Source organism: Suricata suricatta, chromosome 2 (assembly GCF_006229205.1).
Source record: "Suricata suricatta isolate VVHF042 chromosome 2, meerkat_22Aug2017_6uvM2_HiC, whole genome shotgun sequence".
Taxonomy (NCBI): Eukaryota; Metazoa; Chordata; class Mammalia; order Carnivora; family Herpestidae; genus Suricata; species Suricata suricatta.
The window spans coordinates 99,331,444-99,403,532 of record NC_043701.1 but is presented as its reverse complement, the minus strand read 5'-3'; the positions used below and the strand labels follow the sequence as shown (position 1 = coordinate 99,403,532).

At 43.0% G+C, this 72,089-nt stretch overlaps 1 long non-coding RNA gene across 1 annotated transcript; it reads right to left on the bottom strand.

Moving 5' to 3' along the window:
• Positions 1-26,522: 26,522 nt before the first annotated feature.
• On the bottom strand, positions 26,523-58,540 carry LOC115271697. The gene is made up of 3 exons (XR_003900070.1): positions 58,523-58,540; positions 31,891-31,996; positions 26,523-26,677 (listed from the first exon to the last, which is right to left on the bottom strand). It is a non-coding gene; the product is annotated as an uncharacterized LOC115271697 (long non-coding RNA).
• Between the last annotated feature and the right edge of the window lie 13,549 nt (positions 58,541-72,089).

The following is a 72,089-nucleotide window of genomic DNA, read 5'->3' as shown; positions in this document are numbered from 1 at the left end:
TGTTTGTAAACTATTACGGGGTCCCAGGGAAAGCTAAACCAGGTCGCGTGCTGCCAGCCTGGCTTGCGTTTAATCACGCACATTTGTAAAACACCTTCATTCTGGTCTAAGTGAAACCGAACGCCCCTACCTAAGCCTGGCTGCTTCGGACCCCAGAGCCCCGGATCGACAGCTGTGGGGGGCTGCCGATGTGCAGACAGCGGACCCGTGCTGCTGCCGGCGCCCACAAATCCAGGAGCCCCTTGGCCAATCTCAGAATAAGAAAAGTGTGTACAAGAACCCAGTCTGCCAGAAGGGTAGATGGCCAGCAGGGGGCAGTGGTGCCTAGCCCTCGCAGAAACCAGGCCCAGCCTGGGAACGAACTGTGGACAGGCCTGGTGGGGAAACTGAGGCCGGTTGCTAGATAGGTATCCTTCTCTAGGGTGGGGTTGTCCTGGCTCCCAGCAGGGGGTTGGGGGAGCAGATCTCAGCCCTGCAGCGGGTGGGGAGACCTCGGGCATGCCTGCTCAGGGCGGGGGCGGGGGCGCCAGGAAGAGGGGGCGCTGTTCGAAGAGGGGTGACATTTGGGGCCGTGTTTGAAGTCGGTGTGACTAACCCCCGCCTGCCGGGGAGGAAGGTGAGGTTGTTCCAGGCAGAGAAGCCATCTGTGGTGCAAGCCTCCATGGGGCCAGGTGGAGGGTGAGGAGGGTGGGCCGTTTCTGCAACCAAGTCAGGGATGTGTGCTGTCACACACATGTCAGGGGCCTGTTCCCCCGGGGGACGAGGCAGCAGCTCTGGGCTGCCTGTCTACACCAGGGTCATCAGGGCTGGGCTTCGGGTGGAGGCCAGGGTCTCCTCCTGTAGAGGCAGGGATGGGCAGAGGGACCCAGGACAGCCAGTCCACCCTCCAATGCCCAGATCTGAGCCAGACCAACTCTCCTGCGAATGAGGAGAAGGACAGAGCCTGGGGCCATGGACAGACAGAGGGACCCCCAGGTCTGAGCCAGAGCCCCTCCCCCCCCCCAGGGCCCATGTCCTCTCCCCTCTCATCCCAGTGCCACAGCTAGCTATCTGTTCCCCTGGGAACGCTGGGAACTTGCTAGAAAGGTGTTTCAGCTTGTGTTTCTGGGCTCAGACCATGTCATGTACGTGGGAACCTGGCAGCCAACCGCACCCAGTGAGCAGTGGGACACGAGTGGGCGAGTTGCGGAGTGGCCCGTGGGCAGCGACGGCCCTCTTTGAGGGGTGGCCTGCAAGGGAGTGATGTTTCCGTAAGACCTGAGCCACAGAGCCACCATTCAGGCCCCAGGAATGGCAGTGAGGAGGCCCTGGGCAAGGGGGTGGCAAAGGCCAGGATGTGGGAGCAAGCAGGGACCTCAGCTGGGGCCCCTAGACGTGTCAACAGGGTGTGTCCTCTGAGAATGAGGGTGACCAAGGGTTGCAGGTGGGCATGGCCATCGCCTGAGGGGACTGAATGTGGGGCAAACACGCAGGAGAGGGGACCAGGTGGAAGGCTGAGGCCCAGGGAAGGGACCAGCATGCACAGGTGTGGGCAAGTGTCAGCCCTGAAGGGGAGGCTGTGGAAACATACTGATGGATTAGAGGCGCTGGGGTGGGGGAGGGCCGGCAAAAGGGGAACTGTCCTGAAATGCCAGGGAAAAGATTGATTACATAAAATCAGGGCCGTGCAGCTGGAGATGGCGTTGTGACGTCACCCAAGACCTTTGGCAGCCTGGGCTGAGGTTTCTGGCAAAAGCCACATTTCAGTTCATGGAAGGCCGAGTGGGAAGTATGGACGCAGAGTGAGAGCTCATCTCTCACTGGTACAGGGGCAAGAACACAAGGCCTGGGCTGGCCCCAACCCCACCGGGGCCCTGCCCAGTCCCCACCCAGTCTCCTCCTGGTCCCCACCCAGTCCCCACCAGGTCCTTGGATGTGGTGATGGGAGAAGTCCCTCTGATTCCCTGGTCGTCAGCAGCCCCTTCCCACCTTGGCCTTGGGTTCCTTCATGACGTGATTGGCACTGATTTAACCAGGCCCCATCTCTCTCTATAGAGACGCCAGCAGCGTGCCCTGGGTCTTTTGGGCGATGGCAGATGGGCAGAGACACCAGTGGAAGGACTGCACCATGTTTCTAGAGTAGAACCCGTGTTCTTTTCCACCTTCAGGAAAAGAAAGGTGGCCAGACGGGGAGCTAAGGGCTCCCCTTTGATCGCCGTGCTGGAACCAGAGTCCAGGCGTTCCTCATCGATAGGCAACTGTACCAACTTGACTGTGTATTTTCCAGAAGACACTGTCCCCTTAAAGTGCTAGTGTCTATCTTTCGGGAACCAAACATATTTGAATATTTTCTCAGAATCTTAGAAAGGACTTAAAACAGAAATTTAAGGTGGTTTCCTAAGAAGTGGGGGGAAAAGTAAAGCAAGGTCTTTGTTTTGATCACACGAACATATTGTTTAAAAAACAGAATACTGGGGCACCTGGGTGCTCCGTCAGTAAAGCATCCAACTCTGGATTTCCGCTCATGTGTGATCCCATGGTTGGTGAGTTCGGGCCCCATGTCCGGTTTTGCGCAGACAGCACACAGCTTGCTTAGGACTCTCTCCCTCTTCCCTCTCTCTCTCTCTCTCTCTCAACAAATAAACTTAAAAAAAAAACTTAAAAAAAATAAAAAGCAATACTTTGTACATGGTTTCATTTTTAGATACTGTCCCTATACTGGTTATTATAAAAGAACAGGCAGATTTTTCACAAAAGAGGAGATTACACTGCTTGTCCCAGAGTACACGGGCTAATAAATTGCAGATTTCAGGCTGGAGAAGTGGGTTTGTTTCCAATCTGATGTGTGGCACGGGCTGGGAGAGCGGAAGAGGAAGCGCACGTTCACAAATGCCTCTGGGAAAGGATTTTGGCTGTTTTCCTCAGGGGCATAGATTTTGAAAATTCCCCCCTCCCAAGGCTAACTGCTATAACTCAAAGTCTTTTCAGTGACACAACAGGACAGGTAGACAAGGCAGCCTTAAGACTCCAAGGGCTGGGTGCCCAGGGGGCTCAGTCTGTTGAACGTCTGACTTTGACTCAGGTCATGATCTCACGGTTCATGAGTTTGAGTCTCACACGGTGTGAGCCTGCTTCAGATCCTCCGTCCCCCTTTCTCTCCGCCCCTCCCTCACTTGAGTGCACGCTCTCTCACTCTCTCTCTCTCTCTCTCTCTCTCTCTCTCTCTCCCGCCCCCATTTCTCAAACAAAATGAACATTAAAAAACAAGACTCAAAGAGAAGAAGCCCTCTTCCTAGCCTGGGTGCTCTTCTCCGGGAGAGCATCACGTCTGGGTGCGTCAGCCGTGGGAGTTTGCAGGTGCACCCAGCTCAGTGGGACTCACCAGGAAGCTCTGCTGTGTCTCCTGAAACTCCCTGAGTGTCACTCGCCACCCCTACTGCTCACACATTCTGTGGTTCCTCTGATGTCAGCTCAGACATTTGCACACATGCTTCTCACACACTGACTGTAGACAGACCCCGCGGCCGGGGAGGGGACATTGAGCATAGCCAGCACAACGCCTGCCATTTTGTAGAAGCAGACGTGAGGCCCCTGGAGGGGGAGGTGAAGCACGAGGCCATGTGTGTTCGTGCCACCCTCTCAGGCACAAGAGATATTGCCAAAAATGATTACGTCAGTCACGCTTCCACATGGAAGAAGCAAGTACATAAAATGATTCTCAACAGACTGTGAAAGGTTGGTCTCCAGGCCTTGTCTCATGGCCATGTGCTTTCCGGACACCACCCTGCATTCCCAGGGCACGGTCTGTACTTGTTGGGCTCTTGGATATGGCATTTGTCACCTTCTGTGCCTTTTGAAATACATCCTTGAGGTATAACACTTGTCCCTTTGTGGACGCTGTCACTCAGAGAAGTGAAGTTACATGGCGGAGCTGAGGATGGGGTCTTTGTGCCCTCAGAATGCATCGTGGTCCATTCTGCGAATCAACATGGAATGTTCCGGGCCCGATACTAGGTGCTGTGCCCAGCCACTGAGCTAGCAGCAGGTGGAGGCACCGCAGGCCTTTTACAGAATTCTGCTGTCAGCGAGTGACTACGTGACTTGAGACCTGGATCGGGCTGGAATGTGTGCAAATGGACTGAAGAGCCACGCAGATCCCTCCCCAACTGTGCGAGGTCTGCTGTGAAAGACTTGTGTGCCCGGCGCCAGCCCGAGAAAACGCCCGATGGCTTGACCAAGCAGTAACTTGTGCAACGGCCTGCCGTGGCCAAAAATCTCTTACCCAAGATCACTTTCGGCCCCGACGCTCTTGATCTTGAGTGCTGGAAGGCAGCGAGGCCCGCCAGCGATGGCACCTGGGGGACACCCCCCAGCCAGAGGGGACAGCATTCTGATTGGCCTTCTGCCACTCAGCAGGGGTGGCCGGGGCAAGGCGTCGCACCCCTGGGCCTCAGTTTTCCCCTCTTGAGAATAAATACCTCTCTATCTCTCTCAATAATAATAATAAATACCTCTTTCATAATAAATACCTCTCTCCCTCTCTGTCTCTGCCCCACCCCAGCTCACCCTCTCTCTTTCAAACATAAACATTGACAAATAATTGTTTAAAAACTTATTTAATTGATATTTGAAAAATGTTTATTTATTTTGAGAGAGAGGGAGACGGAGAAAGAGAATCCCAAGCAGGCTCCACACTGTCAGTGAAGAGCCCAATACTGGAGCCCATGAGCTGTAAGATCGTGACCTGGGCCAACATTATGACCTGAGCCAAAATCAAGAGCCAGACACTTAAGCAACTGAGGCTTCCAGGTGCCCCTAACTGAAATTTTTTGTGCTGTTAATAATTTTGGGAACTAAAATAGTATAGTATTTTTAAGGTAAAATCTCTATTTCACAATGTTAAAAAAGACTTATATTAATATTTATAAAGGGAAAGGTGCCTGGGTGGCTCAGTCAGTTGAGCGTCTGAGTTCAGCTCAGGTCATGATCTCACAGATTGTGGGTCCAAGCCCCTCAGCAGTCTCTGTGCTCACAGCTCCGAGCCTGGAGCCTGCTTCAGATTGTGTCTCCCTCTCCCGCTCACACTCTGTGTCTCTCTCTCTCAAAAATAAATAAACATTAAAAAAGAATTAAGAAAAAGTATTTATAAAAGAAAACTGCACACCTAAATCGTGGTATCTGATTAAGGATGACTATGATTAATGAAGTGCGTACTTAGTATTGTGCAGCGTCTGTGTGTAGGATGGAGAAAAACAAGCAGTCTGCGGTGAAGGGGAGCGTGAGCGTGCCCATTGCCACAGCACCCCCCCTCCATCTAGCCATGGGCACTCCTAGCTACGACAGTCAACAGGAGTATAGCAGTTGGCCTGCATTTCCTTCCTTCCTTCCTTCCTTCCTTCTTTTTTCCTTTCTTTCACATAATAAACACCATTGTATACCTGCCATGTGGAAAATAGTCTGCTTGGTAACAACAACTTTTTACATTGTTTTATTATGTTTTGAGAGAGAGAGAGAGAGAGAGAGAGAGAGCAAGCGAGCACAAGGTGGGGAAGAGCAGAAGAGGGAGAGAGCTTCCCAAGCAGGCTGTCAGCACAGAGCCTGACTTGGGGCTTGATCTCACAAACCTTGAGATCATGATCTGAGCCAAAACTAAGAATTGGATGCTCAATGGACTGAGTCACCCAGGTGCCCTTTTTAATTTTTGTTAAGTTTATTTATTTATTTTGAAAGAGAGAGAATGAGCACACCCAAGTGGGGAATAGGCAGAGAGAGAGAGAGAGAGAGAGAGGGAGGAGGAATCCCAAGCAGGCTCCAGCCATCAGCACAGAGCCTGACATGGGGCTCGAACTCACTCAATGTGAGCTCATGAGCTTAAACAACTGAGCCACCCAGGTTCCCCCAGAAAAAATTTTTTAAATGACCGAACTCAAGGTCCTGTGCCAAGAAATGCACCATGTGGAGATCCAGGGTCCACACACTACCACAAAAGTCACGTTCATGCATGTGACAGCCACCAGGATGGGGGCGCCCCATGCAGTGGGACTCTGAGCTTCGTCATTTGTGCTCAGTTCCTTCATGCGGGGGCCTCGCTGGCCAGCAGCCTTCCCTTCAGGACACTCTCAGCTGGGCGCAGCCACCCTCGAGGAGAGGTGCAGGACAGTGAGGTCGGTGCCAGGGCCGCCTTCCACACGGAGAAAGAGGCAGGACCCCGAACAGCTTAGCACAAAGCACGGCCGGCACCAGGAGGACCTGCAGCAACACACATGCATCCTGTGCTCTCGGTAACCGTGAGCTGCCATCACCCCCACGGGCCGGGTCACCTCCTGGGCAGTTCGCTGTCCCCAGGGGAGATGCACCTGCTCCCCCTTCCCACATCTCCCTCCCGCTGCCCCACCCTTACTGTCACATTGGTGACAATACTCTCCAGGTTGCATTTCCTTTTTTTTTTTTAATGTTTATTTATTTATTTTTGAGAGGCAGCTCAAGCAGGGGTGGGTCAGAGAGAGAGGAAGACACAGAATCTGAAGCAGGCTCCAGGCTCGGAGCTGTCAGCACAGAGCCTGACGCGGGGCTCAAACTCACAAACTGCAAGATCATGACCTGAGCCGAGTTGAATACTTAACCGACTGAGCCGCCCAAGGGTCCCTCCAGGCTGCGTTTCATACTGGTTCCCAGGGGTCCCGGCTCAGAGACATTCGGGATTTGGTAGAAAATGCTGCAACTACCCTGAGATGGTGCGTGGTGTGAGCAGAGGTGTGAGGTGCACAGAGAGGCCGGCAGCCCATGCGTTTGCTGCTCGCCACTGAGGGAGGGCAAGGAGGGGTCCAGTATTTCTGGTTTACAACCACAGCTCTTGTGGGGGTGCCTGTGATGACAAGATTGGGGAGAGACAGTGCCATCTTTGAGGTTCCACTGGAGGGAGGAGAAACACAGACACACAAAAAAACGGGGGAGGGTGCTGATAGTTGTTGGCCCAGAGAGGCAGCCTGGGGCTGCGCCCTCAGAGCCCATGAGGCGAGGCCAGAGTGCACCCGAGTGAACCCCAGCTCAGAGGGAGGCCAGCGTAGGCTGAGCCCTGCCCCGACCAGCAGCTCAGGAGTGGCAGGAAAGCACAGGCAACCGAGCCGGGGTGGGGGTGCAGATCGGACTCAAGGTGGGCGTGGAAGGAACCAGGCTGGGGAAAGGCAGGGCGCCAAGTCCCCAGCACCGATGCACCTTGGGCCCAGTTGCTCCATTACGCATCTAGGGACTTGCCCAAAGCACAGCCAGCCAGTGCCTTCATGGTGGTAGGGACAGCAAGAAGTCTCTTTCTGTGGTCACCACCCAGGCTCAGGCCAGCGGGGTGCAGCTGGGCAGGTGTGCAGGGCCAGATGGGAGGGAGAGGCCAGAGAAGGTGTGGGGGCTCCGGGGAGTCTGCCCCTGGCCCCCCTCCTGCCTTCCCTCCGGTTCCAGCCCAGTGCTTATCTCTAAATCAAGCAAGCATGAGGCCAGGAAAGGCATCTTCTGGGGCCTCCAGAGAGCTGGAAACCACATCCGCACCTTGGCTGCTACCCGAGGGGAACTGCCCAGCACTGGAGGACGCCTGGTCTCCACCAGCTGCCTCCATTTCCTCCCAGAAGCCTCTGCTTAACGCGGTGGGATCTGGCTGCTCCTCCTGGTTCAAGAGCACAGCCCTTCTGCTATTCTTGGCTTTTCCACATGTGCCTGCAGCCAGCACCCCACCACCACATACACAGCCAGCCACGTACCAGTCCTGTGGTCTGCACACGGTGCAGCACACAGCACTGGGCACCTTCTCTATGCCAGGAGCTGGGGGCCTCTTCCTCTGTCTGGTCTCAACTGGGCACTCTTTCCTCCTCGCACATCCCCTCTGTTGGTCCCTCACACAAGCCGTTTTTGCTTGCCAGGGTAAAGCCAAGAAAGGGCTTCAGAGGGTCAGGAGAAGGACGGCAGACCCCAGTGGCTGGGGGGAGAGTCCCCAGAGACAACGGTCTAGGATGTGGCCTCAGTTTCCCCATCTGTAAAACAGGGAACTGTGCTAGGTTTGGCAGATGAGGTTCTGAGATTATCGCTTAGCTGCCACTAAGTCAACATTAGATACTTCTATTGGCTCAGGACACAGCCTCTCTGGACTGGGCGAGAGGAGGGCGTTGTTCATCTCCTGTCATCTGCTGGAGGCCAAGGTCGTGCCGAGTCTTTATCCTCAGGTCCCTGGAGAGGGCAATGGGGGGGGGGGGAAGATGAGCAAGTGAGAGCGTGTTCAGCCACATGAATTGGGTTGAAGAAAGAAAGAGGTCAAGTGGTCAAGGTGCTTGTTCAAGTGTTTCATCTGGGACCCTCCAGCCTCAGGGGAGATGCATCCCCCCACGAGAAAGGGGCTCCCAGGTGTCTGAACAGTAGCCACTGCCATTGTGCTCTCTGGGGGGGTCCCCCAAATTCATCTCAGCACAAAGGGGAGCTTGGGAGATAGGCCAGCCACTGAGAAGTGTCCCGTGGAAGGGTTTGGTCATGTGGCTCAGAAGTGTCATGTTTGTGGCACAAGGACAGGAGGGGCCCTTACTCATCACCCCCGCTCTGGATGTGGCTCTCCTCCTCTACCTTTTCCCCTTGGCACTGGTGTGTTCCCAGATATCAGGAGTCACAAAATCCCCCTTATCTCTCCCTGTGGTTCCCCAGTTTTCCCCCCCGGCGGCCCTCTGAGGTCATCAGTCATCAGCATAAGGCCGGTTCAGAGCATCAAGTGTATCCCCCCTCCCCATTACACCAACACCTCAGCCTCTCCATGACCTTCTAATGACCTCAAACACTGTCCCCTGCCATTTCAGACCCTGGCGCAGACCTCCTGGGGCCTTAGTGACAGCAGTTGCAATGAGGACATGTGGGTAGGTGTCATTTAATTGCTAAAACCTCAACCAAATTCTGTGTGAGCAGAAACTTCACAATTCACCCTTCTGATGAGGCCCACAGGGCAACGTGGGTTTATCAGTGTCCCCTGGACTTGGCCTCCAGCCACAGGGAGCCATGGCAGTGTTCAAACAAGGGAGGGCAAGAGAAGGACGGCTGGACCCGAGGGCAGAGCGAGAACTAAGGAAGAGGTTTCTGGAAGCAGCTGGACCAGGCATGTCCCTTCAAAGCTTACTGCGAGGAGGGGGGCCTGCGCACCTTGCAGCTTGCTTTCTGACCACACAGGGGAGGCAGGCTGACCCCTGGGTCCCCAGTTCACACGTTTTCACCTCCCCCTAAGCTTCAGGGACCATGAACTTCAAAGCCTGTGTTCCAGGTGGAGTCTGAGGTTATTCTGAGACAAAGACAGAAGGGAAGGGAAGAGGTCCTGTCCCCCTTCTCCTGACACCACACCTCCCACTCTCCTACAGCAGAGGGGGCCCCACATCTGTTACTACAGGAGCTGCTTCAGAGAGAGCAGGGTGGCCCGGGATCTCTGGTCAGGGCCCCGAGCATGCAGGGGCAAGGCTGAGCGAGGCTGTGACCTCATCCCTGCTTCTCTTCTCCAGGGCCTCAGGCCCCTGCAGAACAAGTGAAGATGGAAATGTAGAGCCATTGAGTACATGGGGTTGGCGAAGGTGTCTTGGGGTGGGGGGGAGGACACAGACCCCCAAACCACAGCAGCACCTGCTGATGCGTCTGCGAGGTTCATTTCCAATTCTCTCTGCTCAGCTTCCAGAATTTTCAGCTACAACATGCCTTGTTCCATTTTCTGGAAGCTGTCCCTGCCTGCAGCCACTGGTGCAAATCAGGGACTGACATCTCTGGGGAAGGGGGGGCCTCAGGAGGGTTTGGGGGTGGCTGGGTTTGGAATTACTCAGCTGTGGTGGTGGGGTGCACAGAGCTCGGGTCTACAGAGGACGGAGGGTCAGAGGTGAACAGAAACGTGCACGCGTGTGTGGGCGTGCGTGGAAGAGAGAGACAGGAATTGAAATCGCTTCCTACAGGTTCAGGGAGACACCGACTGAGTGCCCCATGACAGTTGTCCCACGGCGCTTCACTTTGCCCGAGGCGTCTCTGCCACTGGCCGTCAGTCTCTTCCAGCTGACACCCCCTACGGCCCGAGCACTGCTTCACTACCATTTAAGGCATCGTGGGGAGAGAGAGCAGGCCTCACGTCCCGAAGCCCTGGTCCTCACCCTGGTTCAGCCAATGATGCTCTGAGTGACACTGGGGAAACCACTTCCCACTTTGACCCAAACTTCCCCTTCTCTGACTTGAGGGCTGGGCATGGATCCTACCCCGGGCCCAATTTAGCCCTGAGGCCTCCATAGCTCTTCCATAGCTCTGCTGTAAAATACCCAGGCCTGAGTTCTGACCCCTTGGATATTGTTGCCCAGCAGGGACTCACTCCACCCATTTCTTGCATGCTTGGGGACCCTGTGACTTTGGTGTGTGTGAGTTGGGCCAGATCACAAGTGTTTCCAAGTGCAGGTAATGAACCCAGCCCTAGGGGCTGTGCACTGCATAATTCTAGAAGCTGGTAGGCCCATAGACCGCTCTATAAATGGCAGCCCCAGTACTGGGTACCTAGGAGACCTCACTCCCATCTCCCCAGTGGACAACCCCTTTATATATATATTTTTTAAGTTCATTTATTTGTTTTAAGAGAGAGTGCGAGAACAAGTGGAGTAGGGTCAGAGAGAGAGAGAGAGTGAGAGAGAGAGAATCTCAAACAGGCTTGATGCTGTCCGTGCAGAGCCCAATGCGGGGCTTGAACCCATGAACTGCGAGATCATGATCTGAGCCAGTATCATGAGTCGGATGCTTAACTGACTGAGCCACCCAGGTGCCCCTGGACACCTCACTTTATAACAGCTGTGAGAGCAGAGGAGGGGCTGGTTGGAGTTGTGATGTGAGGGTTCATGCCCCATCATCCACTAGCCTGGGGACCAGGAGCCTTTGTCCCAACTTGGTTTCTAACTTGGACAGTCAAGGACCTTCCACCTCTGAGACCCATGTTCTAATGCTGCAACATGAGGGGGTGATCTCTATGGCATTTGCCAGTGTGGATTCTGTAACAACAGCTACTCTGAGCGGACTTCATGTGAGTCTAGCCGCACGTTCTAAGGAGCCTTACGGTTGACTTGCTTCTCCCATAGCTTGGGGACATCCTTCACCATGCCTACTTTCTCCCCAGAAACCCCACCAGGAGGCAGCAGACTGGGACACCCAGGGAACAAGCCAGGCATTGTGGGTAAAGTGCTTCCTATCACTTTAGGGAGCCGAGCGGTAACATTTTTCCAATGACCTCTCCATACCAGCTGAACTGTTAGAAACCTGAGTCCATGAAGCTTTGAACACACTGACTCCCCTGTGACTTCCACAGGCCGTCAGAACTCACGGTGCCTCAGAACCACAGAAACCAACGAGTCCGCTTGGATCCCTGCAGGTGCTTTTTCTATCTCAGAGGACATTGTGGGGATATTTCAGTAGCACCCTGTTGGTATGAGCCTCAATAACAATAACAACAGGCAGGCAAATCTCTTTGCTCATTTCGCCAATTGGAATTAGAGACCAAGTTTCAATGCCCGAGAGGAGAACCGTCTGTGAAGATGAATCGACAAGGTGTGACGCAAACTCGCTTATCGGGGTTGCGCTGGGTGCTGGCATCTATTTCATTACCTCCCATTTCCTACTTATAATGTAATGGCCAGCCTTTTCCTGTTACCTAAGGGTAGCAATTTCCACCTTAGACAACATATTTCTTACATATCCTTTGGTAATCATGGACAACTTGATGATTTCCTCTTGTTCTTTATACAAGAGCGTCCTGCTCTCTCTGAAACAGCAACGCCAGGCCCTCGTCCCTTCCCCGTTCGCAGGAAACCTGTGGGCAAAGCTCTTCTCAACAATCTCGGATTGCACATAGCACGTGGCAATGAAATTGGGGTAGTCTTTAAATGCCAGAAAGGAACCACTTCCCAGGGTGCCACTGGGTCACTCCATTTTTGGCAAACTGCAGGCCACTAACTGACTTCTCGGAGGGGCAGATCACCCGTAGGAGGAAATGTCCTCTCTGAAATAAACATGAACAGCACTCAGTTTGGAAGCCAGACTTTCTTACTTTCTCCAGATAACGGCCCTGCAGTGGTAAGAGAAAGGTGTCATCTGCCCTTTTCCAATGATGTCACTAAGATAAGGCACTTTTCAGCAGTATTTGTAGGTGGTCCAAGCCACATGCACTCTGCCTTCCAGGCTCAGGAAGAACCCGGGTTTTGGGTGATCCAGGGGCCAGAGGAAGGGGGGCTTCCCATTGAGAACAGGAGCTGGGGACAAACCAAGGAGCTAGCTGGTGCCTGAGCAGACTGCATGCTTTTGAAAAAACCCTGGGGCATGTTTGGGTGGCGCAGTCGATTAAGCGTCCAACTTCAGCTCAGGTCACCATCTCACAGTTGGTGGGTTCGAGCCCCACGGCAGGTTCTGGGCTTACAGCTCAGAACCTGGAGCCTGCTTCAGAATCTGTGTCTCCTTCTCTATCTGCCCCTCTCCCACTTGTGATTCCCCCCCCCATTCTCTCTCAAAAATAAATTAACATTTTAAAAAACTTTTAAAAAGAAAGAAAAAACTCTGAGACAGCTGCAACATGCCTTCCCGTGGGGTCATCCAGATCTAGAGGCCAGAGGGACTCAGAGGGGGCTTGAAAGGAAGCCCTTTTTAAAAAATTTTTCATGTTTTTTATTTATTTTTGAGAGACAGAGAGAGACCGCGAGAGCAGGGAGGATTAGAGAGAGGGGGAGACACAGAATCTGAAGCAGGTTCCAGGCTCTAAGCTAGCTGTCAGCACAGAGCCTGATGCAAGGCTTAAACCCACGGACCATGAGATCATGACCTGAGCCGAAGCCAGATGCTTAACCAACTGGCAGGAAAGAAGTAAACAGACACTGAACATTAATGACCTCCATCTTCACAAGGACCTGGGAAGCAAGAAGTATTTCTGCTCTATAGACATGTAGGTGAAGGAATTTGCATAAGGCCACAAAGTTGACAATGGAGAAAACCTAGATAATCACTCAGGAGAGTGAGTCTCCAAACCACGAGAGCCGTGCCACTCAAGGTCCACAGGCAAGTGGCACCTCTGTCATCCTGGAGCTAGTTAGAAATGCAGATCTGCCAGCCCCACCTCAGACCTCAGACAGATTCAGACTGCATTCGGTCAAGATTCCCAAGTGATGGGCCTGCCTTCCTTGCGACGGTCCTCGTGTACTTTCAGGTCAAGTCTCTGCATCCTGCCAGAGTAGGAAGGGTCTGTGGAACCTCTGGAATGAAAGCCCAGTGAAGCACAATAAGCCGTGGTGCCCCGAGCATTCCTGTTCTAATGTGATAATATAGCCCAAAAATAAAGCAACGGCAAAACGAGTTTACGAAAGTCAAAAACATTAGCGGTTGTTGCGTTGTCTTTTCATTTTAAGTTTAAGAGCTTTTCTCATCCTTCTCTCCATCTGACCATTTGTCAAATTTACTGAAGTTAGAAAGTCTTGGGAGGATACAGGTTGGATACAAAAGGTCAGAGAGGTGCCAGATACGAGTAGGTGCTGGTTCGGCAGGGCCCAGATTGAAGGCAGACATTCACCCTCAGGAGACTTACATAGTACCAGGAGTTGCCCTGGGGTTCTCCCAGGGTGCTCAAATATCATCCACTCTCTTATGTCCTAATCATATCCTAGCACTGCTAACTTGGGTAACATGCACGAATATCAGCAGAAATACTTCTTGTTGTAAGTGAACAAAAAAGTCCGCTGTTCTTGGATTATAATTTGGTATCTTATGAGTTTGGATATCATGAATTTGTTTCTGAGACTGTGCTCACTTTGGGATGGATTGACAAAATGGATCCTCTCCAACCTGAATAGTCTGACGCCTTCATCCTTGACCTAGAAATGACATCAAAGGACTGAGTAACCAACCCTGTTGTTCAGTGGGCCTCTTTTCCTGACACAGTACTGGATCTTTCCATACTACTTCCTCAAAATTCACTTAATCATCCATACCCAAATACCCACTCCCTAGCCCATTCTTAGCTCTTAAACCAGTTTTCACTGAGATACCCAGTACCTCAAGTTCTGCTACCATTTCCTTCTCCTCGCCCAAGCAGGCAGACTTCAGTATCATCACTGTCCTAACTTGGCTGCATGGAAAGTTCTTGTTTGGGTCCCCAGTGGCTGCCTCTCCTTGCCCTGTGCATACTCGTGAGCTGACAGTGATCCTGGGTCTCTGCTCAGTCCCCATCCTGTCCTCCAAACCCCTTGTTTATATCAGAGCTCACATCTCAGGAGTTTGAAGTCTAGCCTCTAAATATCTCACAAAGTGGCAGAACCTAGTCTCTAGAAACCAATTTTCCAGATGTTTCCATCCCACCTGTCTCACAGTCCACTCCCTATCTACCACTGGATCTTAACACCTCTTGCTTTTCCCACTCTGAAGGCTGACAGTGTTTCTAAAACCTTGACTGAGACATGACCTTGACCTTGGACACTCTTGTCTTCAGCCCTATAGGTTCCTCCAAATTTGCCTATCCTATTGGGCAGACTAAGCAGCACCTAGATCCTCCTCTCCGCCTCCCTACACGAGGAAAGTGGATTAGTGACAGCTTTGTGTAGAAAAGTTTGACACACGTCATGAGGGCAAATTAGGAAAGGGTAGAGGAGTACCTCCAAATAGAGGAAGTGGAGTAACACTGGCAGGGGCTAGGCAATCACCAAGTTTAGCAGGAAATGGAAAGGAGATTAGTTTGTGGGGAGGAACCCGGATGGAAAGTGGGGAGGGGTGTGGCTGCCTGAACAGTAAGACTCTCACTGGGCACTCGGGGCCCCTTCCTCAGTGGAGAGAGTGGTGGAGGGACTCGTCTTCTAGCTCTGCACAGAAGTACATTCATCTGTAGCTTGCAAGAAAAAAAAATCAAACAGCCAAGGTTAAGATGTCCAGCTTCAAATCTATATCACAACTACTATGAAAGGGGCAAATGGGCAATGTAAGGTGAGAAAGTGACTTCCACGTACCAGTTCACTTTTTAACCCAGTGCAACCATGTCAACCATAGACCTGAGTTATCCAGATGGTCTCTGTGAACCATCTCATAATACAAAAGTAGAGTTTTGCTTAATCATATACACACAGATACATTTACACATATATATGTAGTGTGTGTGTGTGTGTGTGTGTGTGTGTGTGTGTGTGAGCACACAGTTTGCAGTGGAGAAATTAAGTGTATAATGTCTTGTGGTTATGACCTCAGAATTGTTGGCAGTGCTAGCATTTCACTTCAGTCACTAATTCCAGTTAAAGTAGTGATTAGAAAAGGAATCCTAACATTACTGGAATCTGACTTCAGCAAACATAATGAGTCAGGCTCGTGTTAGTTTTAAAAGGCTTTTCTTAGACCATTCCTTAAATACAAAGGAACAAAGTGGACGGATAAAGTCAGTCCATACAAAAGTGCATTCTTCCCTTGATGTCAGGATTACAGCAGACCTTGCACACTGCAGAGCTTAATTTCTGTCTCTTTAGCCAATTCAACACTTGATTTTATAAATAGGAGAGAATGGATTAAGGAAGTCTTCAAAGTAAGTGTCAGAGATAAAGACACGTAAGATATAGTATGTCCTTTCTCAGTTTTTCTTCATTGTCTCATCATTTGAAGAAATTTGGTTGGTTGGTTAGGAGACTTGGAACACAATCTGTCTCTGTTCTTTACCCTCTGGGAATTCTAAAATCTCTATTGTCATCAAAAAAAGAAAACAGACTCATGTTTCTGATGAATATAGATGCAATATATAATTTTGTAATATAATTTATGGTCAAGTTGGCTTACATACACCAGTTAGATGCAAAAATCTTTAATAAAATACCAGCAAACCCAATCTAACAATATATTAAATAGACTATAAATCATGTGTATAGACTCCTTGAAGAATTCATCCCAGAAATGCAGGTTGGTTTAACATCTAAAAATCAATCAATGTAGTACAACATATCGATAAAATAAAGGATAAAAAAAGATCATCTAAATTGATACAGAAAAAGCATTTGACAAAAATTTACCCTCTTTCGTGATTGAAGGAAACACTAAAAAAGAAAGCAAAACAAAGAAACAAAGAAGCAAAAAAATCCTAAGACTAAATGGTACATTGGCCTAGCGGGACTGCCATAACAAAATACCAGGGACTAGGTGGCTTAAACAATATAAATCTATTTTTTCACCATTCCTGGGTCTGGATGTCCAAGATCAATTTGTTATCATGTTTGGTTCTGGTGAGGTGTCTCTTTCTGACTTGCAGATGGCCACCTTATTGTGTTCTCACACTACCTTTCCTGTGTGTGTGCAGGCAGAGAAAGAGAGAACTCTAGTGTCTCTTCTTATTACTGGACTATCTGTCCTATTGGATTAACCTACCCAAAGGCTTCATTTAACTTTAATTATCTCCTTAAAGGCCCTGTCTCCAAATGTAGTCACATTAAGTGTCATGGCTTCAACATGTGAATTTGGGATGCACACAATCCAGTCCATAACAAATGGGAGTTTCCTGAGCCTGACCAAACATACATGTGAAAAACCCACAGACAGCATTATACTGAACAGAAAAAGACTAAATCTTTCTCCTTAAGATCAGGAAGAGGACAAGGATATCTACTCTTAGATCTTCTATTCAATCATGAGGACTTAGATAGAATAATTAAGCAGTAAAGGAAATAAAGGGTACTCAGAGTGGAAAGGAGGAGGTAAAATTATCTGCAGATGAGATGATCTTACATGTGGAGTATCCTCAAGAATCCACAAACAAGTATTAAATTTTTTAATATTTTTATTTTTTAGAGACAGAGAGAGTGTGCACAGAGGAGGGGCAGAGAAAGAAAGAGACACAGAATCAGAAGCAGTCTTCAGGCTCTGAGCTGTCAGCACAGAGCCCACAAGAGCCCAGCGCAGGGCTCAGACTCATGAACTGTGAGATCATGACCTGTGCCAAAGTTGGACGCTCAACCAACTGAGCCACCCAGGTGCACCAAGAATCCACAAACAAGTATTAGACTTAATGAGTCCAGCTAGCTTGAGGAAACAACATCAATACACAAAAGTCAGTTGTGAATCTATCCACTATAGTCTACAAATGAAATTAGGAAAATTCCATTTATGATGGCATCCAAAATAACAAAATACTTAAGGCAACACTTGTGCACTGAAAATTGTAAAATATTGCTGAAAGGTTTCAAGGAGACATTTAAAAAACGGAAAGATAGATCATGTTCATGGATTGGATTATTTAGTATTATTAGGATGATAATTCTCCCCAAAGATCTACAAGTTCAATATGAATCCTATCAAAATCCTAACAGCCATTTTTTGCAGAAATGGAAAAGTTTATCCTAAATTCCATTTAGAATTGCAAGAGACCTTGAATGACAAAACAACCTTGAAAAGGAAGAACAAATTTGGAACATTGATTGACACTTTCCGCTGACATGCCAAGTCTTACTACAAATCTTTGGTGCGGTATTGGATAGATATACAAGTCAATGGAATAGGTTTGAGAGTCCCAAAGCAAACCCATATATTTATGGCTAATTGAGTTTTGATGAGGGTGCCAAACCCATTTATGGATAAAGAGCGGTCTTTCACAAATGGTATGATGACAACTGGAAATGCACATGTGAAGGAGTGTCCTGGAGCCCTTGCCTCACAAAACACACAAATATTAACTCAAAATGTATCAACAGCCTTAGCATAAACCCTAAAATAATCAATGTCTTAGAAGAACACATAGGAATAAATATTCATGACAATGGATTTGGCAGATTTCTTAGATATGACAACAATAAAGAACAAATAAATAGGTTGAATTTCATCATAATTAAAAAACATTTGTGTATCAAAGAGTAATATCAAGACAGGGAAAAAAACTCATAGGATGGCAGAAAATAATCATGAATCACATTTCTGATAAGGGTCTAGATTACATAAAGATTATATAGATTATGTGCATTATATATTATATAAATTATAAAGATATATATTATACCTAGATTATATAAAGAATTCTTACAACTGAACAACAAAAAGACAAACCACTCAAATAAAAAATAGGCAAAGAATTCGAAAAGACGTTTCTCCAAAAATGATATACTCATGGCCAACAGGCACATAAAAAGGTGCTCAACATCCTTAGTCATTAAGGAAACTCAAATCAAAACCACAATGAGATAGCACTTCATACTCACTGGATGGCCATAATGACAATAGTGGAAGGTAGCAGGTGTCGGAAAGGATACTGGAGAAAACATCATGCACTGCGGGTGGGAACGCCAAAGGGTGTCATTGCTGTGGAACACAGTTTGACTGTTTCTCAGTAAGTTAAACATGGAAACCACATGATCCAGCACTGCTACTCTTACATCTATACCCAAAAGAATTCAGTTCAGGTGGGCACACAGAAATTTATGCACCCATGTTCATGGTGGCACTGTCCATGAGAGCCAAAAGGTGGAGAGAACCCAAATGTCCATCAGCAGATGAATGGATGAACACAGCATGGTCTGTACATGCAGGAGGGAATCAGCAGTGACTACTTAATGGATCTGGGTTTCCCCTTCTCATCCCTTTGGGGTGAGAAAAAAATCTGAACTAAAGAGCAGTGATGATTGCAAACATTTTTTCTATGCCACAATTTTTTAAATGTTTTAATGTTTATTTATTTTGAGGGAGAGACAGACACAGAGTGTGAGCAGGGGAGAGGTAGAGAAAGAGGGAGACACAGAATCTGAAGCAGGCTCCAGGTCTGAGCTGTCAGCACAGAGCCCGATGCGGGGCTTGAACCCATGAACTGTGAGATCATGACCTGAGCTGAAGTCAGACGCTTAACCAACTAGGCCACCCAGGCACCCTTTTATGCCACAATTTTTAAAAAAAGATAATAACTAACATTTGTGTCATGCTTAAACTTCACACAGCGTTTACGTGTGGCTGAAAGTTTTATTTCATAACAAATATTTGGAAATCAAGAAAGTGGGACCCTTACCTTTTATTGAAACAAAAAGAGACAAGTGCAACCTTTACTTAGGACCTGAACCTATACCTGAAACTTAAAATATGAGTGAGTGAGAGGCCCCTGGGGGGATCAGTTGGTTGAGCTTCTGACTCTTGATTTTTGGCTCAGATCATGATCCCAGAGTTCTGGGATCAAGTCCCTGAGTCAGGCTTCACACTGAGTATGTAGTGTGCTTGGGATTCTCTCTCTCTCTCTCTCTCTCTTTCCCTCTCTCATTCTCTCTCTCTCTTTTCCCTCTCCCTTTGCCCTTCCTCTGCTCTCACTTGCACACATGCACACTCTTTCTTAAAAAAGAACAAAAAGCATGTGTGAGTGAGTCAGTGAATGCACGAACAAGCAAATGAATGCAGACACAAACTGAGATTCAGAAGACTAAACTGACTTTCCCGAGTTTACAGAACTGCTGGGCAGGGGCTGGCTTATATTGTGAAGCTAGCTGCAAGGAAGGTATATGTTCCACTGAGTGGAGCCAGAATTTAAGCCGATGCCTTCAGTCTCTGCCTATCACATCCATCCCACTGTGTCATGCTGTCTGCGAGAAATATATTCCCTGCCTTGTTTTTTCTGTTCTTCAAGGAATTGTTAATAATTTAGAAAAACAAGCCATACGCATCCATCACTCTCCTTTAGTTCAGCATGAAACCAAACCAAACCAACTCTTCTAGAAGAAAAGCCTGGGTCTTCACAAGGCTAAAGAGCAAGGTTCTCCTAAATGGAGTTGGGATAAACTAACAAAAGGACAATCTCCTGCAAACACAACCAGTACAGAACCCTACCTCCATCCCCTCCCCCAGCCTGTTATTGTCAAGGTTCTGTGACGTCCTAGAGCTCAGCCATAATGCTCCGGGGCATGAAGTCATCTCTCCCGCCTTGTCATCATCACATGTGATACAACAGGGGCTTCATTACTTGTCACCTTGGCTTATGCCTCAGGAAGTTTAACGTTAGCCAGGGCGAATTTCCACAGGGCCCCAAACATCTATTTAAAAAACAAAAAGATGTATCTAATTGTCAAAAGAACAGTGTACTTGACACAACTGTATGACTTGCTGGATTAAATAACTAAATAACTTGTTTAACCTGGATATTGGATCAAAAGTATCCATACTTACATACAATGACCTGGCAATTAAATATGATGTAACAAAATCATTCAGGATCCAACCCCAGGGAGGCAAGAGAGCACCGAGAAAGAGAGCTCAGCGTCTGGATGTGCACGTCAGCACCATCCTGGCTGCATTACCTTGACCAAGCCTCCCTGTGCACCCTCCTCTTTATCTATTACGTGGGCCAATGACCGTACCCAACTCAGAGCCTCAGTATGAGAATTAAAATGCAGAGCCCATGTAAAGCACTTAGCACAGAGCTGGGCAAAGAGTAATCTCTCAGAAATATAAACCATCATGGGGCGCCTGGGTGGCTCAGTTGGTTGAGCATCTGACTCTTGATTTCAGGTCAGGGCATGATCTCACAGTTTGTGAATTTGAGCCCCACATCTGCACTGACTGAGGTCTCGATCCTGAGCCCGAGACTTGGCCTTGAAAGTTCTGCAGAGATCATTCCTAGCCCCAGAAGCAGCCACCGTTCCTGTCACCTGACTTATTCCCTCATCTCCCCTGACAAGTCGGAAGTGTGTGACCGACACATGTTTTTTAAGGAATCTCAAATTCGGTTGTTTGGGTGTTGTATCTTCTATTGGTGCCTCACTTTCTCCACCTCCTACTTAATAAATTGATCCACTTGTAAAAAAAAAAAAATTCTCTCTCTCTCTCTGTCCCTTCCCCTGAACTTTCTCTTTCTAAAAAAAAAAAAAAAATCTCTAAAATATATATGTTCTTATAAAAACCCATGATATGTTGGTGTATGCCAGCCAAAGAGTTACATTAAGAGAATAGTTAAAAATGGCAATAAAAACATTGGTTTGGTTCTCTGGTGCAAAAAACTTACAAAATGAAACACTTTTCTAGGTACAGTCATATCAATACCAAAAAAAAAAAAAAAAAGAGAAACAAAAGAAAAGAAAAGAAAGGAAGAACAAGAAGCTACATCCCCTGGCCCAAGACTCCCAAAAGGAAGTATGTCCAAGGACTTGGGTAATGCTCTGAAGGACTCAGGAATTTCGTTCAGGTTGGAATTTCCAAAGAACATTCACAAGACAGAAACGACATCCAGGACAAAACCAGGAGCTGGTACCTGATCTCTGGAATGAGCTGAGGGAAGACTAACCCAGCCCCAATGCCTCTTCAAGCTGGGGTCAGTGGTGGCAGCAGAAAGTCGGGAGAATTCCTGCCAGAAGGAAAATGAAGGCCAAGATTCGGCTGTGCCGAATCTATTCAAGTCCAAAAGTCACATCACGCGAAGGTGCGGATACACAAGTGCTGGACTCAGTGGCTGTCGATGGTGCCATGGCTTGAGACTCAGACAGACTGGGATCAAAGCCCCCCTCTGCCTGCTTTGCTTTGGGCCAATCTTTTTACCCCTCTAAGCCCCATCTGTTCATCTTTATGAGGACAATGGTCGTATTAGGTTTAAATCTATGTAACAGGCAATTCTAGACCATCTTTACCTCCAATATTAGATTTAATATGGTTCAACCTAGCGCCTAGTTTGCATACACCTTGATGGAGATTCTAGATGATGTCGAAGTTCCCTGAGCCCATCCGTGGTACATGTCAGCTCTCATTCACCTATTTTGGAAGATTTGGCAAAGAATTGCAAAGAACCAGAAAATGTCCTGATTTTATACAAGGGGAATACCAATCACTTGCTCTCTGGGGGTGTGGTTGGGGACCAACGTTAGCCATACAGCTCAAAAGATTGTTATAAGAATCAGAATGATACAATGGTAGAAAAAGTGCCTGGACATTATGGTATACATGATATTATTATTCTCAGAAAATTTAAATGATTTATTTGGGGTACTTTAATTTCTAAAATATTTGTCTTTCTAGCAATGGCTTTAATTCAAAAATTCAGATTTCTTTCTACTGCTCCATTCTTGTAATTTTTAGTGCCTTTCTTTCTTTCTTCCTTCCTTCCTTCATTCTTTCTTTCTTCCTTTCTTCCTTTTTTCATTTCAAATCTAGCATAGTTAACCTACAGTGTATTATGCGTTTCAGGTGTATAATATAGTGATTTATACTTTCACATAACACCCAGTGCTCACGACAAGTGTCCTCCTTAATCCCCATCACTGATTGCTACCATCTCCTCACCCACCTCCCCTCTGGTAACTTCAGTTTGTTCTCTATAGTTAAGAGTCTGTTTCTTGGTGCCTCTGTCTCTCTCTTTTTTTCTGTTTTACTCATTTGGTTCTTAAATTCCACAGGTGAGTGAAATTATATTTGTCTTTCTCTGACTACTTTATTTCATTTAGTGTTACACTCTCCATACTTCCTCCTATATTTACAAAAGAAAAACTCCCAGAAATGGATCTTCAGCTGTATAACAAAGCAAGTTCATGGCTTTGATGTCCCATGTCCTCAATGTCCTTGGAAGAGGAAGGTCTGGGTTACTTGGTAACTGGGTTGAGGGAGCTAGGGTTCTCTCTCCTTGCTTCAGTGGGTGGTAAGTACCAAATATTTTCTGTATGGAACTAAGGTTTCCAATTTGGGGGGATTCTCTTAAAACAGCCAACTTATCTGAGCTGCTATTAATACAGAGGAACTCCATGCGTCATTATCTAGTGGAGGGAATCAGGATTGGGGTTTCAAGCTGGCAATTCTTAGAATTAATTTCCTATTTTCAACTAAAGGTCACCTTCCCCATTTTGTTCTTTCTATCAACAGATCATAACACTTCTTGGTCTGCTCATTCTAAAAATGGGAAGGGAGGAGGAGAAATCCACGTATTTAAGTGTGTAAGCACCGAGCACGGCTGTGCGAGGTCAGTGTGGCTTAACTACTGCGTTAGCATCGAAATCAACAAATCTTCCCCAGTTTGCTGAGTGTCTGAAATAAACTCTTCCCAGTTCAGATCTGTGAGATCTGTTGCAGTGTAGCACATTGGGTCCCAGTCCTCCTAACTCAGGTGGCTCCTGGTTTGCTGGAATCACCTTCCAAGTCAAGTGGTTGACTTGAAGTGGTTGGTTGAATCTTTACAGAGAGCCTAGAGTCCTCCATCATGGGCCCACTTCAGTGAGGAAGACGTGGACACCATGCACCAGAGTCAAAACAGGAATTTTCTTTGCCATGGGCAAGTTGTTGCTAATCCTAAAATTCATTTATTTCCATGGAAAAGAATAACCATATGCTGATGTAAATGCCACCTCCTGTAATGACTCATCCCTTGCTAGCCAGGACGCAGAACTGTATTTGAATGTTTATTTATAATTCAACAGAAATTGATCTATATCTTGTTAAATAGTTCTTTTTATGTTCCCTCTAAAATTGTTCTTATTAAATAAGAAAAGCAGCAACACAGACCCTTTCCATTTAGAAGTGTTCCTCTTTTCTCGAGATCTTCAGCAGTATTTTAGGGTTTAAAGGAAGCAAGTCTCATCCTAAAATATAAATATAGATCTCCCATTGGCTCCAGAAATGGCTTTGCTTTGTGGGTGAATTTTGCTAACTGTCACAAACAGCAGTGGTCTTTCTGCATTACTCAAGTTCTCAAATGACTCACTTAAACGTTCAATCATTCAAACATTCCTTTATGTGTATAACCAAGACAGAGCTTACCTTGACACAAATGTTCTCTACTTTCTTCCTTCCAGGATTATAAACCTACCATGGCTTTAATCTCAAGTGTAAGCATTCAAGGTGGGGAAATAGTACAGATTCATTACCTACATGTTACATTTTCTGATTTAGAATGCAACGCATGGGAGTACCAGGGTGGCTCAGTCGGTTGAGCATCCGCCTTCAGCTCAGGTTGTGATCTCTGGTGATGAGTTCGAGTCCTACATTGGGCTCTCTGCAGTCAGGGCAGAGCCTGCTTTGGATTCTCTGTCCCTCTCTCTCTCTCTGCCCCTCCCTAGCTTGCAGTCTCTCTCAAGAATATACATTTAAAAAGTAGAATGCACCTTATCATCAAAATATCCATATTAACCACATATAGTTTATAAAATGCTTTCCAATACCAGGAATGCAACTGTATGAGAACATACGTGTCTCAATTTAAGAAGCTTCATGTGTACTTTCACCTTTTCTTTGCTTATTGATTTTGTGTTGCCCCCTCACCCCATCTTGGTCTGTGTTACTGACTAAATTGTAAAAATGATATCCTTTCCCATTGGTGACATTTTCAACACTGATTTCACCAACCTCTGCCAATGTCCTTACCCTGCAAAACCAGCAGCCTGATCGTCACTGCCCCATCCCCCCCTCTGTCTCGAGGAAACCCATCTGCAGTCAGTAATGAACCCTGCTGGTCTAGCACCTGCCTATCTTCCATCCCTGTCTCTGCCTTCCACTCTTCAGGCCCTGGTTACTTCCTCCCAGGCCTGTTCTGACCATCCTGTTATAGACCTCCTTGTCTCCAAACGCTCTTTAGCGCATCCTTTAGGGAAACCCCATCGCAAGCGGATGATTGGGAATTTCACAAGCCAGACCGTCATCAATCTCAAACACAGTGCTCCTACATTAAAAAGATAAGATCTCCATCAGAGGGACAGTGCCCCTCATCACGGTATGTCACCTGAAGAAAAAGTTCAGGAGCCAAATTTACCTTGAGGCTGGAGTCTCCATAAAAGAGCTAAACAATTAGAACTGCCCACTACCAGCACGGTGTCGAATCACAGTCAGGATGTGGCTCTTCACTGAAAGTATCTACATCACACCCACCGTGGAGCGCATGCTCGGGCATCGTAATAGGGACTGTCATTCAGTAATTCAAGTCTCTGTGTTTCTGTAGAGTTCCTCAGGGTATTTTCCCCCAGATGGAAAATAAAAACCCATGCTTTTTACAGGCACTTGAAAAAAGCCAGAAAATATCTCACAATCAACTGTAATATCACCTCCTAGAAATCATCTCAGTACCCATTACCTGTGGTCTTTTTCCTTTGTATATGTATTTTATACTTAGGATATATGTATGTATATGTTACATATAAACACATGTATGTGTACACACATATACATGTTTATGTAATGTTTACATATGCATATATGAATATACATGTTCCATTTTACCCCCATGCTTAATACAGTACTTGGCACATGGCAGGTTAATATAAATATCAGGTAAAAGAACTAATAAATGAATACACTGGTAGGTAAGAAAACAGAGTTTAAAAAATTCTGCTTAAGGGTTAAAAATAAGCAACAGATTTTTTTTTGCCTCCCTGTGACATCAGACCTTGCTACTTTCAACTAGGTCTTTATCCACATTAAGCCTCTGAAGCTAGATGGACTTGGGGCAAAATGTGCGCTTATGGGTTGGGGAGGGTGGTCGTTGGTTTTTAAATCCATGGATTGACGGTGCATCCTCCCCACATGGGAGACAAGTGCTCACGTTGTTAAATGGAAGGGGAACACTACCACACACGGGTGATCACCACCAGATCAGAGCCTGAATCCTCCCCTGAGTTCCTCATCCCCTCCTCCAGTTCAGGAAGACAGGGAGGTGAAGAAAGCCTCTCCATGGTTGGAGGTCAGCCTTGAGGTCGAATCTTCCAAAGGCCGGACCATATTTCCCTGCACACGGAGACCTAGAGGGTCAAGTATCAGATGTGAAATGTCTGCCTAGGGATGAAACAGAGTCCAGCAAAGACATGTCCCATTTCTCTTTCCTGTCGCACCCTGTCTGCCGTCCGACACCTGCCCTGCTCAGGTGTGTCCATTTACTTAAGCCCTTCCCTTGTGTCTGGTAAGAAAGTTCTGGGGTGTTCTTACTTAGTTCTCATATATTTATTCCAACATAGCTTATATTTCTGGTTGTCCTGATCTTTTCCCTGTTCATAAGGTCTTCTAAGAATATTTTCCAGCAATAGACGTATTGCTGGCATTAAAGAAAGTCCTTTGTGTCTGTCCGACAACCAAGGTCTCCTACTGGTGTTAATGTTGTTTTGTACTCGATATTCTCAAATTTTCTAGGTTTAAGTCTTATCATCTATAGACAATGAAGATTTTGTCTATTCTCCAATATTTGGGTCTGTTATTTCTGCTTCACTCCTTGCTTTATTGGGTAGATTCATCTCTTTTACTTTGTTAATTGGGAATTTGCCAGTGGATTACTCTTAAGTATAATATTGCTGCTGTCATATATATATATATATATATATGGCTGCTATCTTATAATTATGTAAATATATATTACAGATGAATATATAAATATTATACATATATTATTATATACATTTATATAAATAAATACATATCATATATAAATATTATATACACATAATATATATTTCATATTAAAATATATCCTATTATTAATATTCCAAGATTTTTAAAAAGTTAGGTATTAAAGCTATATCACTTGTAAAATTCTTATTTGACTAAGTGATGTACTTACTACAACAAACCAGAAGATTCCCTGAGATCAAGTCACTCTTACATTTCTGTGGCATTTCTTCTATTTAATAGTAGCTGATTATACAAAAAGTATAAATTTTTTACACATGTTCAAAAGTGATGTTGCTTTACACATGATTGTTTGTGCTTTTTTACATATTACTATCCTGTCGTCCTGGTTTCCAGTTTCTTCTTTGTCCTAAAACAGAACAGGTGACATTAGATTGAAAAGTTCCTTCAAAATTTGAAAAAAATGTACCTACAATGTCAGGTACATCTAGAACCAGGTTTTTGGTGGAGATAGTTTGCCAAAATTTCCCATTCCTTCCTTGGTGATTGACTTATTTGGCATTTCTACTACTTGTCCAGTTAAAGTTGATGACAAGTTCCTCAGAATATTATCTTCACGGTTAAATTTTTTAAGTAAATGTTTGCTTAGAACATCATACTTGTAATTTCTCAATTCCTCTGTACATCGCTTATATCTGGTTTTTCATTTGCAGTTTTCTTGTGTGTGTTTCTATATTTTCCTTTATTTTTTTTCTAAATTGTCAACTTCTTATTTTCAAAGAATTAGTTATTAAATTTATCAATATACTGCTTCCGACTGGGTTTATTTAAAAAAAAAAAGTTTTCTGCTTTGACCTTTACCTGAATCCCTCTCATTTTAACAAACTGGACAATTTAACAAACTGCCTTCAAGAACTGAAAGATGAAGCAGTGAAAATAAATACAGGTATAAAAGTCCTAAACAATATACCATTAAACCTCAGATTGCAAGTAACTTGTTCAACGAATGTTCTGCAAGACAGGCAAACATTTCTAATACAATTTAACTTGATAAACAAGCAAAGTCTTGCAATACAAGTATACATGATGCTAAGCGTCACATGATCACAACTGAGCCAGTGGTTCTCTCTCTCTCTCTCTCTCTCTCTCTCTCTCTCTCTCTCTCTCTCTCTCACTGTGGGATTGTGGGGGTGATCATCTCCCATGCTCAGGTGCTTGGTCTCAGGCTGCAGTGTTTGGCAGAAATCAATGATGTTTCAGATGTTAGAAGGTGCCCTCAACTTGCACTGGTGTATTTTTGTCACTTTCAAGCACCAATAGACAGTCCTTGGCTTTTCCATATAAGAGTAAGCTTAGGAAAGCTTTGCTTCATTCTAGGTCAGGCTGCCAGCAGATAGAGTCCCTCTCCTCTGCTGTCCGATTGTCAATTCAGTAAATACAGTCTATGACAAGAGTTTATTAATACTGTACTCTAGTCAACATCCATGCAACTACATACAATGTCCCCCATGCAGAAAAAGATTCCATTCAGCCTATAGAGAGCAGTGATTCCATTAGTGACAGAAGAAGTTATCCTACACAGCAACCCTCCTCTTTCTTGTCTCCTTCACACCAGCCACAAAGGTTTTCAAACATAATTGCAGGTTAATTTATTTTTTTAATATGTCTGTAAAGCCATGCCCATCCCCCCTCACCCTTTTTTAAATGTTTATATATTTTGAGAGGTAGAGAGAGTGTGTATGCTCAAGAGAGAGCTGGGGAGGGGCAGAGAGAAAGAGAGAGAGAGAATCCCAAGCAGGCTTCATGCTGCCAGTGCAGAGCTCAAAGAGGGTCTCAGTCTCACAAATCATGAGATCATGACCTGAGTGAAATCAAGAGCCGTGTTCTCAATGGACTGAGACACTCAGGCCCCCCTCTGCTCCCTCATCCTTAACAGAAGCAACCAGTAATCTGTTTTCAATACCTGTGGTTAAGTTATTTCACAAATGTTATACATTTGTGAAATGCTTTTGGAATTTTATAGTAAGACATTTAGACAAGAATGATCTTTTAATGTAAATATTTAATGAAAAGTTAAATAATTTATTTATATTTCTCAATCAACTTAATGATGGCTATATATTGCACAAAATATTTGTTAGCATTTGCTAAACACCATGTGAGCTATAGTGTCACAAGAGACTGTGAGAAAACCAGAAGATAAAAATCTCATGGAGCACCAACATCTATTTCAAGAGTTAGAAATAACTCAAGAAGATGAAAAATCAAGATGTATAAGTACATTTTATATCATTCGATGAAACATGACTTTTCATTTGGATCAAATGGCCCTTGCTGCCATTGATCTTCAGTTACAAGATTTCCTGTCTGCAGCTAAAAGTAAATTATTAGCTGGGGCGCCTGGGTGGCTCAGTCAGTTAGGTGTCTGACTCTGGATTTCAGTTCAGGTCATGATCTCACAGTTCATGGGATCAAGCCCAGTGTCGGGCTCTGCACTGACAGTGCCGAGCTTGCTTAGGGTGCTCTCTCTCCTTCTCTTTCTGCCCCTCCCCTGCTTGTACTCTCTCTCAAAATAAATAAATAAACTTAAAAAAAAAGTAAAGTATTAGCTTTGCAATGTGTTGGCTCATTGGTAGAAAACCTTTGCAGACATAGAACTGACATGAGCTTTGTATCCAGAGCATCATATGAATCAGATAAAAAATATTTCAACTCACATAATGGTTCAAATCTTTAGAGTAGTTTTTAGAATCAAAGTAAAGTTTTTGAGATTCAACTTGTCAAAAATGAAATATCTATCATTTCGGTAAATTTTACTATAAACCTTGTTTACATATTCGATATTGGAGATAAAACTAACAGATTTGCAGCAATATTCTGAATGCAAATTCTGATAAAGTGCAATGCTATAGAAAACAAGGCTAATGAAGTTTATAAACCAGAACTGTCCTTGGAACTGGCCATGGAGCATTAATAATCAAAACAATACATACAACCCTAAAAAGTATGATAGTCTACCAATCAAAAGAGAAACTGGTTGTCGAGATTTATACATATTTAGAATATTCATTCACTAATACTGCAAATGAACTATGAACTTGTGACTACATTGATTTAAATATGCCCTTGTGCAGGACAGTACTTTTTCCCTTTGGTGCCACCATTACTCAGACTGAGGAAAGGATTAAAGGTGAAGGAATGGATGTTAATCAGTTTGCCAACAAGCGCTGTCAATTTGGGTGATATTTTGTTCAAGAGCAGTTAGAAATCTGTAAGCAAAACTATTCAACAATGGAGTGCTAAAAATCTGTAGCCTTTTGTATTTCAATAGATGGAATTAATGGAAACAAAGCTAAAAACAATGTGAAATCCAATTACTTTATCTTGCTCAATGAGGAAAGCAAAGAAAGACAGGATGGTTATGAGAGTCCAAACAATGGACTGGACTTTGTTTTGTATATCTACAGCCGTGTTTTGTATTGCCGAAATAGGTAGAAGCGATATTGCCATGGAGACCTTATTTTTATTTTGGATAAATTCATATTCTCTACCAGAGATGTTTTACAACCCGAACATCTCAGAACAGTCAAAGCAATCATGAGAAGGTAGCCTCAGTATTTTGGAAGAAGCTTTAGAAGATAACTCATGACACAGAGAAAAATTAAGGAGCCCTGTACAATGAAGGCTTTAGACCATTTCCATCCAATAGAAACATAATGTGGAACATATACACAATTTAAAATTTTCTAGCTGCCACGTTAAAAAAGTAACAGGTGTAGTACCTTTGATGATTTACTTTATTTTACTCATTTCAATGTGTAATCAATCTTTAGAAAAATATTGACATATTTGACCACTTCTTTCTTTCTAATTCTTCAAAGTGTAGTGTATTTTGCATGTAGAATATGTGTTCATTCAACCTCTAAATTTCACCACACATAGTTTATCTACAGTCGGATTTTAGGTAATTTACAGTTTAAAAAGTCAACTCGTATGACCAGGATGTTCCCAACGTACTTCATAATTTTTCGACAACCAAATTTTGCATGGAAAAAATCCTCTTAGTGAAACACTTGCATCCACTTTGACAAAACTGCTTCGTTTATTTTGGAAGGATTGATCTTAGGGGCTCCGTGGACAAAATTAGAGATAAAATTAAAAAGAAAGATAAAGTCTAGCTTTAGTAGAAATGTGAGATGTGTATCGTCTCCTCCGGTGCTGCGAGAAGTAGATTTTCATTGCCACGGAGGGCAGTCCAGCACTAGAGATCAAGAACAGTCCCTCCTCAGCTACAACCCAGAAGTGGTAGGGCTCATACGTGAGGATACCCCAGACAGTCCTCACCGTGGGGACGGGAAGCTGGAAGCCACAAGGGAATTTATCTTAGAAAAGCAGATAGGTAAACCGTGGTAGATGTCTGCCGTGGAGAATTACTTAAGAGAAGAAGCAAATTCAACGTACTTAGTTGAAAACAGAGAAATATTTTTTTTACATTTATTTATTTTTGAGAGAGAGAGAGAGAGCGCGAGCGAGCACGTGCGCGCACACGGGAGCACACATGCGCATTGTTCACAGTGGGGGAGGGCAGAGTGGGAGAAGCCCAAGCAGCTTCTGCACTGTCAGCGGGGAGCCCAATGCGCCCAATTCACCAACTGTGAGATCATGAGCTCAACTGAAGTAGGATGCTTAGCCCACTGAACCACCCAGGAGACCCTCACAGAGAAATCTTTTAAAGCAGTCTTAGGGGGAGGGGGGAGGTCTTAAAGAGATTATACCGCGTGGATAAATTAAAAATATATTCACATGAGATACCAATAGACATTTTGAAAGAAAACTTCCGAAATATATATTCAACACATCAGAATGGTTGTTTATAGGCAGAGAGCAATGACAGTGAGATAGTCTAATGATTATAATGTGTCATAAGGTCCGGAGTGTAGTTAATTAAATCTTCTTTTTTTTGAAGTCTGAGAAAATTGTTTTCAAATAAACTGGATTTCATTCCTGGCAGTATGACAGGATATCCCAAGATATGTTTCCACAAAAACAAACAAATAAACAAAATTTAGTGTAAAATATCTCAAAATATATATATACTTAAAAAAATTTTTAACATTTAATTATTATTGAGAAACATAGAGAGACAGAGCATGAGCAGGGGAGGCACAGAGAGAAGGGGAGACATAGAATTTGAAGCAGGTTCCAGGCTCTGAGCTGTCAGCGCAGAGCTCGACGCGGGGCTCAAACCCACAAACTGCAAGATCATGACCTGAGCTGAAGCTGGACGCTTAACCGACTGAGCCGTGCAGGCGCCCCTAAGAATATAATGTATTACTCAGAAGCAAATAGTAAAGTGGAAAAAGAATCCCAGGATGTAAGCAAATGCAAGCTTTTTGTTCCCCCAAAGAAATATCAGTGAAATCCTTGAAATAGGAGTTTTGGTTTGATATTCACACATGAAGCAAAGAGCTAATTCTAATTCTTTTCCAAATGGGGGCACCAACAAGATGCCTACTTACAGTCAAAAGCCAAAAAGATAAGGTAATTTAGAAACAAACACAGGAGTGCTTGCCTACTTGAGCTCTGGCACTATGTAGAAGAAGAAAAACTCATCATCCTTACCTGTCTTTCATGTTCATTTTAAACTCAAAGTCCAAATATCTCTATAGTTTGAAAAATCTCAAGGCAGGAATCCAAATGGCCCTGGGTTAATAATATGTACACTTTCCTGTAAGAAAAGAAAAATAAATCATTTCCAGGATATACATTTCCCACCCAGTTCTCAAAGAATTCCCCTGATAAATTTCAAAGCAGCATCATAAAACATGAATACATGGTTATGATAATATACACATCATGAATAAGATATCATGAGTAAAAAGTAGTTGGCAATAAAATGTGACTAGGCATAGTGTAAAAAAGAAAGAAGCATGTGAACTTCAGAAAAATATTTTATTTTTTTATTTTTTTAATTCTTATTCATTCTTGAGAAATAGACCGTGAACGGGTAGAGGCAGAGAGAGAGGGAGATGCAAAACCCCAAGCAGGCTTTAGGCTCCAAGCTGTCAGCACAGAGCCTGTCGTGGGGCTCGAACCCACCAACCATGAGATCATGACCTGAGCCAAAGTCAGACACTTATCTGAATAAGCCAGTCAGGGACCCCATGAAAAACATTTTAAAGTACTAAGGATAAAATACAATAAAAATACAATACAGTACAACAATAGCCAGTAAATTAGATACATCTGAAGACAATTATTTACCTGATACTCACATTTGAAGAAATCTTTGCCGCTGCCAGACAGAAAAAAAACTAGATGCTTTGGGGTCGCCTGGGTGGCTCAGTCGGTTGAGTGTCCTACTTCAGCTCAGGTCATGATCTCGTGGTTTGTGGGTTCGAGCCCCACATCAGGCTCTGTGCTGACAGCTCAGAGCCTGGAGTCTGCTTCAGATTCTGTGTCTCCCTCTCTCTCTGACCCTCCCCTGCTCACGCGGTCTCTCTCTGTCTCTCAAAAAATAAATAAAATTTTTTAAAAAGAAAGAAAACTAGATGCTTTATAAATATAAAGATGTATTAAGAGACATGAAATATTAAATGTAATGGCTTAACACACGTTTGTTCAGAGTCTAGATGCAGAGAATATCTTAAATGGAAACAGCTAAGAATCTTCTAGAACTGATTGTAAGGCACCTCTCTGGATTTGGGTAGCCCAGGCAGTGTCAAGCAAAATAAAATAAAGACACAAAATGCTGTTTCAGAACACCAAAGACAAGGATCTGAAAACTAGAGAGAAAAGACAAACACCTAAAAATAAATGGCAATTCCACTGACAGCTGACGTGGCTACGTGGCAACAATTGAGAAAAAAAAGTGGAAGATGGGAGAACGGTATCACTGAGGTGCCGGCAATAAGAAGTCAATGTGAAATTGTATGTTTGGGGAAATTCCCTTTATATAACAAGAGAAACATAGAGATTTTTCTCTGAGAAACAAACACTGATCTATCGACAGCCACCAAAGACAATTCTAAAGAATGGTCTTTATAAAGAAGGGATGTGAACTCAGATGGATAATTTGACCTGCAGGAAGAAATTATGGACAAACGTATTGGTTTATTTGACAGGAGGATCTAATAACAATTAACTATTTGACAAAACAATAATATAACAACAATATTTAATTTTAGGGACTTGATAAAAGCAAAGTTAATCTAAACTACAGAACCAAAACTCAAAAGCATACTCATCTTAGATCCTGGCATTGCGTAGGAGGAAGGCAGATAGATTAGTGAACTTTCTTTATTATTCCTTTTAAATTTTCTAAGATGATCACTGAAAAATAGACAAAGTATGTAGGTTCTCAAAGAATCAGAGGGGAAAGAAGAAGAACAAGAAATTTGAAAATCCAATAGATCTGAGAGAAGACAAAAAAGGGAAGGAGAAGAGGAGGGGGATATTAAAAGCACAAAATAGCAATAGAAATACATCCAACTACATTTAAATAAAAATAAAAGTAAATGTACTCCTGTCACAGGTCAGGTTCCCCAGGAAGTAGATCTGAGACAGAGATTTGCATGCAGGAAATTCACTAGCAAGTGCTCTCAGAATCAGCTCCTGGGGGAATGAAAAAAACTGGGGAAAAGATATTTAGCTGTGAAACTGTCACAACAAAAGCCTTGGCCAAAACCACAGGGGTCTCTGGGAGTGGAATGGCCCTCCAGAGATGGCACAATAAGGGCTTGGAGAGATTGGACCTTCATGGCCTTCTAGTGACCATTGGCATTGGCTGTGGGTTACCCTGGGAATATGACCTTGGGTGTGGTGCTTTTCAGTAGCCAAGCGAATCTTGAATAAGAACATTAGTGAGTGAGAGAAGTCACCACCATGACGATCAGCTTTGGGAAGGGTCCTTCCATTTTAAGAAAAGAACCTTGACTGTGCCTCAAACAGTCAATACAACTAAGCATTCCACTAAAATATGAAAGATAACCAGAACATATCATGAAAAAGAATTCCAGCTATATGATGTTTACAAGATGCCTGTCTAAAATAGAAAGACAACAGAAACAGGAGAGCACAAGAAAAATGATGGGACAACACTGAAATGGTTGTAACTCTGTTAAAAGAATAAAACATAAAAGAAAATTGGTCTAGTTATATTAATAACTGACAAAATAAAGATTAAATGCGGGGGGGGAGGATTGATAAGAACAAACTGGGCCAATAAGGCTCAATTCACCAGGAAGATAGAACAGCTAAATATGTATACATCTAACATCATAGATTCAAGGGCACCTGGGGGGCTCAGTCTGTTAAGCATCCAACTTCGGCTCAGGTCATGATCTCACGGTTCGTGGGTTCGAGCCCCGCCTCGGGCTCTGTACTGACTGCTAGCTTAGAGCCTGGAGCCTAGATTTTGTATCTCCATCTCTCTCTAACCCTCCCTTGCTTCTGCTGCCTCTCAAAATAAATAAAAAATAAAAAACATAAAAAAATTTAAACTATAATATCATAGATTCAACCCTACAAAGTTCAAACCTGACATAAATGCAAGGAGAAAAATATCAACACGATCTTTTTAATGGTTGCATGTTTGTAATGCAACTCAATTTTATTGATAGGTCAGGCCAAAATACTCATGAAAATTTAGGAGATTTCAGTCACATAAATAGCAATGTGACCTTAACACGTGAGCCATTGTGTCCAAGAACTAGATCACTTCTCGGCCTTTTGGCTAAGATCAAGTGTGTCCAAAAACTAGAGAATACATATTCTTTTGCTCCACAAAGGAAACTTTGCAAAAAGTACCTAAATACTAAGGGAAGAGAGCACTTCTTAATAAATGCTGACATCAATGCAGTTTTTAACAAAAGGATAAGTGAGATGCATGTAACTTATGACATTTAAATCACAATTCAAAATAACTTCTCTATTAAAGAGTCAATATTTGGGGGATATTATTAAAATGTTTAACTGAACAGAATTAAAAATGTGACCTATCAAAACACATAGGCATTTCATACCCATTAGGCTGGGTACTATTGAAAAAAAAGAAAAAGGAAAAAGAACAGGTTTGGGTGAAGTTTGGAGAACTCAGAGCCCTTGTACGCTGTTAGAGGAAATTAAAATGGTACAGCCTCTGTGGAAAACAGTATGACAGTTCTTCAGAAAAGTAAATATACATTTACTACATGATCCAGCAACTCTACTTCTGGGTCTACACTGAAAAGAATTAAAACAGGGTCTCAAAGAGATATTTGTAAACCCATATTCATTATAGCACTATTCACCAGGGCTAAAATGCAGAAGCAACCCAAAGGTCCATCAGAAGATGAATGGATGAGCAAAATGTTGTCTATACATACAACGGAAGGTTATTCAGTCTTAAGAAGAAGGACATTCTAACACCTGCTCCAAAACAGATGAACATTGGGGCCATGACACTGAGGGAAATGAGCCAAGGACAAAAACACAAATACTGTATGATTCCACTTCGGGAAGCTGTATAGGGTAGTCAAGATCATAGAAGCATGGTGGTTCCCAGGGACTGGCAGGGTGGGAAGAATGGCATGTAACCATTTCATGGGGACAGAACTTTAGTTTTACAAGATGAAAAAAGTTCTGGGCATGGATAGCGGTGATGGCCGTGCAAAAATGTAAATGTACTTAATCCCACTGAACTGTGCACTTAAAGATAGTTAAGACTGTGAATTTTATGCTATGTGTCTTTTATCATAATAAAAAAAATTGGAAAAGAAACCACATAGCAGGCACCTAAAATGATATGTAATAGGAAATTTATAGACTTGAAAGCTAAGGAAAAAAATGAAATAACCATCTTATTTCAGATGGGGAAATAACAACAGAATCAGCCCAAAGAGAGTAGACAGCAAAAAAACTATGATAAAAACAGAAGTCATGCAACAGAAAACTAACATAAGATGGAGGAGAACAACACGGCAGTAGGTCTATTCTTTGAAGTCTCACATATTTAAGAAATCTTTAGTGGCATTTCTCACATTTACAAAAGAGAATGCACAGAAGTAACTTAAAATTTTTTTTAATCTTTACTTTTGAGAGAGAGAGAGAGAGAGAGGGAGAGAGACAGAGAGACAGAGAGAGAGAGACAAAGCATGAGCAGAGGAGGAGCAGAGAGAGAGGGAGACACAGAATCCGATGCAGGCTCTAGGCTTTGAGCAAACAGCACAGACCTCGACATGGGGCTTGAACCCACAAACCACAAGATCATGACCTGAGCCAAAGTTGGACTCCCAACCAACTGACCCAGCCAGGTACCCCTAGAAGCAACTTTTGAAAAAGAAAAGGAACCCAATCATAGATGCTACAAATAGTGAAAAGAAGAAGGTGGTAAGTACAAGTTGGTTCCAATATAATACATAAACTAAAAGACAGTGGGCCCACTTCTAGAAAAATATAACTTTACAAAATTACTCAGGAGGGGCTTAAAAAGTGAAGTAATTCCATAACCATTAAATAAATGGAATCAGTATTTTAAAAGAACACATCAGGGATGACTGGTTGGCTCAGTCGGTTTAGCATCCAACTTCAGCTCAGGCCATGATCTCATGGTTCATGGGTTTGAGCCCCGCGCTGGGTTCTGTGCTGACAGCTTGGAGTCTGGAGCCTGCATCGGATTCTGTGTCTCCCTCTCTCTCTGCCCCTCCCCTGTTCGCACTCTCTCTCTCTCAAAAGTAAATAAACATTTAAAAAACAACACATTCTGCTTAATCATTGTACCAGTCATTTCAGCTGACATTGAAAGAACAAATAATTCTAGTCTCACACCATCTCTTTTAGGATATGGAAAGAAGCATATTACTCAACTAAGGCGATGAAGCTAACTTCCCCTAAATATCAAAACCAGAGAACACAGAAAATGGAAAAGAAAAGTACAGGCCAATCTCACTCATCTCTACAGATTCAATAATTCTAAAAATAGAGAGAGACAAAGACAGAGAGTCAGAGAGAAAACCAAATCTAGGAGTGCATAAAATGTTAATGTTATAGCTAAGTAGAATTTAATCCTGGGAATATAAATTTTGGCATCAGAAGACTCATTGGTGGGAGAAAAAACACTAATAGGTAAGTGGGAAAAAATAAGGACAATAAAATTCAATATTCAGGAAAATATGGCTTGGAATAATAGAAAATGAAGAAGCCTTAAGCTAATAAAAAGTGGCTATTAAATACCTAGGGAAAACATTGTATTTAATCATGTGCTTTTAGAATGAGTAAGAAGACAAGCATCCCTAATATCACATTGCCTTTCAAATTATACTTGAAGCTGTAGCCAGCTGGGAAAGACAAGAAAAGGAAACAAAAAATAGAGAATTTTAACAGGCAGAACAAAGCTATCATTATTTGTAGGTAATATGGTGGACTATATAGTAAACCCAATGGAATCTGCTGATGAACTATAAGAATTAAAAACAGAATTGTAAAGGAACATTGGATACAAAACAAACAAAGGATAGTTCATAGCATTTGTATATGCCAGTATACCCATACCTCTATTTGGAAATGTAATGTCAAATGCGCCACAGTGTAATGTCAACTAATATGTAAATGTCTTCCTATATACAATAGAAAACAAAAATTGTAGTATACTCAGGAATACATGCAATAGAACAAGTGTAAATGTAGAAAGTCCACACAAAGAAAATGAGACACCTGAGGGCACCTGAGTGCCTCAGTTGGTTAAGCGTCTGACTCTTGGTTTCAGCTCAGGTCCTGATCTCATGGATTCATGAGTTCAATCCCCATGTCAGGCCCTGGGCTCACAGTGTGGAGCCTGCTTGAGATTCTCTCTCTCTCTCTCTCTCTCTCTCTCTCTCTCTCTCTTTGCCCCACCCCTACTTGCACTGTCTCTGTCTCTCTCAAAATAAATAAATAAACTTTCTTAAAAAAAGAAACAGAGGGGTGCCTGAGTGGCTCAGTCAGTTAAGCATCCAACTTCAGCTCAGGTCAGATCTCACGGTCGTGGGTTCAAGCCCCGCGTCAGGCTCTGTGCTAACAGCTAGCTCAGAGCCTGGAGCCTGTCTTCAGATTCTGTGTCTCACTCTCCCTCTGACTCTCCCCTGCTCATGCTGTCTCTCTCTCTCTCTCTCTCTCTCTCTCTCTCTCTCTCTCTCTCTCTCCCAAAAATACATAAAAACATTTTAAAAATTTAAAAATTAAAAAACATAAAAAGGAAAAAAGAAAAAAGAAACTAGAAAATGAGATACCCGAATAGGAAAACAGTATAATAAAGATGTTAGTTGTTTTTAGTTAGAGTGATCTGTGTGCCCCATGCAAATGCAAATAAACTTCCAATAGGGCTGTTTTCTGCACCGGGCTGTCTCCACAATTTGTGTATCGTAAATAGTCCAGAAGAGCATGGGTAAAGAACACAAGGTAGAGAGAGATGCCTTTTCATATATCAAGACACACTGTGAACAACATGACTAAAACAGGTTTATTTGGTGCAGAGATAAACAAAAGGACTTATGCAATGAAAGACAGGTCTCAAAGACAGACTTTGACAAAGATAGAGACCTGATTCTGATGGACATTGGAGAATGTTGGAAAATGGCACAGAAAATGACTTTTATATGAAGAAGAAAATTAACTAGCATCCCCTTCTCATGTGGCCCACGAAAATTTTGTTCAAGGTAAATTTATGACATAAGTATTAAAAGCTGAACTATAAAACTTGAGGATAATGTGGAATATTATGACCCACAGAGGGAAAGACCTGTTTAAAGAAGCTGAAAGCATATTCCGTCAGAGCAAATGGTTGTCTAGTTGACTTTAAAATTAAAGTACAACGAAGATACAAAAAGGTAATGTATATTGGGGTAAGGTCTTTGCAACACACAAATATGAGCAAATATTTTTCTGAAAACATGTAAATAACTCCCAACATATAAATGACAAAAATGACCAACAGTCCAACAGAAAAGTGGGAAAATTCTTTCAATGGGCACTTTGAGGGAAATACATATGAAAATGTTGAGTCTTGCTAATCATAAAGGGAATTCTAATTGAAATGATAATAATGCTAGTTTTGCCATTAAATTGGCATTAAGGTTGAGGCCTGACACTATCAAGAGTCAGCAGCATTGTGGAGCGGGGATGTAGGGGTACTTTCCATGCCTGAAAAGCAGGAGGCCAGCTGTGTCCTAACACATAAAGGAGGTGGCCTGTGATGCAAGAGTCAAGAGTAAAAGCCAGCCGTAGAGCGAAGAAGACAAGGATCTTGTTTCTAGGATCTTGAGTCCCCCTCCCAGGTCAAAGCAAAACCAGCCACAATTACTTACTGTATTTTATGTGGCTTCATTCAGTGGACTTGAAGTTCATGATCAAACTTCAGTATCTGACATCAGAATAACCCAAATCACAGAAGCACGGAAATGCAAAAAACAGCCACCACTTTTTGCCATCATGGTAAGAGCCACCTAGTTTACAAAACTCCAAAAAAAACATGGTCTGTAAAGTGATTGTTAAAATTACTAAGCTACTGATTATAAAAGTAGCCAGCATTTGTGAAATGTTTTATTACGTTCCGCAAGTCACATACAACTTTATAAAATATTGTTATGTGTATACTTAAAAACATATGCCAGGGACTTTTTCAGTCTTTTTGTTTGGAGGTTTTGTTTGTTTGTTTTAGGGGTTATTTTTGTTTGTTTTTTTGTTTTTGTTTTTTTGTTTTCTGGTTTTGTTGTTGTTGGGGTTTTTTTTTTTTTTGGTATTGGTGGTATCTTTTTTTTTTTTTTTTTTACATAGGTTCTTCTGAGCTTTAATATCCATGTCCTTCTGGCAAATTTGCCCCACTTTTCTGCCTTACAACATCTCAACTCATTAAAGAGAAAAGGGATACACTGGCAACTAAATCCAGCCAATCTTGAATTTCTAACATTCTGGAAGACACCACTGATTCGTGGCAAAACTGCAAGGTTTCTCTATTACATATTAAACTTTACAATCCTCACTATGTCGTAGGAGGAAGATGTTGGGTCATGTTTTTTTTCTGGCATCCCTCTACCTACTCTTCTGCTTTTCAGGAAATCTGAGCCAAGTGTTAGTGGTGCAAATTCTGGGGCTTTGGAGTCAGGCAGCACTGGATTCCCCGAGTAAGCAAGTTACTGTACTTCTCTTAAGCCTCGGTTTTATTATCTCTAAACTAAATCTAGATAACATCCTCCCAGTAGGCTTGAAGCAGGGATTAAGCACATAATGTCTTTCAAATGTCCAGCCAGTTTTGGAACGGAGAAGCCCTCAGTATGTTCCTGACCAGTTTGTCTCCCTTCCTGCCCTGATAAGCTCTCAAAGCTCCAGAGAATGAGAGAGGCATCCACAAAACAGGCTCAAAGTGTGTCCCGTTGGGGCAGGTGGCACATTGTCCCACTGCTAGCGGCTCTGCAATTGGCCAGCATTCACTCTCCCTTCCTGGTCCCCTGGGGGCCCTCCAGGGGCTTGACTCTTGTCATCCAACCTCACCTCTGCTCCCTGGAATTGGCTGCACATCTCTGCCTTTGGGCACCTACCTCCATGGAATGTCATTAGACAGCTGCTTCTCTGGCTTTTGCTGGCGTGCTCCCAAGACCTCCCACAAATATCACGAGCACAGCTAGACACCAAACATACCTTGTCCCCAACTGTCCCCTGTTCCGAATGTCCCAACCACACACTCTCTGCTTCATTTCTGCCTGACTGGTGACATGCTTGCCTGAGGCAGTAGAACAGCTCTATCTGTTTGTGCAAATGGAATTTTGCTTCTCTGAATGGTGCAGGGGATGAACACATTTCAAGCATGTTAAAGTATGGATGGTTCAAGATTTTTGTCATTATATCTGACTATCAAATCTTCCACTGCTTTATCTTCACGTGATCCTCATTACTGTCGAGCCTTCAACTGATCATTCCCCTCCAACTTTTCTTGCTGACTTCTAATTTTACTGTCCACTGGAAACATGGCCTTGAACATGGTTCCCTGAGCTCTGATCTGACAGCCTGTCACTTGCCATATGAATAGTCACGCTGGTCTTTAATGGACCTTGGCCCTCTTCATTAAATCCTCTGCTAAGCTGTAGGAATGATCATACTCTTTCCCCTAAAATCCTAAAACACCAGATAGATCATTTGGTCCTCTGTGATACGGCTCTTGCTTTACCCCCACTACTTTTGCAAATGTATCTGGTATTCCAAACATATCAACATATCTGCAGTGTTCTAAATTGGCCATGTTCTTTCTTTTTAAAAATAAGGTGTTTTTTGGAAAAAAATTTCAAAATAGAGAAATCTTCAAGGAAATGACTAAGAACAACCTCCCCACGATCATTTGATACTAGGTTGCTGACGTAGTGCTCCATTAACTGTCAACTGTGTCAGAGAACATTTTCTATAAACAAAGAAATTACCCTATAAATCTTCCCGATAAGACCATCAAAATGGGAAATAAACATTGATATGTTACTATCATTCAAGCTACAAACCCTATTCTACAGCTTGTATTTTTGTGTTTTCCCCAGAGTTTTTGGTTGGTCTTTGGGAGGTTTGGGCCAGTAGGAGCTTACTCAGCAATAGTGAAAGCTGCCATAGATTTTTATTTGCCTAATTTTGTTCTGTTTTGTATTTGTGTATACCTTTGTAAGATTAAGAAAGGATCCTTCTAGAGCCTGGGTGGCTCAGTCAGTTTTGTCTCCAACTTCGGCTCAGGTCATGATCTCATGTTCGTGCGTTCGAGCCCCGCGTCAGGCTCTGTGCTGACAGCTCAGAGCCTGGAACCTGCTTCGGATTCCATGTCTCCCTCTCTCTCTGCCCCTCCTCACTCATGCTCTGTCTCTCTCAGTCTCAAAAATAAATAAAACATTAAAAATTAAAAAAAAAAAAGAAAAAAGAAAGCTCCTTCTATTCCCGGATCCCCAAGAGTTTTTATCATAAACAGGTATTCAATTTTATCACATGATTCTTCATCTATTGCAATAATCATAAGATGTTATTCCTTAATCTGCAAATGCAGTGAGTTCCATTAGCTAATGTTCAAATGATAAGCAAAACCTGAGTTCCTGAAATAAACCAAAGTTTTTTTTGTTGTGTATTGTTCTTTATTATATTACTGGATTTTGTTAATATTTCATCAGGAGTTTTGTATCTGTGTTAAAATCTGAGGAATATTTGGTGGCTAATCTTCCTTATTGTGACATTCTTTTCAAGTTTTGTATCAGCGTTAAAGTAGCATTGTAAAAAAGTTGAAAGGTTCTTACTTGTCTTTTGTCTGAAGGTGTTTGGGAGAATTTACTAATGAAGCCACTAGGATGAGCATGTTGTAGGTTCTTTTGTTTTGTTTTTTGTGCTGAAAGGATTTCATAACATTCAATTTCTTCATTAGATACAGGATTATTCAAATGTTCTTTTTTATTGTTTCAGTTTTAGAAAGCTGTACTTTTCTAGGAATTTCATCATTTTATCTGAATTTTCAAATTTAGTGGCATAACACATAATAAAATTCTTATGTGAGTTTTTTAATGTCCATAGTTTCTGTCATAATGTACCTTTTTTGATCCTTAGTAATGTGTGCTCTTTTTCGTTAGTTTATTTTTCTGGCCCAGGGATTTACCAATTTGACCAGCTTTCTCAAAAGACATAACTTTCAAGTTTCTGTCTATTTATATCTGAGATGTAAATTTCAAGTTTTCTCTTTTTTTATCATTTTAAAATGCAGTTTGACAACCATAGTCTTTATCTGGAGATGTCAGCTTTCTTCATTACTGTAGCTACTTTTATACTTAAGTTTAAATCTACCGCCTTACAACTTATTTTTCTATCAGGTGCACCTATTCTGTGCTTCATTTTTCTCTTTTCTTTCCTTATTTTGGCTTAACTAAACCATTAAAAACTCATTTATCTTCTTCTATTTACTTGATAGTTTTAGTCTTTCATTGTTTGTTTTGCCATGACCCTAGGTATTACAACCAGCTTCCTGGGTTTATTTGTTAAGTATCTTACCACTTCCAAGGCAGTGAGAGGGTCCTTCCTATTGTTATCACTTTGAGGGGATAAATAACTACACTTTTCAATTCTGAGGTAATTGTAGATTCACATGTGGGTGCAAATTTAATACAGAGAGATCCTATGTACCTTGGTTTCCATTTCCCCTTATGGTAATACCTAGCAAAACTATAAAACAGTACCACAACCAAGGTATTGAAATAGAAACACTCCATTGATCTTATTTAGATTCCTTCATATTACTTCTCTGTATTGTGTGTGTGTGTGTGTGTGTGTGTGTGTGTGTGTTTATTTCTAGCAATCTTATCCCACGCATGGGTCTGTGTATCCTCCACAACAGTCAAGGTCCAGAAGAGCTCCATCACTAGAGGTTTCCTTGTGTGTACTTTTATTTTTATTCTTTAAATATATTTTTAAATATTTATTCACTTACTTTTTGAGAGAGAGAGAGCACACAAATAGGGGAGGGGTAGATAGAGAGAGGGAGACACAGAATTCAAAGCAGGCTTGAGGCTCTGAGCTCACAATGGGGCTTGAGCCTATGAACTGTGAGATTATGACCTGAGTCAAAGTGAGACGTTCAACAACTGAGCCACCCAGGCACCCCTCCTCAAATGTGCTTTTAAAATAACCCCATCCTGTACTACTCCTCACCTCACCCCCATTCCTAACCCCTGACAACACTAATCTGTTCTTTTGTTTTTTGTTTTCATGTTTATATATTTATTTTGAGAGAGAGAGAATCCCAAGCAGGTTCCACACTCAGTGCAGAGCACCATGCGGGGCCCCATCCCAGACTCTGGGATCATGGCCTGAGCCAAAGTCAAGAGTTGGATGCTCAACTGACTGAGATGCCCAGGCGCCCCTGTTCTCCTTTTATAGAACCATAACTCTGATTTATTTGTATTGGTGTTGAGTATATTTCTTTGTATGGCGTTCTCAGTGGTGCCTCTGGGCATTACAATACACCCACGTGACTTATCACAGTCCATTGGTATCAACGTTTTACCACATTGAGTAAAGTGTGGAAACCCCACTTCCTCTTAGGTCCCTTACCTTACCCAGTTGAGTGTCTGATGTTATATTTTCTGTTTCAGTCATCAAATATCATTTATAAAAGTCATGAGAAGAATGGTCTCTTGTATTTACTGATATTTCTGCTCTTTCTCTTGTCCCTGCTTCATTCCGGCAAGATTTCTTCTTTTACCATTTCCTTTCTGTCTGAAGAACTTTCTTAAGCCATGTTTTAAGGGTAGGTTCTCTCATGGCATTTGCTTGACAATGTCTTAATTCCTCTTCATTCCTGAAAGATCATTTTCCTAAACATAAAATTCACATTTAACCATTTGACAAAATGGTCTCCAACCGACTTCCAAGATTCCAGAGGAAAAAAACCACTATCATTCAATCTGAGAGCCCAGCAGAGAGTGTGCCCCATCCCAGGCTGTGTGCAAGATTTATTCTTTGTTTTTATTTTTCAGGAGTTTAATTATGACCTGCCTCAGCATGGATTTCTTTGAGTTTATTCTATACGAGATTCATATGGGTTCTTGTATCTGTAGGTTTATATCTTTCTCAAAATTTGGGAGATTTCAACTGCCAATTATTTAAATTTCAGGTTTCCAGCAACATTTCCTTAAATATGTATTTAATACATATTCAGAGGTTTCCTTTCCCTCTCGTTACTGGACCCCAATCATACAAATAATGAATCTTCTGTTATTGTCCCAAGTCTCTGAAGCTCTGTTCATTTTTTTTCCTCTGTTGTTCATACTGTATCAGTTATATTGCTTTCTTTCCAAGTTCACTGATTCTATCTTCTGTCATTTCCATTTACCATTGAGCCCATTCTCTGAGTTTTTCATTTCTCTTACTGAAACATTCAGTTCTATGATTTCTACTTGGCTTTTCTTTATAGCTTTTATTTCTCTGCTGAGATTTACTATTTTTAACTTGTTTAAAGAGAATTCACAATACAGTTGTTGAAGCATTATTATGATGGCTGATTGAAAATCTTTGCCACATAATTTCAACATTGGATTCATCTCAATGCTGGCATCCATTGATTCTCTTTTTTCTTCCAAGTTGTGAATTTCCTGGTTCCTTGGTATAAGAGGTGATTTTCAGTTATATCCTGGACATTTTGATTCTTAGGTTAGGAGATTCTGGGTCTTATTTAAAAATTTTAAAGCAGGAAGTCACTTTATTTAGGTATGGCACATCAATCTTAATTTACTTTTGTAAACTATGGTCCCAGTGACTATTCAGTTGTTGGGGCCTTGGCAGTATTATTTTCATCTGTTCAGTATTTCCTCTGATCCCTGCCAATGCTGCCCAAAGGCAAAAGGAGTTTCCCCAGCCAACCTACCTGTTACCTCCAGGTGAAGGGAAGGGACTCTCCAGACCCCAGGGACGGAGATTGCTTCCAGGACCAGGCAGATTGTTGTAGTGGGATTCCCCTTGTCTGTTTGCCTGGATGCCTAGTATCTCCAGATGGGAGAAGGGGTTCTCCACCCCATGAGGACTGTCTTTATTATCCTTCTCCCCGCTTCCCCCACCCAGCCGCAAGTGACCCAGCCCTGGAGGCTCCTTTGTGCGCCTTGATCTAAGACTGCATTCTCCACTCTGAGATTCCTGGTGGCTTTGAAATTAGGTTGTTTTGTTTGGCCACTAACTGCTCCAAGGATTTTCTCTGGATCTTTGGGTCTCAGCAGCCTGACTGAGATGTGTTTGGATTTGGTTTTCTTTGTATTTATACTATTTTGGCTTCTCTCGGCTTCTTGGGCCTGTGGGCTGATGCCTTTTGTCAAAATTTAAAACTCTTGGCCACTATCTCTTTAAATAATGCTTTTTTTGCTCCATTATCTCTCCTTTCTGGGAATCTAATTACAGAAATGTGTGACCTTTCCATCACATCCCAAATGTGTCCTGTGTTCTTGTCTATATCCTCTACCCATTTCTCACTCTAAGTTTCAATCTGGCTGTTTTCTTGCATCTCATTGTCACTTTACCTCCGTCTATTTGCTATTAAATGCATCTCTATAGTTTCACTTATTATATTTTACATTTAATTTTTTTTCATTTCATTCCTTACTTTCTATTCTCTCTGTTGTTTTCCTTCTTGCCCTTTATTTCCTTGAATGTATTTGGTTGTACAATTAAATTGAAACCAGTGTTTGATAATTCTAATTCCTCTGTGATTTTGATTCCTCTATATGTTATTACTACTATTTTTGGTCATTTGGTCTTGACTCCAATTACCTGAGGTTCCTAGTGAGCTGATATGACACGCTAGACATGATGTACAAAAAAGAGCAGACGCAGTTTCGGCCCCTGGTGTTTGTATGTTCTTCCAGATGAGATTTATTTTTGTTATTGATAAGCATTTAATGTGGAAGCAAATCAACTTAATCCCACCAAGGCTTGAGTTGTTTCAATTTTTGTGACAGTGTGTTGATTTCTGGCTTTGCCTCTGAGTGTCCCAGCTGAAAGCCTGGGTTAAGCTACCTTCATGGTGTAATTTGGGTGTGTTCTCCATGAGAGGAGAGGAAGTTTTCTTTCCCTTCTTAGCTTCCCACCAGATACAAAACTCCAATAAGCATGTTGAAGGGAAGTGAAGCACCAAATAAACAGTTCACCTACCTGCAATTCCTTTGTTTTCAAGAATCACTTTGCTTTAAGGCTTGTTGCTTTGATAGGTCTCTAACGAGTTCAAATTTTTAAAAATCCAGCACTTCTGGTTTTAATAGGTGGACAAGTTTGTGTACAATGAGCCACCTGACTATTATCTGAGGAAATTTATCTCGTTGCTGTATATTGTAATACCTGATATTAACAGTATGACTTTTACACAAATCTACTTTTTGATAAATTTTGTAATTAGCTTCACCTCTTAATGTTTTCACATAAATCTTAGTAATATTGCTTACTACAATAATTTTTTAAGTTTTTAGGCTGAAATTTGTCAAGAACTGTTATCTTTACGATTTTTAGTTTTTCCATTCAGAAATAGAGCATAACTTTTATGATTAAATTTCTCTGTTATACCTTTCAGTAAAGTTTCTCTTGTACATTCTGCACATTTTCTCAGGATTATCAATGGATACTTTATTCATATTTACTCTTAGAATGGAATTTTATTATTAATTACTTTAACTAGTTACTACTAGTATCCAAGTCTGTTATCCATTTTATATTTGGTAAGTTCAGTTAAGTGTTATAGTTACTTCTAATGGGCTTGTTTTCAATGCAGAATTTCTTAGAGACATTAATATTCCAATATGTACTGTCAATACCCGTGATGTTGATTTAATGTGTAATTTCCAGTTATGTGTTCTGGAAAACTTTTTATTTTTAACATACCAATTAAGATTAATATCTCATGGAACATGTATTCTGTGGACACTATTCAGAAAATGTTTCAACAGACCTTTTCACTAAAATGATTTATGGGCCTGGTTTTAACCATTAGCAAATGAAATCCCCACCTTATAAATGTATGATATATTATAGTTTCTATCTGTGATGTGATGTGTGTGTGTGTGTGTGTGTGTGTGTGTGTGTGTGGCATGTTCATTCTGTTGCCTTAGACTTTATATTTTAACTCTTTACAAATGTTTGATATTAGGATTAGTCTAGATTATGAATTATGTTGACTTTAACTATTTCCGAGAAATAGTTTTAACTATTTTCATAGAAATGCGATGCATTTTTAATGTGGCATATGAGACTTCACACCCAGTTGTTACAGATCAATCACAGGGAATGCCATTAATCAATCACAGAACCCTTTCCTTTTGAGTCCAGATGTAGCCTCAAAATCCTTTACAATCATGTTTTATTGGAAGCCATAGAAACAGGTCAGAAGTGATGTACAAGGTAAAAATTGTGCTATCCTTACAATAATGTTTGCCCCTTTGATGACTCTCATTAAACTGACTCTTGTTAAAATAAATTTTATTTTCAGTTTGTTCTCTGTATTTAAGAGTCTCCTATGGTTTGCCTCCCTCTCTGTTTTACCTTATTTTCCCTTCCCTTCCCCTCTGTCTGTCTGTTGAGTTTCTCAAATTCAATGTATGAGTGAAATCATATGATATTTGTCTTTCTCTGACTGACTTGTTTCACTTAGCATAATATCCTCCAGTTCCATCTACATTGTTGCAAAAGGCGGGATTTCATTCTTTTTGATCATCGAGTAGTATTCCATTGTGTGTTTGTGTGTGTGTGTGTGTGTGTATACACACATACCATATTTTCTTTATCTATTCATCAGTCAATGGATATTTGGATTCTTTCCATAATTTGGCTATTGTTGATAGTACTGCTATAAACATTGGGGTGCATGTGCCTTTTTGAATCAATATTTTCATGTCTTTTGATAAACACCTAGTAGTAAAATTATTGTTTTTAGAGTAGTTCTATTTTTAATTTTTTGAGGAACCTCCATACTGTTTTCCAGAGCAGCTGCACCAGTTTGCATCCTCACCAATTGTGCAAAAATTTTCTTTTCTCCACATCCTCACCAACATCTGCTGTTTCCTGAATTGTTAATTTTAGCCATTCTAACTGGTTGAGGTGGTAGCTCACTGTGAATTTGATTTCTTTTTCCCTAATGATGCGTGACATTGAGCATCTTTTCATGTCTGTTGGCCATCTGGATATCTTCTTTGGAAAAATGTCTATTCATGTCTTCTGCCCATTTCTTCACTAGATTGTGTTTTTTGGGTGTTGGGTTTGATAAGTTCTTTATAGATTTTGGATACTAACACTTTATCTGGCATGTCATTTGCAAATATCTTCTCCCATTTCATCAGTTGCCTTAGTTTTGTTGATTGTTTCCTTTATTGTGCAGAAAGTTTTATCTTGATGAAGTCCCAATAGTTTATTTTTGGTTTTTGTTTCCCTTGCCTCTGGAGACATGTCTAGTAAGAAGTTGCTCCAGCCTAAGCCAGAGGTTGCTGCCTGTTTTTTCCTGTAGGATTTTGATGGTTTCTTGTCTTACATTTAGGTCTCTCATCCATTTTAATTTATTTTTGTGTGTGATGTAAGAAAGTGGTTGTTTGATTCTTCCACATGTGGTTGTCCAGTTTTTCCAGCAAATTCCCTATTCTTAATTGATTAACTTTGATTCACTTTTGGGTTGGCTCACACAAATTTTAGGTCATTATTAAAAGAAGGTTATGTAAGTGGCACATTGTCTTTGAATGTCTGGAAACATCTTTTTACAGCCTCCATATATAAAGAAAAAATTTAGCGGCTCATCACATTCTAAAGTCTTATTTTTGCACTAAAAATTCTGTAGATGGTACATCTTTTCTTTCCTTCATGACACTGTTACAGAGGAAAACTAAGAAATAGAAATATGTATTAAACATTTGTGGGTAATCTATCTCTTCATTTCTCCCCCTTTTTTCTTGATACTTACAAGAGTTTTTATTGTTACCATCATCTTTGTAATTCAAACATCTTACCAAGGCAGCTCTGGTAGATTTCTGTTCATTAATGTTTCCTGGATATCAGTGCACTCCTATATTAGTTCAGATAATTTTTCATCAGTTTTGACTATATGTATTAATTCTGATCTATTGCTTTGCTTCATTCCTTTAGAAGACCTATAACACTTAACCAGCCTTTTGTTTCTGTCCTCTAGATTTACCAGTTTCTCTTCATTTTTTCATCTCTTTGCCCCTCTCCTCAAAAAGCTAGTAAAATCTCTCCTGGTTTCCACTCCACATCAATAGTGTGAGACTTGTTCTTTTCTGATTTAACCAATTTTTAGAATATGTGAATTGAATGGGATACAAAATTCAACAACCCCTAAACACTGTCTTTAATATATTGGTAGAAATATACATGCAACCCAACAAAAGGACTTAACAAAAAAAGAATATCAATAAAGAGACATAAAGTATTTTGTAAAAGAACATAATGGAAATTCTGGGGTTGAAAATAGTATTAACTGAGATGAAAACTTTCCCTAAAGGGTTAAACAAATTTGAGGTGGAAGATAAAAGATTGAGTAACCTTCAAAAGAGAATAATAAAAATTATTCAATATAGCAAAGATGAAAGATTAAATGATGAGCATACTTTCAGAGACCTATGATACAAATGCAAATAAATTTGAATGAGAGTCCTAGAAAATAAGAGGAAGGAAAAAGAGCATTAAAATTATTTGAAGAAATAGTGGTGAAAAACATCCCAAATTTGATTAAAAATATTGATCTACAGATCCAAGTTCAATAAATTCCAAGTTGGGCAACTACAAGAGATGTACATTTAGACACATTAAATTTTAAAAGACAAACATGAAGAGAATTTTGAAAACACTGTGAGAAAAAGGACTTATTCTGTACAAGAGAAAGACAACATCAATAAAGCTGTCTTCTCATCAGAAACAATGGAGACCAGAACGCAAGGAAAAGAAATATTCAAAGCACTAAAAGAAAAACCATCAAACCAAGAGTTATATATCAAGTAAAACTATCCCTCAAAAATAAAAGAAAAATATAAAACATTTCTTGCTAAACAAGACTGAAAGATAGTGTTGGTAACGTATCTGCCTTATAATAAATGCCTAAAAATCCTTCCAACCAAAAGGGAGTAGTGCCAGAAAGTAATTCAAATACACAGGATGAAATAAAAAGCACTAGAAATTGAAAGTATGTGGATAAATACAAGGCACTCTATGAACATACTTTCCTCATTCATTGTTTTAACTTCTCTAACAGACATAAGACAGTATAAAGCAAAAATGCATGATACTGTCTTCTTAAATTAAGAGCCAAAATAGACATAATCTGTATGACAGTAGTAACTCAAAGGAGGAGTGATTAGAAGGAGATGTGTTGAAGCAGCGTTTCTATCTCAAGTAAACAGTGATAAGGTGTATATTGTAATCCCTAGTAAAATTGCTAAGAAAGTAAAGTTTTAAAGTGCAATAGAAAACAGAGAAATTAAAATAGTGCTTTAAGAATATTTATCTAATGGAGGAAAGTTTGGATGGGAGCAGAATGAAGTATACAACAGGAACGCAAGGATCTGCCAGGACAGAAAACCCCGAGGGACATACAGAAATGACAGAAGCAAAGGATCCCCAGAGGCTCTTGAGGCCAAGCATCCAGAAGGATTTTCAGGAGATGAGGACATGTCTGGTAGGACAGGAAGTCCTGAGTTGGCCTCTACCACCACTGAGTTTCTTCAGGCCAGACAACTTCAGTTTCTTGAGCCAGCCCACCTCCTAGCACAGAACTCTTATCTTCACATCCTCTGGAACCTCTATTGACCAGGCTTCCTCCCAGGGCCTGAATCCCTGATCTCAGTCCTCATAAAAATCTCCACAAGACTGGACTGAGTCACTATGTGAAATTCTTTGACTTCTGTGCTAAGATGCCTATGGAGAAGAAGGCACTTGAGATGGTGGAGAAATGCCCAGACAAGTATTTCCAGCATCTATGTGATGACCTGGAGATCTTGCTGCTCATGCTGGCTACAAGACTGTAAGGCCCGAGGACCTGGAACTTCTGATGCAATGGCAGGGTCTAGTCAACAACCAAGTCTCCCTGCATGTGTTTATGGAGTGGCACCTGCCCCTGGAGTACTGGCAGCTGCTCATTCATTGTGCATTCAGTGGCAACTTTGTCTTCCTTGTCCAGTAGTGGCCAGGCCTCAACACCTGCCCAGTCCTCAAGTAGAGCCCACTTGGCTTTACATACTTTTGCCAGCCTCCTCCCCACCTACGCAGCATCAATAAAGTGATTTAAAAAAAAAAAAAAAAGAACATTCACAAAAGAAGGAAGCAGAGGAGGAACAGAGGAACAGACACCAGACAGGTAAAGAACATATCTTCAAAATTGGCAGTCAGAAATCCATCTCTACAAATGATTACATTAAATGTAAATGGATGAGACTCCCCATTCAAAAGGTATGAATGGTCAGACTGGATGAAAAACAAGACTCAAATATATGTTGTCTACAGAAAATGCATATTAGATTCAAAGACACAAATAGTAAATCAAAAGGATGAGAAAAGATATAACATGCAAACAACAACCGTGGAAACAATGAGATGGCTATACTAATAGCAGATAAAATAGACTGCAAGAAAAAACCAACAGCATTAGAGACAAGGAGAGACATTTCATAATGACACCAAGGGTTAATGCATCAGGAAGATATGATAATTATAAATGTTTGTGCACTTAATAACAGACCTAAAAACACATATATCAAAACCAGACAGAAATGAAAGGAGAAATATCCAGTTTGCCAATAACAGTTGGAAACTACCATGACTCTCTTTTAATAATTCATAGAATAATTAGTCAGAAAAGTAGCAAAAAATTTACAAGGCTTGAGCAGCATTCTTCACCAACTTGGCCTAACTAACACTTGCAGGACACTCCTAACTGGCATTTGCACTCTTGTGGACTATAGAGAACACTATTTTCAAGTACTCACGAAATATTCTCCAGGAGAAACCATATTCTGGGTCACAAAACAACCTCAATAAACTTAAAAGACTGAAATTATATAAAATATGTTCTCTGAGAACAATAGAATTAAATAAGGTCCATAGCAGAAAGAAATCTGGGAAAACACCAACTATTTGGAAATTAAGTAGCACAACTTTAAACAACCAGTGTGTAAAAAAAAATCACAAAGGAAATTTTAAAATATTTTTAATGACAATAAAATGAAAACATGGATATCAGAATTTATGGGATACAGTTCAAATGGTGCTTACAGGGAAATATGCATCTTTAACATCTATATGAGAAAAGCAGAATGTCTCAGATCAATAACCTGAGCTTTGGGCTTAAGAAACTAGCAATGAAACTGGAGCATGCAGAAGGAAGAATTCATGCCATATGGTGACTCTATCCTGGGCACCGAGGGCTCTCATAGTGCACTATAGGAGGGAATATGAATCACAGATCTGGGCACTTCTTCTCCAGTGGGACAAGGACTAGAGTGTAAGCTGTTTGAGCTATAGGATCTCTGTGGCAGCTACTCAACTCTATGGTTGTAGCATGAAAGGAGTCATAGACAACTGTTTGTGAATGTAAGAACCATCCTCAGCTTACAGATGGAATACAAAGAGGCAGTTGGCCAAATTATGCCCATGGGCCACAGTTTTTACATCTTCATATAGATGATACATTGATTTCTTTTAAAGAAAAAAATATACTGTAAACACTGAGCCCTACAGAGGAAGGGATTATATCTTTTCAGTTCCGTATGTCCCATCAGTGCGCACATGAGATAACACAAAGTGTGGACATCTTGGGGAATCTCTAGGATGAAAAAGAAGAAGCAGCTAGCTTACAAGTAGTAGTAGTTTCCAGAAGTGTGATTAGTTAGTTCTGGTAAATCCAAGAGGGAAAGGACTAAAGGTGGAATCTAACACACAGCCTATTACATTATTTCATTAATCTTCACAAAACCCTCCCTTTCACGCACACCAAAGCTGAGATCAAGAGCAGCTAAGTAATGTACATAAGATCCCATGAATAGTAAGAAGCCAGAGGAGGAATGGAAGAGGTTTGTAGCTCCAAAACTCAAGGCTTTTTTTCATTCAGACCTGGCTCACTTGCCTTGCTGGCCATGATCTCACACTTGGCTGTTTCTACCACTGCTCTTGCTAGCACTTCTTTTTCAGTATTAGTACCTACAGATCACAACCTCCTCTTAGGGAACCATAAGCCTACATTCCAGCAACTGCTCTCCATCCCTTCCTGCAGGTCCTCCTGTGGTCACTCAACATGGCTGAGCCTCAAAGTTCCCAGCTTCGTAATGAGCATATCAGGGATCAGGAAAATCAGGAAGATAATGGGAGTGAAAGTGTTCTGAAAAGTACTAGCCATTATACAAATTGATGATGGTACTTTCAATCATCCCTAACTGGCTCTGGCCTTGCTTTTTCTTTTCCGGAAATGGACACACCTTTGTGAATCAATCACTGTGCTTTGTAAGCATGTGTAAGCTCTTTCTACACGGAGTGCGTGACTGGATGAAGCCCTTGTTTCTATGTAGGCCTGAGTGTGGGAGAGATCTGTATCTGTGGGTGTTCAGATATCTAGGACACCATGTTCTGTTGATAAGTCAACCTTCTACTGATTGGATTTTAAATTTCCTCCCCCTCCCCCAGTAGCTCCTTCTGGATAATATGTATTCCTGGAAAACTGAGGATCACAATAGCGTGCTCATCACCCCTCCCTTCTAACTCATAGCAAGATAGATGGTAAAAAACAAAACAAAACAAAACAAAAACTCCCATAAAAAGGAGCTAGTGTGACTCTCTGGTTTGGAATCCAATGAACCTTCAAATGCTTAAACTTTTGGGTTAGATAAAGATCAAGAAGTAGAACACTTATCTGGAAATTTTGAACTTTCAGTGCCTATTTAGGTAGGAAATGTCATGAGATTCAGTCTTGGTGCCTGATTTCCAGAACTTCCTGATTTTTCAAAGAGGCCAGAAATTCTCTGAAAAGAGAAAAAGGGAAAAAGAAAAGCCACTGTGGTGTCCAGCTGCTTCTGGCAGGGAGTGGAGTGGAGAGAGACAGACAGAAGTGCCCAGGGACCACCTCTTCTCTGTTCCTTCCTGGCAAAGCCTGCCTCGGACACCCCTAGCTCCGGCCAGCTACATTAGCTGCCACTGGGGAATTTCTGGTGTTCACTGTACCTGGTGGATATAGCTTTCTTTGGAGGAATGGTGGCCCAGACCTTCTATTCCTTGAGTCACAAATTCCTCATCTGAAAAACAGGAACAGAGATACACACTTCACGAGCCTCTTGAGGGTGGAGGGTAGTATCCCTGGCTGCAGTGATTCCAAAGGAGAATGGGAGAGAGGGAGGAAGGGCTTCCTTCTTTGCCTCCTGCCCTCCCTAACACTCTAGGGGCGCAAGCCAATGAGTCCCCACAAGATCTGATTCTCGATCAATAGGTGCAAACCCACCCACAGTGGGACAAGCAGGAAGTCCCCCAACAGGTCTACAGAGACCAGTTTAAGATGGCGGAGTGCTCTGAGCACAATGGTATTTGTTAAACCACAGACATTCACCAGATCACTGCCAGTCCAGGATATCTCTGAAGAACAATTTTGATCTTTGTTTTTTTCAATGTGGAATTTCAGTAAGAAATGTTTTCTTACTCCTTAGGGATCATCATCCTCATCCTTACCATTTCTTTTTATTCTGGATGCCCAGAAAATTAGAGTTGATCTCTGGCAGTTTCTCTTTTACAATCTAGTGTAAGATGACTTTGTTCACCATTACATCATTAACGGTGGCATATTCCCCAGCATGTGAGGGAACTGTTTTCACCATGGATTGAAGCCCCGCGGACATAAGTGCCCTGAGAACAAATCTGCCGATGTGACCTCCACTACAGGGCCCCACATCTTACCTTCCAAATAGCAAGTGATCAATAAATATCAAATGAAGGGATGAATTGATGAAAGCATTAAAGATCTAATGAATACTTTCTGGGGAGCAGGCTGAAGAGAAAACAGTGATGATGAGTTCCCCACCCTGTAGGAGGATACAAGTTAGTTGAGAAGGTTGATGGCAATACAGAGGTTTAGGGAACAGTGTCAGGGAAGATCAGGTACCATACAGTGTGTGCAGATAGCAGATATTGACGAAAATTCACCACAGGAATGAGAGCAGAGGGCTGGGTTCCCCTTTGGGGGATGGGAAGACTAACCCATCCTCCAAGGAAAGGCTGTAGAGACCAGAAGATGGAGGGAAGGACACCAACTCGTTGTCATGCCCTTGACCCCTGTCTTTGAATAGCATTCCACTTACAAAGGAATAAAAAGAAAATAAAACCAAGGCCACGCACCGTAAATAGTGGAAGCAGGATTTTAATCCAGATGTTCCTGATTCTTCAAGGAGTATTTTCTTACTCTAGGTGGGAATTCCTATCACTGGAAAATAGGAAGAGGGAACCAGTAAAGAGGGAATGGTATGAGAAAGACCCAGGACCAGGAAGCAGAAACGCTGACCTGGAGGGGAGGTCGCTTCCAAGGGGACCGTGCTAGACTCAGAGCAATGCGGGAGGAAGAGGTCCTTCAGAACAAGGTCTGCGGTTTGGACCTTGTTCTGTGCTGAGAATAGGGAATCTTAAGGGGTGTTCAAAGAGAATCAGTATTCTAGCAATGTTCATCAGGCTTTTCAATTAAAGGAAATAAGGGGAGAACCAGAGGTCAGGAATGGAGAGTAGTGGAAGAGCCCAGAAGAACACTGCTATGAGTCTTGCTGAAGTGGGTCATTCATTCATTCTCTTAAGGATTTATTTTCTTTGGTACTCATTCTCTCCATTCATTCATTCTTTCATTCACTTATTCTCTTAAGTATTCTCTTAAGAATCTCTTCATATGTTCCCCTAGGTGCTAGACATACAGTGAAAGAACAAGAAAGACATGACATTTTTTCTAATGGCACCTGAATTCCAATGGGGAAGATAGACAGCAGGAAAGAAAGAAATCACTTCAGAAGGTGGTGAGCACCATAAAGAATAAATGGATAACAGGGCCAGGTGGAGGGGCCTGGTGACAAGTGTCAGCAGCCGGACAGGGGAGGCCTTTCTGAAAGATCTGATCTCTGTGTGGGTGACAGGCAGTGCCCTGTGAGGGCCTCTCAGGAGAGCGCGGAGTGGAGGCAGAACGGGAGGGAGGTCCTGGGACTAGTAGGGCCAGGAGGGCAGCGGGAAGGGAGTCTGGTTCACAAGAACTGGGGAAAGGACGGGCATCAGAGAAGCAGGACGGGAACATGGGGAGGAAAACGTGAGTGAGTGAGACTTTGTGCCACCTTTATATTTAAGGGTAAAGAGGAGATTCCAGGACCAGGGGGCAACAAAGAGGAGAGGTGGGTGCCTCAGTCTGGGGGACAAGGGACATTTTAGGTGCTATGAGAAATCAAGGTTAGGAGATGGAGGTAGCCGGTGACTCATCTGTGGCTTGAGGCCTCTTTCATTTAAAGGCAGAACTATTTTCTTTCCTCCCATTGTGGAATTTCCAAAGCCAGGATCCTGGCGACACCTCAGGACTGACTTGCCAAGCAGTGTGCCTTGGGATGGGTGACCACCCCGATCTTGACCCACCAGGTGTCATATGTGTGTACTTGGCAAAAATGCCCAATGGCTGCGGTGTTGGTCCTGTCCCATCGGCACACACGTCACAGGCTTTCTGGTTGAGTTACACAGAGACAGCTCTCCTAATGTCAAAATGTTCTAAACTTGGCTCAAAATTTAACAAACAAACAAAACAGAGAAGGAACGAAATCAATGAGCCCCGAATGGAAAAGGTTGACGACAGTGAAGCTTTTGGAGGGAAAAACCTCTGGCGAGAATCCCCAGTGAAAAGATGCAATACCCAGGAGCCCGGAAATTGATGAACACCTTTCACTGCAAGCTTTCCAGTCTGGTCACAGAAAGCGAAGGACAGGGGAAACTGCAGGATTCATTGTAAATATTACTCTTTATCTGGCAAAATAAACTTCCTTGGCTCTGCATGAACTTCAAATGGGGATATTTGTTTGAGGAGCAAAGTTATCAAGAACAAAGCTGATTAAAAATCTGCCTGCAAGACAACTACCCCGAGTGGCTGACTCTTTCCACAATCCTTGTGGGAGAAGAAGTCATCCCAACAAATCAGAGTCTTAGAGACTCCAGGGGGTCCTTGGGGGACAGAGAGTAGGTCCCTGGCTTGTCTGCTTCTGGAGATCTAATATTGGGATAAGATGGGATAACCTTGAAGAACTGGTACTTCTGGTCACCCTAGAAAATGCTGTCTCAGAAGCTGATGGGTCACACCAAGCAGACAGGTGTTTTATCTATGCCCCTAAAGGAGAGACACGAGCTGTGATTACCAGCTCTGCACGGGGGTGGGAGCTGGGGGCTTTGCTGCCTTCCTGGCCCTCGTACTGTCCCCTCTCCGGTAGACCCTACTGGCTCCTCATGTTGCAACCCCCTTGTGATCTGCACAGATGGACACTTGTGAATTTTTCATCATCCTCTGCTCCTGGTGCAATGGTATGAAGTTCCCTTCCTCCCAAGAACCCGGTCTTTTCCAGGGATGAACACGAGAGACATGGATACGTGCACCCCTCCTCCTGATTTCCCTGGCACATCAGTGTGGACAAGTGCACGTCACTTTGAATCTCGCATTCCAGAGTATTCGTCCCCCCCCCCCTCCGTCCTCTCTAGCTGCCGGGAGACCCTCTGTCTACCTCCTCCTCACCTGGGGGGCTGTCAGAGTCGCTTCCCCACAGGCTCCTGCAGTCATGCCTCTATTTTCACTGCCTCAGCTTGTCCTGTTTCAAATTGGTAATAAAAAGGAAAAAAAATTCAGAAGCAGGTAATCACCAGCCTTCCCTGTATAAAAACACAGCTTGTTTCTATTGGGGGCCACCTTGCTACACCAGAGCCCTGACATGTACATTTCAGGATAGATTAGGAATCGCTGGCTGCATTTACATAACATCAAAATCACTGTCTAGATGTACAACATAAAGTGAGTCCTTTTTTTTCTTCCGCAGCCCTTGTCTGAGATGGGTTTCTGCCTCACTGGCACGTTGGAGCTTCGTTGATGGAATTGCTAGGTCCACTCTTGCTTTCCTGGGAAGGGCGGTCCCCTCCACCCTAGGAAACAGCAGGGCCAGGAGGGCTAAGCAAAACCATGCAGGGAACCTGGGGCAAGGCGGCCCCCCAGGGCCCTCCCAGCTCCTCCCGGCATGCCTTGCAGCAGCAGGAAGCCACCCACCCAAATTTCAGAAACCGCAGGCTCCTGTGGGTTCTGAGATCCCCTGTTTTATGTGTTCTTTGACACACGCACAAAGTTCGGTTTGTCGTTGGTCGCTTTCTTCCACGTTGGTCGGCTGGGACTAGGAAAGAGCACCCTTTGCACCATACACGGGGTGGTCCTGAGTCTTCCCTCTTCCCAACCGAGCAGGGGTCCTGGGTTCCCTCCCAAGCACCCAAGTGGGTGCACACGCCTCAACGCCGTGCTCTGAGTCCTACCCTATTTGCTGTGCAGAAAAGGAGGACCTGTTTCTTGTGGATGTCCCCCCCCAGCCACCCCCAATCACAAGGTGAGGGGCTCCAAGGCAAACAGAGACATGCTCTTAGCTGGCCCTGGGCACTTGGAGGTGTAGATGTCTCTGGACCCTGGAATGAGGAAGCAAGAGGCTGTCCTGGTTTTGAGCCGTAGCTGAGAGAACCTTCTGCCCCCAACTTCTGCTGCACCCTCTCCTTCTGCCCAGAGTCCCTTTTCTGCTCTCTCTGTCTTTTCTGCCTATCCCCTCCTCGCCCTTTTCAGACTGGCGCAAGGCCTGAAATGCAAATCCCGCCCCAGCCCTGATGCTGCCTCCAGCTACCTTCTGCATTTCCTCTCTGGCTTCCATGGTCCAGGGCGGCACTGCTGTGGCTTGTGGCTCTGTGCTCTGGGGGGAACAGAGCCTTGTGAGTCCCCTATCTCTCTGGAGCCCAGCCAAGGGGCCAGCCCTCAGGAGGCACTGGGGTCCCCAGTGGGCCTCAGCCATCTGGTGACAGTCATAGCTGGGATATTTCAAATCAGAGCAGCTGGCTGGGAGCAGGGCCGGACCCCCACAGCTACCTTTTGAAGACCAGCCCAAGGTCACTTGCCAAGGGCGCCTGGCCTTCCCGCCCAGGGGACCTGCAGCAGCCTCAGCTCAGGATCCTGGCAGTTGCTAATGAGGCAGGAACCCCTCCTAGGGCCATCGCTGCCTTTGCCAGGCCTCAGTTTCTCCCTCTGGCAGCTGCATCACAGAGGAAACTGAGGCTCCGAAGATCACACTGCTCTTTCAAGGGTCACGTAACTCTGAAAGGGCAGATGCATGAAGCCAGTTGAGAAATCCAATTCACTTTTTTGTTTTCCATTTCCCTCCCCACCTGCTAGACTCCAGAGCAAGAACCAGGCTTCACAAGCCTGCGAACAGCCATCACTTGGGCCCCTGGCGCCTAAGGCCTGCAGTTAATGCTCCATGGTTGCCGGGACCAATCTCAAAGTTGTCAGTACTTTGGTCTCGGATTGGTGTCTTGCACGTGAAGTCCTGGACACAGCAGAGCATGTGCAGAAGGAGCCTCAGCTCACACGCAGACCCCCTTCAGCTGCTGCCCCTTCTGTGGAATGGGCTCATGGCCATCTTCCCCGATGCCTCCACCCTCTGCCCTGCCACTGCCACCCTCTGCCCTGAGCTGGGACCCCAGTCAGGGGATGGAGACGTGGGGACATGGACAGAGCCAGGCAGATTGAGTCATTGGGCCGTGGATGCTGTGAGGGTCTGTGACTGCCCCCTAATAATCCCCCTCACACGAGGGAGATGACATTAAATAGCAAATAAAGAAACATCAGGACATGTTAAGAGAGAGACGATGAAAGAATGAGAAAATGCATTTCCTGCTTTTTGGACAGGTGCCCGTGTTTTCTGTTTGTGTGGGGCCCTGCACCTTGTGTATCTCGCTCCACCCCACAGACATGGGCCAGGCAGCCCTGGAACCAACGACTCAAGGTTATGGATGAAGCCTGGCTCCTGGAGTCCTCCACGCCCTCTGGTAATTCAGACTACAGTTCTCAAGGAGCGGGGTTTAAGGAAAAGCAGTAACTTGGGTTCAGGGAAGCCAGAACACACTGCTGGTTCTCTCTTGTAGCTTATGTTCCACAGAGGCCGAGGGGCCCCAGGGGCCAGCACGGTGGGTCAGGCCACCTCCCACTCAAAAATAAAAACCTGCTGTTGAGTATTCAGGAGCTGCATTCTCAACCCTCAGTTCTAAAATAAGGCTGCACCTTTTGCATCTGCGATTATTTATGCCTGGAAATAAGGAAGTGAGATTCCTACCTACTGGAAAGACAGTTATGAGGGCGGCTCTGTGAGGCCGGTGCGGCTGAGGACAGCAGACAGCGACTCACACGTGCGAGGGGGGGAATGGGAGCTGCAAACAGGCAGCTGCCAGAAATTCTACCGCTCAGGGCAAGATAGCGATCAGCCTTCATTTCCTGGTCTGAGATGCGGAAGGAGCGCACAGGCTTCCCGGGGAAGTGGCAGTCACTCCCAGAACCCTCGGTGACACGTCCTGGGGCTCTGCTGGGCTCGAAGCCCCCTCGGTGGTGCCCTCCTGTCCTGTCCCTGCTGGCTCCCTGCTGGCTCCCTGCTGGGCATGTCCCATATGTGGCTGCAGTTTCTTCCAGCGACTTCTCCTGAGTTGAATGTGAGCTCAGCTGGAGGCCTAGGGCCTTAACAGCGGACTCCAGGTGTGTAGGACACCATCCATCCACAGCAATTTGTTCCAGGACAGGGACGTGAGACAACCAGACCCAGGGATATTTCCCAGGGCCTTTGGAAAGAGAAACATTGTCTTATGTAAGAGCGTCAAGGGCAAACATTCTCCCTTCCTCCAAATGGTCCGACTGCGAACATGAGGTCTGAACATGAGGGTAGAGCTTCTTTCTCCAAGGGAGGGCCACCTCCTGGAGCCCCAGGATGAGGCTGACCCTGTAGGAGGGAGACCACGCAAACGGAGAGTCCCCGATTTCCTTGCTGATCTCCTGGATCCAGCTCTTTCTGCACCTGCTTTTGGTTTTTTACTGGAACTAGTACATTTCCTATATTGTTTAGATAAGTTTAATTTTAGTGGTGAAATAAGTATTAAATTTTATCTCAGTGGTGTTCAACTTACATTTTTACTAAGTCATGAGGTAGGCTGCTAATTTTATCTCTTCTTGACCTCATGACGAAGGAGACCATCTCAAAATCCTTACCTGGGTGCTTCTATGGACCCTGTGACTCATGCGCCCTCTCTGGGAAGGAAAGATTCTCTCTGGAGCGTGGTCGCACACCAAGGAACATGTGAGCTTGGAGTCTACGTTATGCTCACTCCGTGGCTAAACAGTCAATGCAGAGTGGAGAGTGTGGTGGACGGGATCCTGGGATGACCTCCAGTGACCCTCATCCATATATACTTTCCTCCCCTTGAGTGTTGGCTGAATCTGTAAATCTGATAAGATATCCATTCCCATAATTACATTAAGTTAGGTGACAAAAATGGATTTTGCAGACACTGTTAAGGTAGATCATCCGTTGACCTTGAGTTAATCAAGAGAGACGTCATATCTAGTTGGACATGAGCCCTTTTAATCTGGCAGGTAGTGAGAGACAAAGCATGAAAGAGGTCTGGCGTTAGGGAGATTCTCCATTGCTAGCTTTGAAAATGGAAGGGCCACGTGGCAAGGAACAAGAGAGGCCAGTAGGAGCCGACAGCTGTCTCCTGCTGACAGGCAAGGGGGAAGCGGGATCTCAGTCTTGCAACCACAAACAATGAACTTGTCAATAACCTGAATGGGCTGGGGAGTACATTCACCCCTGGAGCCTCCAGAAAGGAGCTCAGCCTGCCGACACCTTGATTTCCACCTCAGCAGACTTGAGCAGTGAACCCAGTCAGACCTTGACCAGATTTCTAACTGTGACCTAAAAAGTGGGAATTGGTTTACAACTCAGATTTATGGCAATTTGTGACATAGTAGTAGAAGGATCTTGCTCGAAAGCCCTTCCTTCCCTGGCTCTTGCAATTACTTGGAAAAATAGAGTCCTTTATTTGTCTAGGTTTATTGAAACTGGATTTCCATTCTTGGTGACCAGATTCTCCTACTATGGCTCTTAAATTCTTCTACCTTATGATCTACTTCCAGAAATAGGACTTCCTGGACAAGGCATATTAATTTTCTTATTAGACTAATGGGAATTTTTAATTCTTCTCTGAAAGAGTCGTGTCAATGTAATCTGTCATCAAAAAAACAAGACTATTCGGACATCGGCATAGTTTTACTGATCCTCTTCTGTGATTTTGTAACAATGCGAGATTAATTCATACTTAGTTTTTTTTCAACTTTCAAATTGGAAATGTATAATCAGCCTGTGTGAATTGCCTGTTCATTCATTTTTCCCAACTTTTGACTAGAGCTGTAATATTTTTCTTACCAATTTTTATGAGTATCCAATTAAATCTTGTCATATTTACTTATTGAACAATTTTTTTCTAATTCACTCTCCTCTCGGTTTTATTTATGTCACATGCTTGTGTGTAGAAGCTTTCTGTGCTTATACACCATATGTTATTCCCTCCCTTCCTGATTTCTTAAAGAGGCTCAAAATTTGGGAATTATGCAAATTTGCTGATACATATTTTACTTCTGTATTTACTTCCAGGATTTGTCATATTATTAGATTTTCCAAGAATTCAGCCTTAGATTTACATATCCATTTTGTTCTTGTGTGTTTTCTGTGGTTATTTTTTCTTCTTTTATGGTATTTCTCAGGGGTCCTTCAGTCACCAGTTGCATAAACCCAAATGTGAGTTGGCATGAACAACACTCAATGCCTTACTTAGGAAACGCTTAACTAGTTTGCAGATGTGAAGGGCAGGCCAGGCCATTGAGCAGGAGGAAGGACAGGTGCGGAAGGCTTGGGTGTGGAGTGCTCTCTGCCTGCCCCCTCCCTCTCTGAAGAGAACACGGGAGCCCTGGCCTCACCCTTTGTGGCACTTAAGACACCGAATGACCCTGTTCTCCAGGAAAGTCTGGGACAGCCCCACTGGCCCAGCATGGGCCCAACATACAGAACCAAATAACAGTTGGTGAGTATTTTCTCAAGAAGAAAGTTTTCAGGCTCTCAATCACAAAACGACCTTCAAACTCACCATTTTCAATCTGTGTGTTCATGGCACAAAGCCTCCTAGACATCTGTACCAGGCTACGAACCTACCTAGAAAGCTGCAAACAAAGATTGTCACTGAGCAGCACCAGGGGCTTCCCACCACACCCTGAATTCTCCCAGGATTGACCGTGGTCACCTGCTGCAGGTGCAGAACTGGCACGGTCCCCTCACCACTGACTGCAGGACTCAGGGAGGACCTTGGGGCTTCTAGAAGATTCTGCCATTCATCCTTGGAAAAAGAGTTCGGTTTCTAAGACCAAACTCCTCTGTAAATGGGCTAAGGTGCAAGTTTTATTTGCCTAAATCCAAGCACTTTGGGCCCAAGCTTTTCTCTGTTATTTAACAGGAGTAGGGTGACCAGGAAAATCACACTCTTTACAAGACTTGGCCTGAATATCACTGTCTACTTATACTCTTTGCCACAGAGAAATTTATACAAATTCCCTAGGCTCCATTCTTAAACCGGTTTTCCCTGTGGTCACCAAATGCCACGTCACAATACCTAACGATAACTTTGAAGACACACTTTTTGGGGAAGCAAACTGTTCTCTGCTGCCTTGAATAGTTCTGATTTTTCCGGCACATGTTGGTTAATTTTATTTGCATCATTTGGGGCTTAGATTTTAGTCAGCACAATTAATAATTTACTCCCAGACTTAATGGGGCTGTCAAGGGGATGAGGGAGATCTGGTTCAAACGGTGTGGCTCCCTGCTATGGACAGCTCTGGGCATCTCGTGTGAGCTGCCAAGTGCATTACGGAGTAATAAATGTAGAACGAGGCGGGCCGCCTGTGCATGGGCTAAAAACGAACTCTGAGTTAAGTAAGGGAAGCATTTCCATTGTGCTGTCTCTGCTGTCTCTAAAACTTCAGGAGCGGTGGGGCAGCTTGGACTCCGCTTCTCTGAGCGAGTGAGTGTAGTGCGTCTGTGCCCGGCCTTTGCACATAATAATCCCATATTATTTTAGAAGCACTCCTTCTAAAGAAGTTCTCTTGATCAACAGAAATGCTCGGCCATGTTCTGAATTATGCATCCCGTGACAGGGCTTTGTGTTATTCAAAATCTCCTTATTTTTACCATTTAGTTGGGCCCGGACTATGCTGCTCCAGTGTAGCTTGTGGGTGTGAAATGTTCAACAGTAAAACCTCAAAGGTCTGCAGCTGGGGGTGGAGGTGGGGGAGGGGTATTGGCCCATTGGACTCAGTCAATGCGGGAGGGTGAACTGCGTTCACAATGGGGGAACATTTGGTTCCCCTCACACTGTATACACAGGAGTCTGTGCTTCTTCAGATGGATCATATACCATGGGGGAGAGAGGGGAGACTCGTGCCCTTGGGTTGAGGGTTGAGGTTGAACGCTGTACCCCAGGAGCATTGTGATTAGGTGGCGGACAGGGCTGGGGGTACTCTGATGCGAGTGAGGCGGCTATGATCATTCCAGACCCTGACAAAGGGCGACATCCCTGCCACCGCACCTCACTGCCGTCTTCCCCAACTCTGGGGCAAAGTGGGACCAAAGGCTAATGTGAGACGCTCCGCAAATTAGTGAGCTATTTTCACATCTATAACCAAAAGAGCCCTCCTCCAGAGATTGCCCTCTCCAGCCGGCTGAATTGAGGGAACCACAGCCAGAATTTGCCCCGCACGCAATGACGAGTGGCAATACTTCATGAGCACTTTAAAGGCCGGTAAGCTTTTCTCTATTATTTTACTTAACAAAAGTGGGGAGACGAGGAACACCAGATTCTTGATAGGACTCTGCCCGAACATCACTGTCTGTGCTACTTACTATATAGAGAGGGTCCGGGATTTCCAAATTTTGAAAAGGGTGAAGCAAAAATAATTAGGGTTAGATGAAGTCCTCTGCTATATCGATAGACTTCTGCCATTTCACTGTGTTCAACAAATGAGCCCTTCCCCCTTGTGTAAGAACTGAAGGGGGTTAGACCCACCTCTCTGCTGAGCAGCTAACTCCCAGACTCGGAGACAAATTGCCAGTATCTCTCTGGCCACACAACCTGCTGGACGTTGAGGAATGGAGCCCTTCGAACCCAACCGTTGGGCCTCTCCTGCGACACACACACACACACAGAATAGTCTGGGGGTCAGCCTTCTGGGTCTTAAGAGCAGGAATTAACAGCCATTTTGGAATGAGGACCGAATCTTCCCAAAGGCTGCATGGACACTGGTGTGCAGTAAACATTTCTTGTGCCCCTGTGTCTATATAGAAGAAGAAAGCTTCAGGACCCTGTTCTTAAAACCTGGTAATGTGATACTGATCAAAGTTAACTTGAGGAAACAAAGATGGGGGAAGCGGTCCGAACGGAGGGGAGGGTGCCAATCCAAATAGCAACCTCCGGGAAGGACCGTGATGCCACAACGTAGACTTTCTGCAACTTTGCTTTTCAGCTCCTGCAGAGCGAAGTTCAAGCACTTGTCTCTGAAGATGGAGAAAACGCAACAACAGCTGTGCAGAAATGAACACATTATGTCCTCATAGGATAACATGTTTAATTAAGTGCCTGCCATGTGCCAGGTACCCTTGTAATCCCTTTACACGCCTGTGTGATCATCACACCACAGTGACTTAGAGCAGACTGTGTACTGGGCACGCTTTCAAATGCTTTCCAAATTCTAGTTCATTTAATCCTCTAAGCACTCCTGTGGAGAGGCACTTTTATCATCCCCATTTTACAGATGAGTAAACTGAGACACAGAAAGGTTAAGTAATTTGTCCAGGGACACACAGCAAGTGAGAAGGAAAGATTGGATTTCAGTGGTTGGAATCCAGGCAGTCTCACCATGGACACCATGCTCTTAACCATGGGGCCTTATCCCAGGTAGAGAAGCATCAAGTGTCAGGTACAGAAATAGGAGGAAGCAGGAGTGGGGGTGTCTGCTTCAGTGGGAGCCTGTCTTCAATTGCCTGTGGGGACAAGAGAACTGTAGGTAATAGGAAAAGGAAAAATAAGTTTAGAGGCACCTGGGTGGCTCAGTCAATTAAGCGCCCAACTTTGGCTCAGGTCATGATCTCACGGTTCGTGGGTTCAAGCCCCACATCGGGCTCCATGCTGACAGCTCAGAGCTTGGAGCCTGCAGCCTGCTTCAGATTCTGTGTCTCCCTCTCTTTCTGCCTCTCTCCTGCTTGCACTATAAATAAACATTAAAAAAAATTTTTTTAAAGGAAAAGTGAGTTTATACCAGATGCTTGTGAAGTCTGAAGTCTCAACTTCACAACTGACCAGCAGCTCTAAGCCTCAGTCTTCCTCACCTGAGAAATGAACATAATAATGTCTGCCTCCTAGGGGTGCTGTGGGGATTCAGCGATGCACAAAAACTGTCCACACAATGTCTAGATGTAGTTGGTGAGTAGAAGTTGCTGATCACTTCTCCTGGCCTGGGTCCCTCCTTCAGGAAGGAAGGTTGCTTGTGGGACAGGACTCCAGTGCTCCCAGTGGGTGGGCGGAGCCCACAGAGACACTGCTCATGCTTCTGGTGAAGACACAAGCACCCAGGCCATCCAGACCAAGCGATGTGCCCGGTGGTGACCGGAGTCCCTTCCAGTCACAACAGTTCTGTTTCAGGAGTCGGGATTATCTTCCTTCTGGTCGCCACCAGCTCGCTGATGGAGGTATATTTGCACCAGGTAATTAAAAGTATCTTTGGGAAAACTTATTTTGCCTTACAGAGAACATAGTAGCTAGAAACTCACATCCAATGTATCCTATGTATGTGTTTAAGTACACATCAATTATTCCTCGATTGTAATACATTTCAAAATAACACATCTGGGAAGAAGTTATAAGGATATTGGAGGTAAAGGGAACTCCTCTTTGTTTGGTTGAAATCTCCATAAAATTAAAGTGAAAATTGGATACATTTTCAGCTGGTCCAAATGGCATATGTTTTCCTTTTGAAACGGAAAATTGGAGAATGACTCTCCGTGCATTCCTCTTGTCCACGTTGTGACACATAGCATCAGCTGATAGTAACAAGCATCTACTTATCACTATATGCGTACTCTACTTTGATAATCGATATAGAGGATTACATAAGTGAGATGTTTGGAAAAGGGGGATGACGAAGGAGAAGGGAACGGGGATACATTTTTTAAATCTGATTTTACAATGGCTCAATTACTCTCTTTTACACTTCATTTACTCTGTGCTTCTAAATGTATATGGCGTGTGAATGGATTCCACACCCCCTGGAATATTGCCTATCAGGGTCCAGATCTTAAAACCCACCACCTCTGGCAGAGCCCCCTAATCCTCTTTAATGGTTGGGCTGATTGATCTCATTAATTGGCAAAAGCTATTTATTTCTCCTCTAATAAATACTTCTTAATTCAATTAATCTCCTTCCTAAAGCATATGCTAAATTTAGAGATAGCGCTTCAATTGCAGAGCTACCATGATGCAGGAAGATTGCTATAATAGCAAATTCATTCTTTCCAGAACATTAGCCCAGAATTTTTAATAACCTCCCAGGAGCAATCAGGTTTGCACAGCAGCACAATGGCTAAGTCTCTGGCCCAATTTATTCTCTGACTCAGATACCCAGTCTAATTCACGAGCTTGAAATGTATCCGTTTTAAATTGGGAATTTAGAGGTCTTCTTGATAGAGGCACTAACATAGTACGCTCCAATTCCAGGCATGTCTAATGGAAATCTTATTCCTAACTGTTATTAAATTACTTGGATATTGTATTCTTGGTTTCTGTGACCCATTACATACTGTAACATCTTTATTTAAATGGCATCTTGGGCCATCTTTTCAACAACCTATTAAAAAAATAACCAAGTTATCTATAATAAAGAAGTGCATTTGTTAACAGTGGTACATTGAATAAATCCTTCTTTATCTTTTAGATGGCCAACAAATTAAGGAATCAACGAATATTCACGAAGCAGCATAGAGGCAGGAGGAATAGTGCATGCCCAAGATTGATTTGGCCATTTAAAAAGGAACTTTACACCTCTCATGCCTTTTCCATGTCATTTCTTTACACAGCCAGATCCTTGCTCTTGTGTTTCCTAAGTATCCCCAATATTCATATTGCAAATGCAATTCCTGGAGTTTGCAGGGAAAAAGAAAACATACCAAATTTGCAGATAAGAGACTTCCACATAAAAGAATCGTGCATTTGGTTAGCAGAGGGGTCAAAGAAGTTTCAGTAAGAGGACGGCTCCAGTCCACTGCTATGGAGAAAAAGTTGGACAGAGTTATCAGTCAAGATCACAGAGTATGTATGACTCAGCTTTGCAGCCCAGGTCACCCCTGCCTCACTCAGTGACTCACGCTCTTCTTCCATCCCCTGCCCATTGCCTTCTCTTTTCCTTCTTCTCCAGTGTCCCGGGCATCAAATCTTTTATGTTGGAGAAGTCCAAAATCATGGGTGTGTTTGTTTTGTTAAACAAAGACACTTCTTCCCCCCCAAAAAAAGTAATCGTTAAAATCCCTCTTTAGATTTTGTTACATGAGAAAAGCCAAAAATTAAAAAACAGAATGCTCAAATTTACATCAGTAGGGAAATCATTAAGTTGAAATGATTTAGCCACAGTATAGAATATTATGTATTTCTGGTGCTCCTGGGTGGCTCAGTCAGTTTAGTGTCCTACTTCGGCTCAGGTCATGATCTCGTGGTTAGTGGGCTCAAGCCCCGCTTTGGGCTTTGTGCTGACAGCTAGCTCAGAGCCTGGAGCCTGCTTCAGATTCTGTGTCTGTTTCCCTCTCTACCCTTCCCATGTTCATCCTCTGTCTCTCTCTCTCTATCAAAAATAAATACATGTTAAAAAAAGATTTAAAAAAAGAATATTATGTATTTCTAAACAAATGAAATAGAATGGACTGGACCCTTTGGAATTGGGAAGTTGTTCACAATACTTTTGGTTCTTTTTAACAGTATTGAGTAGATACAATATTATAAATATACATGAAGTATAAGGAATAACCACCCACAGTCATGACCCCACTTAGCATTTTAAAAAAACTGATAATTACCATTACTTTGAGATCTTCTTCCTAATCTACCCTCCTGTCCCTGCTCACAATAAGCCACTACCTGGAATTTGTAGTTTTATTTCCATATGTTCTTTAGAAAATTATCCTTATTTTCCATCATCCATCAATAATATATTATTTGTTTTTTATATCTTTGGACTTCTAAGGTGTAGAAATATATTTTTTTAAAAGTAAACTCTACACTCAACATAAGGCTCGAACTCATGACCCCAAGACCAAGAGTTGCATGGTTTTCTGACTGAGCCAGCTGGGGGCCCCCAGGAGTCCACTTTTTGTATTCTTTAGTGACTTGCTATTTCCACTCAAAAATCAGCTCACGACATCCGTCCATATTCACTTGTAATGTTTAGTTGGGTCACTTTAAGTGTGTGTAGTATGCCATTACAACCATATGTCATAGTTTCAAAAATATTCACTTACCAGCAGAAAAAAAAGTGCTACTGTTCTTTACATTTTTAATTATTTTAATTTTCTCCCCAATCTGGTGACATGATACTATGGTTTTAATTTGCATCTACCTGATTACTTAAGAAGCTGAACATCTTTTCACATGCTCCTAAGTCATTATGTTCTCTTTTGTAAGTGTCAACTCCAGCACCCCGTCATTTCCTTGTTGTTTTATTAGTGGCTTAAAAAGTCTGACTTGTAGGGTTTCTTTATATATTCTGCAAATAACTATAATATTATTTGTTTTTCTTTTTTGGATAACAAACTATTCTCCAACTACAACTTACTAAAAACTCTCTCCTTTTCCATTATTTGCAGTTTTACCTTTATTATAGATTAAGTACATGTCTGTATGAATCTAAATCTAGGCTTTCTATTCTGGTCCCTTGATCAACCCATCAATTTCTGCACCAACGCTATACCATTTAGTTCCTGTGTTATTGATAATTCTTGCTAGCTGATGAAGCATATGGTCCAATATTTTGACTCAGGATTTTCTTAGCTCTTCTAAAGTTTTGGATCTCTTTCACACACATGTCAGGATCAGATTTTTGAGTTATTTAAGAAATAAAAAGCTTTATTAGAACTGAATTCCTCAATCAATCTGGACAATTGACATCTTTAAAATATTGTGTTATTCAATCCATGAACATGGTATATCTCCCTATTTAGTTAAGACTATGAAGGTAGATTTATTTTCCCTTTTAATATTGTGTGTGCATTTTTTCTATGTTATGCGGCTATTTATTAGTTTACTAATTTAAATTATTAAGTTTTTCTGACACTGGTGTAGCATCCCTCTTGTTCTTTCATAATTCCTTTTATATTAGGGTCTCTTTTGTTTGGTAGGAATACAGTTGCACCTGTTTGTTTTGGTATATATTTGGCTACTATATCTTCTCTCACTATTTTCTATTTTCAATCCTTCTGAACCTGATACGTGTCCCTTAAAAAAAAAAAGCATATAGTTTTTGGTTATTTTTAAAATCTACTTTCAAGATCCAGCTAAATCCCAACTAGAGAATTTAGCCTATTAAAGTTTATTTTAAGTAATGACATATTCTGATTTATTTCTATCATTTTGCATTTCCTGTTCGTTCTGCCCTTTATTTTTTTACTATTTTCTTTTCTCATTTTGAATTCAGTGTTTTTTTAACTAGTATTTTGGAAGTTAATGTACACACTTTAATGCATAACGTTAAAATTTTTTTTATCTTGATCCAGATCATGTTAGGACCTGAGAACACCTCAAGCTCAGGCCTCGTCCTTCTGACTTACATGCTTTTGCTGTAGCTGCAGCCCACCAAAGAGTGTGGCCGATGCCTTAGAATTCATCTGGGCAGTATTTTTCCTGAAGCTGAAGTTCCTTTCCAATATTTTCCTCAGCCCCACCTCTTTTCTCTTAGGATCTTCACCAAATCTGTCACCGGATTTGAATAGAATCCAAGAGTTAATCCACAGAACTTTGTGAAACTGAGAAAGTGACAGGAAGAAACTGCTTCACCTGAATGCATCATATCCAGGGTGAACATGACCAGAGAATATTCTCCTCGCACCTCACCTGCCCTGGCTAAATCAAATCCACAGAGGATCAGAAGTTGTGTCTAC